At 34.2% G+C, this 72089-nt stretch overlaps 1 non-coding gene across 1 annotated transcript; it reads right to left on the reverse strand.

Annotated features, from left to right (window-relative positions):
• Positions 1-24533: 24533 nt before the first annotated feature.
• On the reverse strand, positions 24534-24625 carry Trnai-uau. The gene is given in 2 exon segments: positions 24534-24569; positions 24588-24625. It is a non-coding gene; the product is annotated as a tRNA-Ile (tRNA).
• Between the last annotated feature and the right edge of the window lie 47464 nt (positions 24626-72089).

The raw sequence follows: 72089 nt of genomic DNA on the forward strand, positions 1-72089 counted from the left end.
AGTAGAGTTTGTAAAAGTTCGATTTCTGTTCATCTTGTTTCCTTTAGACTTACCATCACTAATATTGTCAGAAAGCCTACTGCTTACTTTAGGAAACCGGTCTGCACCTAAGCCATTGTCCAATTTAGTAGTAGGGTTAGTTGCTGCAACGACATCGTCAACCGCATTCGTCACAGTGTTCGCATTTATGACATTTGGTGGAGCATTTGAACCATTTAAGCCAGAAAATGTAGTAGGTGCAACTTTAAAGAGTTTGTCAATGTCTTGTTTCACCAATGTGATTTCGTTACATAACCTAGCATTTTCGGATGAAACTTCACTAAGTTTCTCACCAACACAAATATTGTCATTACAAACACCCTTTACCATCTCAACTAGCTGTTTAACTGTATTATTCAAACCAAGAAAGTCATCAACATTGCCTACTTTTGATATCATACGTTCAACCTTCTCTGAACAAGAATCACAATACCACTTTACCTTAGATGCCAATACGTTAATTTTGACGTATTCATCACTCGAGATCTTCACACATGATCCATGATACCATTCTTTACAAAAACCATCACAGTTTAAAGCAATGTCACTCTCGTTTACAATTGATTTACAGCAAGGACAGTTCTCAACTTCATCACCAATCGCCATCTTGTCGTATACTCTGTATGTAACGTATATAATTTATTAAAATGAACAGATGATATCTGTCAACATGTCTGTGAACATTAGTGTAGCTATTTTTATTGTTGTTATTTAGTTTACTGATGGTGTTTGGGTAGATTTGATTTCTCTTTCTTTATAGTTGAGTAATGTTATAATTCGTATTTATTGTGTAATTTCCTCATGTTTGAGCGTGTTTAATGCTTTTCTGATAGCGTATTTATTTACCCTATTCCTAGGTTATAAGATATATTGTATTTTGTATTGGTATAGTTTTGTTTATATAATTATATTGCACCGCCACCTAGAGCCCTCGATAGTGCGTTAGTTTTAGATTTACTTAAATGCTAAGATTTCTCAAATTACATGTAGGCACCCAACAATAAATTATTTGTAATTTGTTAGGACCGCTTTCTGTAAATTTCAATAAATAGTTTTTATTGATTGATTGATTGAATTGTTATGTTAATTAAGATTCTCAAAATCGTACGGAACAGAAAATCTCAGACAGTGGTGCTGTTGCGGCAGACCAGCAGTGTTTAGAAACCAAGTATAGAGTATCAGGAGAGTAGAGACCTTCAGTATAAACTTTGGATAGCAGGCTGAATAACGGTCTCAAACTGTTGTACTGGAATGCTCCTACGGTTGAAGGCGTTGCAAGTTATAAAAGGATGTACGACGCATGTAGTGAATAATGCAATCAATATTGTCGTGACAATATTCGGCAGACAGTATTCTTATTAAAATTCCATAATATGTGGTGAGCATCCATATCCTCGCATATAAATGTATTGTCACTGGCCTTACTGAATAACTGTCCTGTCCAAAATTGTTGTTTGATTTTATTATTTGTACAGTATATATTGTAGATAGTTATGGGCATTTCAAGATTGTTGATTTATATCCCCAATAATATTGCACTGTATTTGAGTTAATTCCTTTATAAATTTACAGGTTATATTTCTGTAACAATTAAGGCTATACCTCCAAAACTATCCCTCTCGATCTAATCGGAAGATATTATAATTTTTTATCTTTTAATAAATTGGTTTTTGTTAACCATGTTTCTTGAATTACGCCTATATGTATTTAATTTATACTAAAATTATGCTGTACAGTAAGTTGTGGATGGACCTCTAATCCTGATATTGAAGAGGTTTCACGACTGTTGTGTGCAAGGTTTTGCGTGGCAGCTACAATATTAGTAGGTCTAATATTATTTTTGATTTTCATACTAGGGTTTCTATATGTATTATTTTTATTTACATCATGGGAATTATTTATATGTAAGCTAATTGAGTTGGATGAAATATTCTTTGTACTAAAATTACTTTCACTACCTTAGATATTTTGTTCTTGGTAGTATTCATCACTTAGAGGTGAAAACTTGTTGCTTAATTCTATGTCACTTAACCTAATCTTGTAATGAGAAAGCTCAGGGAAGTTTGAATCATATGTGCCATTTCTGGTAGCTTCCGAATAAGAGTAATAGTGTAAATTGCGACCTTTAGTTTTCTTGTAGGTTACAGGGAAATATCTACTGGTTGTAAAGTAATCTTCATGTTACTCATCCCGTCCTTTATATTCCTTTGGCAGGTATATTCTGAGCATGTTCTGGAGTTACTATTGTATTTTCCTGAACAATGAATACATTTTGCTGGCATATAACATTCGTCCGAGTGATAGGCTTCACCACAATTTCTATATAACATATTGTTGCTACAAAGAGTAATTGCTACATAGCCATATGTAAGAACCAAAAGCATTGTTTTACAGGTATTTATCAATGTATCTATTTTGATTCGAACATAATTAAATTTCACATATTCAGGTAGGCTATCTGAGTCAACTGTTAGTTTTACGAATTTTGTGGGTGTGAGGTCATTATTTACTCGCCTTTTAATTCTTTGGGCTTCGATTATTCTACTTGGGCTTTCAGTATCTGCAAGAATTTTTTCACTTCACGTTCTACAGAGTAAATATTACACTTACAGAGTAAGTTATTACAGAGGACACAAACACATTATATTGTGACAGATATTGGGAGTCGACTAGATTATTAGCCTCCTCATTTTTCCCAGCCCGATCAATGTATTCAATGTCAAAATAATGAGTCCAAATTATTTTACCTATACAAAAGGGATTTAATTTACGTTTCTGTTTGTCCTGTATAATGATTTCAAAGGGACCTTTGTTATCATGTTTGTAATATCTTTTAATAAACATTGTTTTTATTTCAGGTGGATTGTGATATTCCTTGTAATTCTCATTAAGATGTATGTTATCTGTATCTCGTTTTCGTTTATTTTCATTTATTTCAGTGTGTGTGTTAGTACTATATGTAATCATTATATAAAATCGTTTCTACGGCTTTTTGTGTGTCTATGACATATTCTGCTACAACGCCGACCAAACCCTCCAACATATCGGGCCCAGCTTGAACAGGTTTATGTTGAAGAATACTTAGTGGTTATTTGTATTGTTATAAAATAAAATGAAATAAAACTAAAAGGAAATAAAACTTATTTTTGTTACCTCAAGAATAGAAACAGAGACAAGAAGATTTTTACATCTTACCTTACCAACTCAAACAATTTAGTTGAAACAACAAAAATTATATTACTAAGTTTTATAAAACACAGGAAAATGCAACCACGAGAAGTGACGCTTCTTCACCAAAGTCAGAACGATGAGTGGTGTCTCCAACTCACTTGCCACGCAGATATCGTGGACTTCGTCCTCCTCGCAGTGTACAGGTCCACGGCGTCCCGATAGCACAATTCCTCATTGATATTGAGCACTTGATAGCATGCTGTGTTGGAAAAAAAACTTGATTTTACTGGTAACATAAATTAATATTTTGGCGGAGGATGTCCTGGGTGACGTATGTATAGACTTAATGGCCAGCTATGGGCTAAGTCCCCCTGCCTACGAACCGACTAGAATAGTAGGAGAAAGTAAATCTTGCATTAATCGCATTTTTTTAGGTTTCATAAAATCATAAATAGCGTTAAATACAGTGATTTAATAATGCATCTTGGCATTACAGATCATTCAATTGTTCTTTTAAGAATAAGCAGTGAAACCAAAAAATTAAATCAAATGTGCGGTGATGCAATTGTTTTAAAGATCGATTATAGTAAATTGGAATTGGAATTGGATAGTATACAATGGGCACAAATCCTAACTGAGACTTAATTAAAACTGAATTACAGAATACAGGTCACAATAGGTCTGCACTTACCGGCCAACCAAACAGAACTGACCAGAGGACAATAATAAATGGGGATCGTCACGGCAGAAACAAGATGGTTACAAAAAAAGGTGGGACTGGGCCTTTTTATTATTGGTTCATTCTTGATGAACTTCTTAATACCATACTGTGAATCGACATTGGTTTATTACCAATCTCTAATCTGTTTAATAAATTTGGTTTTATTGTTAGTTTATTTTTCAGGGTTGGTAACCAAAACGGCTTCATTTTAACTGATGGTTGACTCATCATTTATTTCCGTTTGAAAAATGAGGTTCCTGATGTAATATGCTATCTTCATCCCAATTCGTACGATGATGTTCGGAACAATGATGATATGCAATTTTTAAATTTTCTTAGCCCTTTTATCATGTTTTCTTTGTGTTCTTTTCCCTATTGGAATTACATTTTATACTGTAAACACAGTAATTGGAATGCTGTGAGCCATTTTGAATTTGGTTTTACCAGAAATTATATGTTTCGTTTAACTTCGTTTAACAGAATTGTATGTTTCAAACGAAATTTATAGTTGTATTTAAACATGTTTCTGAATACCATACAAAACTGTAGAACAAAATTCTTGATAAATTTAACTCTTGTTTATTGCCCAACTAGTTGAAATAACTTGCATGTGCGAACTTAAGGAATTCCATTTAGGCTGAACCAATTTTGACATATTTTATAAGATAACTTTCATATATTTTTAAACATAATTATTAGAGTAGGTAAATATACTATTGCTTCACATTTTACATTCATACGTACTCGATAGGGACAACATAACTTCATGCACTTTATTAAGTAAGAAGTTATGAACACTATGTACAGCTTTTTTGAAGTTCGATGGTAGTCATTATAAAAGATACATATTTCACACACACACACACACAACTCATATTATTACAAAAAATAACTATTACATAGGGGTCATAAAATAGGAAGGTGGAGGAATGGAGGATTTAAAGGAGGGGGCATAGAAGTAAGGTTCATGGTTTAGGTTTTTATCTTGGGCGACCACCTGATCTGAAGTAATGTCCACCCATTTGTCATGGACTTAATATTAACATTATTATTATTAACAAATGCTGAATATACAAGATGTCGGCAAATTGTGTGCTTTGTAGACAGCACCTGTTAATTGCGTGATATCTTATCTATTTGTCCTCAGGATCTCAGGAGCCATTTCTATAACTTCCTTACTTTTAAGAGTAAATACCTTTACTTTTGGCTGGTTTATATATTACCTTTTGTCACATTTGGATAATTCGGTGACAATACAGGGCCATTGTAGCGTTTTTAAAGTTACAATGGTTTATTTTTTTAAAGCAAACTTAAATTAAATGAACATTTTGGGAAAGAAGTATTGGGATTAAATTTTAAATTAGATTGTGAGAAGTTAGGATAAAAAACAAATATGTAATCCTTTGGCAAGTTACTGCTGGTAATTTTAAATTATTAGGAAGGCGGTTCACTGCCTTGAATTTATCAGGACTTGTCTTGTACTGCAGTTACGTTAGATCTGAGAAGGCTATTGTTCTTGAGTTGGATACGTCTGGGCCAATGAGAGAACACCGCGGATGTCCATCAGAATTGGTGGGTAGGGGTAGTATATAAGCGCCAGCTCATAATTTTCGCCCTTCTTTTGGTAATTTTCATCAATTAAGTTGATTACAGTGCGCCGTGTTTCTAAATTTTTTTCCGCGAGGGATTTTGAGGTAAGCATCAAATTTATTGTGCGTTATATTGAAATAGTCTTCCAGATCTGATATTAAATTAATTTTGTTGTCTTTTTTTTATAGGAAAAATTAAATTCATAGAAACTACAGAGCAATCTGAATAACAGATTCTCGATGAACAATAGAGCACAATAGAATCATACGTCACATTTGGTTTAAACATGCAAGGAAAGTGAATTAAAATTAAACTTGGTAATAACTTTAATTGAAATTTGGAAATTTATTAATTTATTAATATTTAATTTGAACTGTTTTATTGTGAATTATTAATTGGTAATTAATATAAACATTAATTATTGTTTGAGATAGTTGTGTTTGAATTACAAAGACTTGAAAGTTAAGGTACAATTAGTGGAAAGAGAAGGTTTGTTTTTCTATTTTGAGTTTTGAGTGAACTTAGAAGTGAACATTTTTATTTTAGTTATTTACAAGTGGTATCTGATTTTTATTTGAAAACTTTATTATTTTATTTCAGTAGAGAGCTCTGATTTTTAGTTTGATATATTTGATTAATATTTTTATTTCTTGCCAAAGGACCTTTTAAAATTACTGAACGGTTTGTCAATTCTTGGTGGAAAATAGAGTGTTGAAAATTCTGAAACATTGAACTTATTAATTTTCCAAGTTTAAAATAAATCCATTATTTTAATTTAGAACTGCGATTTTTATTTAAGACAAACCAGATAATATTTAATAGTTTTAAAAATCTAGTAATAAATTTTACTGAATATTCACTCGGAGCTTACTAATAAAAACAAATTTTATATAGTCTTGGATGTCTGAATATTAATATCTACAATCCAAGTCGTTATAGCCATATTTCTAACTGCAACTATCCCCTAGATACAGCTCTCTGCATAGGCTGATGGTTAGAGTGGTGGGGCTACGGAAGCCCACCTCTCAGGGAGCCTGCTATGTCTTTCAGAGTTTAGGACAGGGTTAGTCTTCCACTCTTCTCTCTTCCAAGGTAGTAAGGTTGATTAAAAGTGTGTCCCACTTCCATGATGTCTGTTCATGGAGAACTGGATAGGAGGTACTCTGCCCATTACACATACCGAATATCATCTGTTCGAAAGCTCTGAAGGGTTCCTTCACAGGGGTCTTACCTGACACAATTACTATGCACAATTACAATTTAAAAGTTCTTACCTGTCCATTAATAGTTATATTATGCTTATTTATCCAGTTCGGGCGAACTGACAATTCGATTATTTATCATGCCGTGGTTTGGACTGAGGGTCCACTCCTCCACCGCGACAGGCTTCAAACTTTCACAAATACACGATTGAGTTCTGGAATTGAAATTTAGATAAAATAAATTATACATTGCTTTACATATTTTTCACACTTTCACTATATTTGATCTTAACTATTAAGTTTATACTTAAGTATTCAAATTTTATTTACTGTTTTTTCTTCTATTTATTTATACAGTAGAGAAACGTAAGTTCTGTTACTTCCCGCTCAAGTCCTACACACCTAATCTTTCTCCCTGAGCCAACTCCCTTTATTCATTTCATGTCAAGATTTGTATTTTGCAAACTAATATTTGCATTACGGTGCGTTTTCCTGCTTCTCTTCTACCAAGAATAGGTTCCTCTTTATGACTAATTTTAGACTTATACGACATTTTGACTTTTTAATGAAAATGTGTACTATGCTGCAGTGACTACAAATGTTCAATAGTTCACCCGTAAAATTATTATATTCGGATTTATAATTTTTCTGTTCTTAATGTCATACTTTGAGTCAATAATTTTAGTTTAACAAGTTTTAAGAAGTTCAATTAAAGCTATTGGAAGGTGTTGAAAATTAACTTATTTTTAACCGAAGTTAAATTTTGTAATGTGGATGAAACGTGTTTTCTTCTGGAAGAATTATAGTTTTCGTTTAGTGTACATAAGTAGAACGTTTTAGTTCAGTTTTATTTAGTATATTTTGAAGAATCAGCTTTTATTATAATTTATTATTTTCAAAGTAAGGACTTCCTTCCAGACGGAATTTTCATTCATATATATAGTCTTTTAGTGTTAGTGGTTTAAACTATTCTATACAATTTTAAATACAATTTATGTGTGTTTTATCAATATAGAGTTAATCTTCGTCTTCATTGATAGAAGAAAAGCCCTAGTATTACTGCAGCAGAGTTATTATTTAATGCATTTTATTTTAGTCCAAACTTCTATACTATCAATTTAGTCCAATTGATTTTGACAAAATGCTTCTAAATATAAAAATCTTAAGCAAAAGTACGCTTGGTAAATAAATAAAAATTTCAATTGCAAAAAATTTATTTTATTTTATGATAATAACAATAAAACAATATTGTGAATACAAGTAACGTAACACACCTATTATTTCTGACAATATAATGGAAATCACATATTTCAATACAACTTTTGTTTTTATAATAGTATTATTACAAAACATAACTAATGTTGGCCATCATAACCACTTTGTAATCCAAACAAAATGTATCTCACCTACTGAAATCATAATTGTTTCAACATAAAAACAAACTTGTTAAAAAAAAAATTAAGCATACACGATATTACAGTAATTATACATTCTTAATTTACTTGTACATTGCACACCTAAGTTCTAAGCAAATATCAATAATGAAACATATGGTGTTATACATAGTACCATATGTAAATAGACACAGCCTTCTAAAAGAAAACAATCATCTAAAGAAAAATTCAAGCTTGAACAAAATTAACAATATTGGAAGGCAAACTAGAGGAATTAGAAATCAATGAAGGAAAACACATTTGCAAGATTTAAATCCTGGTTCAACAGTTTGCAGAATCATAGGAACAACTTGATAATAAGAAAAAGATCGTCGAGAACACAAACAAGCCATTTTTTAAGACCATGATCTTAAATTAGGACAACACATTGACAATAATTTAAAAAAGATAGGCTAACAAGATAAAACTATTACAATGTTGTAAAAGAATCTTGAAAATCAAGATTTATAAGACTCACAGGGATTCTTACTCACAAACTTACCCTTCAGTAAATGAATGTACTAAACAGTTACAAAGCTCTACCCCTACAGTTTAAATGATGCCCTACTTTCCCCACAAATGTTATGCAGATACAGTTAAAAAATCAAAAATCAGTACATTAAGAGCTCTGCTAGAAAAAGAAGACAGGAATGGAGTGTACAATACTTCAAATGCTGATGCCGAGTACAACAACTTTTCAACAACGCTCAAAGTGGCCATGTGTGATGCGTGCTCACCATTAACGATGAAACTAAAACACTCAGAAACACAAGAAATGCATGTCTTAGACCTTAATGACGTCGTACACATGGTCTACAAACACCTGAGAGTACTTCTTAATCACTTGATTCTGGGTCAGAGTTAATTTTACTGGATGTTTCATTAGTGTTCGGGTACCCTTGCTGAGTTGTTGGGGATACCTTTTCCGTACGCAACTGCTGATTCTTCAAAAGCCTGGTATTACAGGATATAAAAGTTATCTACTCCATGCTAATGGGTGAATTGGATACATAAAAGGTTTAGGAGTCTGCATGGAAGGCTGGACTTGTGATACAACAAATTCCTGTTGCAACTGATGTAGTTGTTGTGAACATTTCAGCATTTTTTCACATTGTTTCTTCTTGCGACTTGACTTTGTTTTGATACGAATGTTGCTTCTGCAAATGGTTGACGGATATATCTTGTGTTGCTGCTACATTCGGTTTAGCCTGGAAGTGGATCAAATTGTGGTTCACAGGAAGTGACATCATTATGTATTGATTGTGAGTTAATGTTGCATATACGACCACTTGAGGATGACTAATCTGAGTCTAGCTAGATTTATTGGTAAACGTGTCTTGTTCATATACAAATTTAGTTCCAACAAGTTGAGCCTGCTAGTGTTGAAGTGCAGTAATGCCCATTTACTGACGAGTTTGATGCCCATTAGGTGATGTAGGTTGAAATTGCGCTAGACCTGGAATCAGGCTTGTCAATGCATGATTGTGAGCAGCATATCCTGGAGGTACGTCTGCAGATCAAGATTTACACCTTATAAATTAGCAGTTTTTCTTGGAAGCCTTTAAGAATGTAAAAATGAAACAAAGTATTCTCGGTGGCAACTCCCATTTCCATTTTTTCATGCTGTGACATGTCTCTCAAACACGAGTATGTTGGTGTTTAGTGATTCTTTTAAGATGTGTTTTGTGTAATCCTGGCACTTTGACTAGCTGGATGGGCTGATGTTGACGTATGATTGGATTGGAGATCACTGATGGCGGTGGTTCTTGTCGAATAAAAAAGGTTGTCTAATTATGAGTAATATGACTAGGAAAAGAGTTCGTGTTGTTGATCCATCCGTCCAGGTGAACTTCACACTGAGCTGGGCTTTATGTGTATTATTCAGACCACTCTTCTTTGGTGTTCGCCACTTCCATATGTTTCATTCTAAAACAGAAAAAAATTAAATAATATTAAAAATGTACTTCAGTAGTTGTCTGTACCCAGCGGTGTACCACTCTATCATGTTTAGAAATAACAACTCTGGTACATAGCGGTTCTCCTGTGCGGACTACCCACTAAACCCCCTACAGGCCACGGAGGACCCAGGCTGGAACCCTTTTGAATGACATCTTGCCTGGTCCGTGTGTCTTATGTCCCAAACAGGACAAAACTACTTGTTTCGGAAGCTAGGGGTCAGCCAGGCATCCGTCTTCACGGATGAAGGATCGTGTGTACATGAGTGGTGACTGCATTTCATGAGTCCTCACTCTGCAGTATCAGATCTACAATGGTGTTTGCCGAAACATCGCCAACTGTGGTGGCGAGCGTTCGCCAGGCGTCGGTGAAGCGCCCGCAAGCTAAGAAGGTGTAATGAAAATCATCATCCTCTTCCGGGCAGTAAGCACACCGAGGCGACCTGACTTTTCCCATCCTGTGGAGGTACTTCCTAAAGTAACCGTGCCCCGTCAGGAACTGACACAGGTAGAAATCAAACTCCCCGTGGCCACGATCTATCCAGGGTTGAAACTCTCGAATGAGACGGAAGGTCCAGCGACCGTCCGATCCTTCCGTCTACCTCCGCTGCCCAACCTGCAGTCTCCACTTTGGCAGCAGCCAAGGCATCCCCTCTACCCCGCTCAGCAGCCTCCCGAAAGACGGTCTGTGTCTCGATGGCCAGCAGATCAATAGGAATCACCTATTGATTCCACCACCACCCCGGCCGAACCGGAAACGGTGCGATGGGCGCAGTCGACCCTAAGTGCCGCTCTTCTCTGTACTGATAGCAGCCTTTGACTGGATCGCCTTATCCTCATGACACCCGCCCAAACCAAAAATTTGTATATAAAACTATTATTTTTCCAATGGCTTGACAATGTATCTCTGTGTGTGTGTGTTTTCTTAAATTATCTAAAATATACTGGCATTCTTACATGGCATTACATGGGCATTCTTAGGGACTGAGAACATCACACTGTGGATTTTCAGCCCATTCCTATTTACCTTGGTTTTCGTCATTTCCATATTCATCATTATAAACCTGAAAAATATAAAATAATATTAAATACTCGTAAGTCTCGCTTGTAGAAGTTTTTTCTACCCAGCAAGTATAACTCTAGCATCTTCAGTAACAAAAACTCTGGTGAGAGCATGCCAGATGTATGTTCTCATGTCTCCGGTAATAGCATTAAGGTTGTCAAGTGTATTTATTTATATCAGTACAGAAAACGTGATGTACACTGCGTAAATAGTTGAATGTTAGAACTGACCAGAGGCTTTGATAGGAATTATGTTTGCGGGGTCCACTAAAGAAGCTGGGGGTTTTCCTATATTTGAAATATATTAAAATAGTACAAAGTATATATAACATTCTGTATTATTAATGACATGCAAAATCCCCCTGGTATTTATAATAAAAGTAATAAGAAAATGCCTAAATATTTTCTGATATTACTATTGTAGTGTTATCTGCGGTATAATACAGTGTGAAGTTGGCAAAAATAAATGCATCATGAAATATAATTTTTCCAAAATACAAGCTGTATGTATTTTTGTAATTTAAAATTCTGAATGGCTATTTTTATTAGGTTTTGTTTGTTATTATTATGCTTAGTGAGCTATGATTACTAGTATAGACAGTACAGACTGTAATATTGATTTAGAATTGTATGATTTCGCACATTTTAATACACACGTAGAAAAGATAAAAATTACGCATTAAAGGTACTACTACAGATTATTTATTAAGAACTGAGTTTAAATATCATACCTTTGACCAATCCTATACTTAGCTTGGTGAAGCTATTTCCCTATGGAACTCTTCACGGCATCTTCCGTAGACGAAGGATGAGTTTATATCACAGCAACTGTACAAATAAAAATTATGAAACATTACAATTAGTGGATTTTTAGGACATGAATACAATTGGATATGCAATATGGAATATATATAGGATCGTTGTTTGCTGTAACTAACAATGTTTTTATTTATATTAAATTCAGTTTGAAATGACTGTTTATTATTCCGTTGATATATAGCCAGGAGAATATTTTAAACCATTTTACCTAAAGGAACACTAAATTCTGGAGGTTTAAGATACGTCAAAAATATTTTATACATATAGCCTAAACATAATAATAATCCAAATTACCTACTATAAATACATTAATTGGATATTTCCAATTGTAACATTTAACTTGAACACAAATATATTTATTTATTTATAAGCTTTTCTGTGGTGTATGTAAGAAATAAAACCATACTTAACAATATTAATCTCAAACTTGAAAAATGAACTTAAAGATAAAATTAATATATATGTTTGTAATATTTGCTGTGAATTTATAAAAAATAACAACACCAACTTACGACTGCGTTATAAAAAACATGATAAACTTTAACAACATTGTTTTAAAAGCAATAAAAGAAACGTAAGACTTTGCAATTCTAATTGCACAGCAACAGACAAAGTCCTACAACAGGGGATCTGTTGACTACATCAAAAAAAGAATCAATTTTAACCCATCCAGTTACAAAAAAGACATGAATATATAATATATCATGTTCAGCTTTCCAAATAGATAAAAACAAAGTATGTGTGTATAATAAAGGAAAAAAATAAAATCTCTATAGTAAAATAAAACATAAAATATTATAATTTGATACCTTAAGTAATTTAATTTGATAAATTTTAATGTGAAAATATAAAAGAACGAGTATAGCATTAACGATGAAAATAACTCAAATACCAGGGGCGGGTCACGGGGCCGGCGACCTCAAGTGAAAACCATCGAATTCGCATAAATGATATATTATTATCATTAAGAGCAACGAAACATTGCCTCCTGAACCGAAACATTATCCATGTCACATCAATCAACCAAACTATTTCTGATGAAAGTTTAAATATTATACGTGACCAATACTATACTGCGTATTGAAGATATTTTCCTATGGAGTTCTTCACGGCATCTTCCATAGACGAATGATGAATATATTTCACAACAACTGTACAAATTTAAAATATGAAAAATTAGAATTAGTGGATTTTTAGGACAAGAATATTATCAAACATGGAATATGGAAAAATATATCCATTAATACCCAAAACGCATGGTTTTGAACTTCCGATGTACATAATAACAACTTTAACAAGTATTTCAGAATATGGAAACGTTGTAAACTGTGCGAAGACATTAAAAATCAAAACATTAATATTACATAATTTATTATAATTTAGTAGTCAAACAAATCAACATTAGTTAGGTTTCATTGCAACTTATATAATTTTAAGGTGATAAACGCTTACAATGTTTTATTCTCATTTTACTTTGAACATTTAGACCTTTTTATACTTGGCAAATCACATTTGTTTGCAACATATCACAAACAAAATTTGAAATTGAATCATGGCAAGCATTTAAAAAATGTATTTGACCATTTAAGCTTCACTCTAAATCATTGATTCAACACTAGTAAAAAGTTAATTTTTCATATTCACTATAATATTAGTAGTGTCAAAAATATCAGTTTCTTAAGACAATACTATATTTGTATATACTTCTATGCGGGCGCACGCGTGTGTGGTATGCGCAAGCATGATTGCAACAACAAACAAACAAACATTACTTGTTGAAAAATTAAATGTAAGAGTCAAAATTACAACCCCCCTAATCTAATCTGTACATTTCACCACGCCGCTTTGAACAAGGTTAATTGCACATTGATTGAACCTGATTTAATAATCCTTTTAAAGTTTCAAATTTTGAGCTAAAAAAGAAGTGCTTTGTTCACCTCCAGAAGTGTGTTGTTACCAATTAATATACGGCATTCATTTCAACTATTGATAAGATATTTTATGTGAGCTAACTATTCCAGAGCATTTAATTCTTTTTACAACAATAATAATTTAGGAGCAAGTTAAATCTTCAAGTAATCTGCATTTAAACGTATTATTATGGTCTATAATAGGCATGTAACTCTACCCGATGTTACCGGTCAAAAATGGGACATCCCTTTGTCACGGCCTTTGGGTTGGAACACAACCGTTTTGTTATAGCATGGTTGTCATTGTTGTCATTAGTCAACAGTAGCTTTATGGTAATCGGCAACTTTTGTAGAACAGGGGGCATTGTATTATTCCTTCCTTTTCAATCTATTATAGAACAATGGTCCGTGTGATAAAGCTTTTATTTATTACATGTAAAATGAGAACATCCTTGACCATTCATTACCTAATATCACCAATGATTGAAAGTTAAACTTGAACATTTGTACAGACAGACTACCAGCTGTATACTGTATAAGTTACCAAGGACATCTAACAATAATTTTTAACAATAATCCCCAGTAGTAATGCAAATAGCCTATAAACGTTATACAACAGTTGAAACTACTGTATGGCTATTTCGCAACTATGGTTATATAATATACACATCATGGTGTATATTATACCATGTTTATAAATATAAACTTTAAAAGGTACTTGAACTTTAGTGGTCTATGTAACAACATAGAAATTCTCTAACGCTATTTCAGTGACATGTAGCCTTATTAGAAGGATTTTATATAATTTCCAATACGTCATTGCCATCTATCATAAGATTGTTTAATTATGGTGGGCTTAGTTGAAGGATATTCAATTTTGATAAAGGAAGTTTTACAAATAGTCTAAACAACCAATTAGTTTAAAATATACATATTTTACAATATTTTTACAAGTACTTAATACATTTTAATTTAAAAATAAGTTGAAGAAATAACAGTAAAGCTATAATGTTTAAACAAACATTTCAGTTACTCAATCTAAAGTATAGTTACAAACCTACAATAAACATAATAAAAGTAAAATGTGTTAAGTGTTCATAAATAATGTAGAAGTAATTACTTTTGGAACAGTAATTACAGAGGTTTTGTGACAGTAACTGTAAATTAGAGGTTGTTTTTTGCCAAGTGTATTACAAATATTTTAATATTTTGTAATACTAGACTTTCATTAGTATAAAAGTATGAAATTATAATTTTAACGGTTGAAGAAAAGCCTGAACCAAAATAAAGAGCTTTTATTTCCAGAATTAACTGAATATACGTTTTGAATTTGCCATGCATGAAAAACTAAAAGCGCTATCTAATTAAAAACGCTGGTATACTATACTATACTATACTATCATGTGTCAGCGTCATCCATCTGGTAGGTCAAATAAAAAGTTTTTTAAGGTTAACGTGCAAAATAATTTTTTTACATCTTATGAAGCTTAAAGTTAAATATCACCATCATTACAGTATATTTAAAAAGTAACTTACCTAATAAAAGCACGAAGATTGGAATTTAGATGAAAAGTAATGTGTCACAACTTGTCGTGCTTTGCTAACATGTCATACCAAGAAATTATTAAAAGGGGAAGTGCCATCTCAGAATACAACATTTCATCTACAAGTTTCTATAGGCTTCCAAGTAAATCAGGATGCTAATAATTTGTAAAACTTAGAATTTTCTGCTAGCCAATCCCTAGCTTGTTCTGCAGTTGTACCTCCAGGATATGCTGCTCACAATCATGTATTCACAAACCTGATTCCAGGTCTTGCGCAATCCCACTCTACATCACCATCAAACTCATCAGCTAATGGCCATTAATGCACTTCAACACTAGCAGGCTCAACTTGCTGCAACCAAATTTGAATATGAATAAGACACTTTTACCAATAACTCTAGGTAGACTCAGATTAGTCATCCTCAAGTGGTCGTATATACAACATTAACTCACAACCAACACATAATGATGCCACTTCCTGTGAACCACAATTTGATCCACTTCCAGGCTAAACCGAATGTAGCAGCAACACAAAATATATCCGTCAATCATTTGCAGAAGCAACATTCGTATCAAAACAAAGTCAAGTTGCAAAAAGAAACAATGTGGAAAAATGCTCAAGTGTTCACAACAACTACATCAGTTGCAACAGGAATTTGTTGTATCACAAGTCCAGCCTTCCATGCAGACTCCTAAACCTTTTATGTATCCAATTCACCCATTAGCATGGAGTAGATACCTTTTATATCCTGTAATACCAGGCTTTTGCAGAATCAGCAGTTGCGTACGGAAAAGGTATCCCCAACAACTCAGCAAGGGTACCCGAACACTAATGAAACATCCAGTAAAATTAACTCTGACCCAGAATCAAGTGATTAAGAAGTACTCTCAGGTGTTTGTAGACCATGTGTACGACGTCATTAAGGTCTAAGACATGCATTTCTTGTGTTTCTGAGTGTTTTAGTTTCATCGTTAATGGTGAGCACGCATCACACATGGCCACTTTAAGCGTTATTGAGAAGTTGTTGTACTCGGCATCAGCATTTGAAGTATTGTACACTCCATTCCTGTCTTCTTTTTCTAGCAGAGCTCTTAATGTACTGATTTTTGATTTTTTAACTGTATCTGCATAACATTTGTGGGGAAAGTAGGGCATCATTTAAACTGTAGGGGTAGAGCTTTGTAACTGTTTAGTACATTCATTTACTGAAGGGTAAGTTTGTGAGTAAGAATCCCTGTGAGTCTTATAAATCTTGATTTTCAAGATTCTTTTACAACATTGGAATAGTTTAATCTTGTTAGCCTATCTTTTTTAAATTATTGTCAATGTGTTGTCCTAATTTAAGGTCATGGTCTTAAAAAATGCCTTGTTCGTGTTCTCGACGATTTTTTTCTTATTATCAAGTTGTTCCTATGATTCTGCAAATTGTTGAACTAGGATTTAAATCTTGCAAATGTGTTTTTCTTCATTGATTTCTAATTCCTCTAGTTTGCCTTCCAATATTGTTAATTTTGTTCAAGCTTGAATTTTTCTTTAGATAGTTTTCTTTTAGAAGGCTGTGTCTATTTACATATGGTACTATGTATAACACCATATGTTTCATTATTGATATTTGCTTAGAACTTAGGTGTTCAATGTACAAGTAAATAAATAATGTATAATTACTGTAATATCGTGTATGCTTAAGGTTTTTTTAACAAGTCTGTGGTCTTGGTTTCTGCCTGGTTACCTCTGTTTTATGAGTTGTTTGATGATTGAATTTGAGGAAATTCATTGTTATCTTTTATGCTCGTTTATAGCCTGCTCTTTTTGGTGTGTAGATGGTTTGTTTTTAGTTTGGCTGCTTAAAGTGAGATACTAGAAACATTGTAACTTGTTCCATTACTTTCTTTACACCTATCGGGTAATCTTTGATGCCTTGACCTACATTGTTCCACAACACTCTATTCTGTTCTTGATTTATTTGTGAAGGATATTTTTGCTATCTCCACCTGGTCTATTTTTGTTTTTGTTTATGTTAGTTCTGTCACTAAAGAGATTGAGCTTTGAAACTGTTAAGTAGATTAATTTAATGAAGGTTCAGTTTATATACAGGAACCCCTGTGAATCTTCTATATGACTTCTTGACTTTCAAGTTTCTTTTGTAACATTAAAATTGATTTTTAAATTGTGGTTAATGAGTTGTCCTAATTTAATATCATGGTCTTCAAAAATATCTTGTGTTTTTTGACGAAGTTTATTCATCTTATCACGTTCTTCTTACGATTCTGCAAACTTTTGCTACAGGATTGATGACTAATATCCTTCCAATGTACATTCCTTCATAGATTTGCATTTCCTATAATTTGCCTTCCATTATTTTAATTTTGTTTCAATCTTAAATTTTTCTTCTTTTAGAAATTTGGTTTCTTCTAAGCAAGGCCATACCTATTTAATTCATTGTTTCCTTGCCATTTTCATAAAATATAATAGTTGATTTATTTGCAATTGAAATATTTATTAATTTCAGTGAGAACACACTGAGCTAACTTTCATAAGGAATTTACAGCCCACCTCTCTTTATCATTGGTTTTCGCCACTTCCGTATTAATCATTCAAAACCTGAAAATCATACAATAATATTAAAAAAGTATAGTAGAGCGTTTTTCATAGTTTTCTTTAATCCAACAGTATACTACTTTAGCATGTCTAGTTATAAAAACTCTGGTTGGGACATGTCAAACTACAAAAACTACGTTTTATGTACCTGTACGTTTTATAAAACCTGTCAAGTGTTTTGTTTATATCAGTAAAGAAGGTGTGAAATATGACAATAGTTTAGAGTGGGCCAATGTCTTTGGAAAAAGTTATGTTTGGAGGGTCCACCATGAGGCCTGGGGGATTTCCTATTTTAGAAATTTAATCAAATGGTACACTATAAATGTCCGTTTAAGCTATTTAAAAAGCTGAAAACTTTCTGTAGAAACAGTTAATATTACAATAGAATTTTTAATATTCTGACAATTTGTTTGTTTGTAATTTTTATGAGGTGTCCTGTAACAGGTTTTGAGCGTATCCAATGTAATTAATATAATATATGACAACATGTTATACCTTATCAGTATCTTTTCCTCACATATATAAATCGTTTTATATGTGAATATGATTCAAACCAATAAGATGAAGATTATACATTTTTGTTTTCTGAAGAAGCGCAAAAATTATATTAACCTATCTGATTGATTCATTTGCGTAACCAATCTACACTATTATATACAAATGTAGTTGCATCTCTGTGTGTGTTATTCAATCATGCAAAAACTACTGGACCGATTGTACTGAAATTTGGCATGTACATGGTTAGGTCCTCTGATCACACAGGTTTTATTTGCAACTGACGTCTGGAGACGTCAGACAACGCTGTTACACCTAGTAGGATGGTCAGATTGGGCTGTTTATAATTTAGTTTGTGATTTTTAAATTCTTTTATATTTCAATATATTTATTTTTTTATCAATTTTCTATTTTAATTATTACAACAACAGTTCAACAATAAATTCCAAAGTTTGTAATAAGCATTTACAAAACTAATTACAATAATAATATTTTATAATTGTGTCAATTATAGACTTTTTTTCTATAAATGTTTGCTGGGATCCCGATCTTAGAAAGAATAGGATGTATTATCTACATAAATCGATTTTGTTAGCTAATTGTATTAATTACACAAATAATAAACATCAGAGATGTCTGAATAAACTTAAGTTAATAAATAAATTGGAGTTAATAATAAATATTCTCTTGACTGACCGGAAGGGCTGACGCTAACGCGTGATTGGATTGGAGATCACTCATTGCCTTTTTTTTATTCATTGCCTGGAACATCACGCTAAGCTGAACTGGATGCTGATTTTTCAGCCCATTCCTCATTACCATCGGCTTTCGCCACTTCCATATTCATCATTATAAACCTGAAAAAATATAAATAATATTAAGTAAATCAGCCTTCAGTAGTGTTATGTACTGGACATCCTTAGTGGACATCCACTCTAACATGTCAAGTTTATAAAAACTCTGATGAGAGCATGTCAGTCAGCTATTAGTTTTTAATTTTTTCGGTAATAAAAATAAATTGGTTATATCAGTACAGAAGGCGTAAAGTACGTAAATAGATTAACGTACACCACTGGGACACCACATGATTGGCTAACTGGTTCCGAAGCTAGAAGTTATAAATTAGAGAATGAATGAGAATAGGATGTATGAAATATTTTGTATACCTGTATGAGATACTGGAAGGAATGAAAGGCAAAATTATTGTTGTATTTAAGAAAATTTACGATAGCGATAATTTGATCATATTGCAAGTTATGAAATAGGGAGATTTATTGCTAGCTCCTATGTTCTTAGCGCTCACGTGAGCTGAACGTGAATTTGGGTGAATCCAGACTCAATTCAGAATCAACCATTGACCGCGTTAGTTTCGTTGCAGGTCGAAATATCAGTGCATAAAAAGAGTTAAGAATATGTAACGATAATGTTCCTCATGGCTTAAGTTTCGTAGCTGGACACACTTTAAGCCAACTGTCATACGCGTAAATATTTGTTTAATCAGTGGTAGAAAACCATATACAGACCTTTAAAGAGCCTATTTTCATTATCTTTATCGTCTGATGATGATCTATATATAATTTATGTGTGCTTGATGGTTGTTATTTTAAGTGGCATATCAAGTAAGGAAATTATTTAAAAAATTGTTTCATATATTTTAATACTTTTAATACCCACAAATTTTGACCTACACTAGCGTAGCTGAGTACTCCTTAGGAAACATTCCAATATAATTTCAATAAAATATGGATTTTGTGCTTATACAGTGCAAATTGGCTATCAGCTCCAGTTTGATTGCACACCGGTTATAGTTGAAGCATACTTTTTTCAGAGGTCTTCATTATTTTTATCATACTGCTCGCCCCCACCCTCTACCCCCGAAAACACAACTGATTTAGATTGCTGAAGTACAGCATTGTGAGATAATTCCTTCATTAGCTGTAACAATAACTGAAGACTACAAATTAATTTGGGAGTATTTTGCCATATGTTTATTACAAGACATCTATAATAGTTAAAAAAATAAGTTTTTGAGATTTCAGATAGATATCACCATACTAAAACTAAGATCATAACGACTATTCAAGCTGGTTTACCTCTGCCATATAAAATAATAAAGGATTTTTCGAATTTAACATCTCTAGAACATTGCAAATCAAAAGTTTGTTTAACTTGTTTTACCCATTTGAAACTTAAGTAACATTGTTATTATTTGCTTTCTACAGTTATAAATTGAGCCCATATTTCTTTTAGTACTTTCAGGTAAGTAACGCGTAGTTTTAGTATTGTATACACTCTTGTACTTCAATAGATATTAATACAGTTACTACCGTTAATCGCGATTATACTTCGGTTGCGTCCAACCGCAGCTTTATCAAACATAAACTGCCCAGTCAGTGGTGGATTCAAGATTTGAGTCTGGGGGACAGCTCAGTCTAATATTTCTAGTTGAGGGGGAGGTAATAGGAATTGTAGGACTGTATGTCCACTCCTAAATTTGGCGAGGGTGACTGTTGTCACGTTTCTGCGGGTAGGCCGACATCCGTGGACTACCGATCCTACTTTCCAAACCTCACCTGGCTGTGTATTAGTCTTTCTATCTTAATTCATTCTAATAATATATTCCACTAAATAATTCTTACAGCGCACTGCTAAGGTAGTAAATATTAACAACAGTTTTTAAGCAAATCCTAAACATCTACAGTGAGATTCTATTAATTACACCCCTTCTTGATTCATCTTTGGCTCGTAATACTGTATATGCGACTAGACTACACGTTAACTGCAATGGATAGTATATTGTTTTATTACTAATTTCAAGAATTAAATCAATCATTTAGTTCATATCCAACATGTCATGTTTATAGTTGTCTCAGATTACTTAAAATAGATAACTATACTAAACCAAAATATTTAACTGTCTTAAGCAGTGACGCTTGGCTTATAGATAACAAAACTAAAAGAAACATCTTTCAGAAACATACTTTGCTTATGTAATAGAGTACAAGTATATACGAGTATAGCGTGCCTATCAGTAGATTAATTAAATTTATAAAAGAAATGTAACACAGTTAGGAAAATTCACTAATAATTCACTAAAATTATTAACTTTACAAACATGCAGTGTAAAAAATGTTTTAAATAGTTTTGAAATCTATTAATGATCTCGTATTAGATATTCTTATGTTTAAATTAACAACACATTATTAGTAAGAATTTATGAATGAAAGTTTATCTGTGTAGTAACACACCACCCTATAAATAAACTTAATAGAATTAAAGGTTAAAGTTAGTAAAATTTCCCTCCAGATATTTTTACTTATCTATATTACAATTTATATCAATGTTATACATGTAAATTGTTGGCTTTTGCAAAAAGTCAAGATAGTTAAAATAAATAAACTAATTTAATTTATGTTGATATTTATATCTCTAACAGGGAGACAAATTACAGTAGGCCTAACATTCTTTCGACAGACAAACTAAACAATTTGGTATATTACATCTTTTTTATTTCATTAATGTTTAGTTTTAGAGTTTTGAAGTACGAATGCACGCACTTCAGTCAATTTTGTATCTCTATTCAAAATTCAACTATAATTAAAATCTTAGAAACCTAGAAGACAAGATTTGAAAATAAATGCCTGTAAACTTTATATTCCATATATACCTTTTGCTTCAGTTGCTATGTAACTTTGTATCCCTGATTTTGCTATGACAAGTTTAATCATGTTCTAACCCAAGTACTAAGCCATAGAAAGTAATAACAGGCCAAATACATAAAATATTAGAGAAAACTAATAACATATTTCAGAAAAATGCTATAATGCAACTTTAGAGACCAATATGGGATTTTCGCAAGTTTAGAGCCCAGTGGGACGTAGCCCGATGTGATTTCGACATAAGAATATACCTGTACGTTAACCAGGGATTTTAGAAATGGCAATGTAATAGTTCACTACACGCGCGCACGTAAGCACACATATACGGTAACTTTTAATTTTAAATAGTTCACCAAAGTGATCTTGGAAAATATATTATCTGACTGCAATTTAAATGAAGAACTTTTACCTTGATTTTAGAGACACTTCAAAATATGTATTTCAAACTTGTTTAAACTGCCCCCATTTTATCATATGGTGATCAATTTTGGTTTTTCCTTATGGAACACCTGTATATATTATCATTGTTCTTGATAGAAAATGGCATTTAAGGTTTTCATTCCTTGCACATTTAAAATATTTTCTTATAAACGAAAATGCGAGAGCTGGAAGTGTTGAGACTATCGGTGGATTTAACTTAGTTTAAAATGCACTGTGTGTAGTTGTGTCCATTTTAGTTTGTGGTATTCCAGCAACAGAAGGAAATACTTGACAATACTGAATAGTGGCGCAGTCTATATATGGGCTATAGAATATGGGCTATTTCCAACTATGTTGATTTTCATAACCTTGAGAAACATGGAGCTGATACTAACTGTATGGATAGGTAGATTGCAATGCATTTTTATTTTTGCGAGTATGTTTTAGCTGAAAAATATTTTAAGAAAGAGATATTTATAGTTTTTTTCATATAAAGGGTTAAACATATATATTAGCCTAACATTTGCTCGACAATGAGAGACCAGTCGGCTGCGACGTAGATCTCGGCACAACTACTAGATGGCAGTCTAGTCATTATCTTAATACAATTCGCAGTACATTGTGTTCCCTTCTCGTTTATTCTTACAAACCAAAATAACAATATCCTTCCCAACCTTTGATTGTTTACGTAATAGTATATGTATTTTGTTTTTTTATAACCAATTTTTCGAATTAAAAGTATATAATTGTAAATATGTAAATTATCTCACTCTTGCTTAATTTATAAACAAAAAATTGCCATAAATACAAATTTTACCTGTAGTATATAAATATACTATATACTACCCGCGGCGTCGTATGCTATTTCTTTCTGAAAGACAGACATCGTGGGCATATTGTTAATAAATGGCACATTTTATCTTCTGTCATAAGGCAAATAACATGGGATTTATAATGGTCTTAAAATATGTAGTCAAAGTTAAACAATAACTTTGAATTTGATATTAAACTACTGATCAGGAACTGCATACTTAATATTTGCTGAAATACACGGCTAAAGGTATATTTTGTCTAAAATCTCCAATTTTACTAATAAGAACAGAAGTGTAGTTACTTTCAAGCTTATTCTATAGTTTAAAAACTATAGTTGGGCACAAATTTGAGATTGGAATTTAATTAATGAAACAATAGTTTTTTCACAATACAATTTTTAAATAGAACAGTTGGTTACATCTAACAGACTTGATCTTTACTTTAATATAACATGTGATTGCTCGATGCATTTCTTATGGGATTTTTTAACACTTTTTTGAAGTCAGTGGGGCGAAGCCCACTGACTTCCCCACTGACTTTTCCCCGGTCGGGGAAAAGTTCTTTCTTAGTGAGCCTCTAGGGCTTAAGATAAACCTATGCATAAATTCCATATATCTTACTTTTATGGGTTTTGCTGGGTGTTGATGAATGAGTCCGTCAGTCACGACATTTGTTTATATCTACTTGATGTACTCGTTATTATTCTTAATAAAGCTCAACACAATTTCCTTTTTTAATTTTGTTACATATCTATTTATACCACTTATGAGTGTTAATAAATATAATTTTTATTACAAAATTTATTTATATCTTTATACATGAAGATATACATAAAGAATAAACATATCCCAGTGTTAATTATCACTCACAGTAAAGCATTTTTAAAAGAATGAAATCTGTAACAATATAGTTTTATTCATCTTAGTATTTTTATGACTTTTAACGTCTGCATACTGCCTGAATGGGTTTGTATGGTATATAATTAGGGTTACACGGTTTTAAGTTTGAAATATCAAATTATTTCGACAAAGTGTAATTTAGAAAATATGATAATGACAAAAAAGACTGCAATGGATTGATGTTAAAAGTGCAAAAAGTAACTTCCCCAGGTGAGGCTCGAACTCACAACCCCGGCATTGCTCACGAACACTGTCTTATAAGTACCGTGCGCTAACCTATTGCGCCACTGGGGAGAGTATCTGTTGAAGTGTTACTATACAACATAGACACTGGTGTGGCGATGGCGAGGCGAGTATGGTGTGGGTCTCTCTCTCTCTCTCTCTCCCTCTCCTCCCTCTCTCTCTCTCTCTCTCTCTCTCCTCCCCCTCTCTCCTCTCTCCTCTCTCTCTCTCTTTTCATGTGCAGTCAGTTAGATTATTAAATGCTGTTGATGTTGAAACTAAAAGTACAGAAAACCCTAATGCTTTTTTTGAGAGTGGAACTCAACTATTAGAAAGGTATTTGTAACTTTTAGAGAGAAACAAATGTGTATGTACAAACATATTTAACATGTCAACATACAGTAGTTGTAATGCAAATGTAGAATATAAATTGAGAGGAATTTAATTCAGAACTTATAACCGTAATTCATGTCGCTGTGAATTCATCAGTGTGAATCAGAATAATGATATGGAAAGAATATGTATGTGTGTATATGTATATATATATATATATATATATTTATGTATATGTGTATATATATATATATAATTGTGTTTTTAATAATAAAATGTAGAATAAAATATAATGATAGTAGTATTGTTTTGTGTGTAAAACGGATGTTTTCTTTTTCTAAATATAAATTAGTGTTAATAGTAAGTAAATAGTATTATAAGACAAACAAAAATGTATATTAATGTAAAAGGGCCATAACTCATGTATTTGTTGTAAATGTGTATTTTATGCCTGTCATGGTGGTGGATTGGACCATTGGTCTAAACCATGGCAGGGGAAATAAACAAATTATCAAATTATCTCTCTCTCTCTCTCTCTCTCTCTCTCTCTCTCTCTCTCTCTCTCTCTCTCTCTCTCTCTCTCTCTCTCCCCTACAACCCTACAACCTTCTTCTGACTATTACTTTGTTTTGAATTGCCTGCATACTTCCAAACAATGTTTTGTGTACAGTGTATTCATATTTTATTAATGTTAATTTTATAAACTTTTATTTTGTATTTTACGAATGTATAGTTTTTATTTTTTCTGCTACTATGGTTATTGTGAAAGCATTTATAAATGTCACGCATTGTTGGCGACAGTTTTAACTCACAATGGGTTGTCATGGCACACATTGGTGACGCATGTAACAATCTTCAAGTAGTAACCCGTTTTATAATATTTGTAGTACAAGACCAAAAAGAACAATTACTCTACTTAAAAAATGAGTTTACCTCTTTAAAATTAAATATATTTAACATAAAATTAAAATGACAAATGTACATTGATCACAGGTAACTGGTATGTAATATAAAAATTAGTGCTTTACTTGCGATGAGGTAATTGTAATGTGCTACACTGAGCAAACCCAGTGGCGTAACAAGGAATAGCTTGGGGGGGGATTTTTGATTGGAGAAAACAACACACGGCGTGAGGGGGGATTATGGAATGAATCACAATTTAAATGAATTATATATGCTTAATCAGAATTAGGCCTTTTATCAGCTTTATTGCAAACAAGTAGGATTGCTATTATATGTATTTTTGCTATTTATATTATACTATTTTTAAAGTTTTTATGTGGGAAGGTTCTATTCTCCTAATCTCACAACTCTTAGTTACTCCATTGCGTGAAAACTATAACGATTACACCAGCTGAGTGAAAACAATTTAAGAATACAGGGTATGACTAGAGTCGTGAGCAGTGTGAAACATATTTGGGGGTTGGGTGGAGGGGCGGGACCATTATCTCGTAATTGTACATTGTTGTAACAGCCAATAGCAAGGATATAACCACCTCTCTAAAAGTTTCCGCCTCAGGGCTTATGAAATGAATTATTGAGGAAGCCGCTCTCTCTCTCTGCCATGCCATAAGTAATATTACTAACTACCAGACAGGGTCAGTAATAGTGTGGCAATATCCTTATTCTAGAAGGGTTACAGCCAACTATTACCGTTGAATAAGATAAGTAATAACACATTGGTGATTTAGTCTGTAAAATACATTAATATTTGAATACACCGTAAAAATTAATTCACAGTAATTAAGTTACAATAATATGTTTTTTTAAAGCAATGCAATTAATAATAATATGAAACGAAAGTACAGCCATCAATCATTTATTGTTTGAAAAATTGTAACAAGCACATACAAAATAAGTTTAATTTTATGCTTTAATTTAATTCAAAAGTTTCTGATGTATAATAAGCTATAGCTATATAGTATATTCTTTCAAATATATCCAAGATAAAATGCAGGAGTTGCTGATGAACTTAAAACATGATTTTTAGTTATTTATAACATAGCATCACATGTTCGATATAAGAGTAAATCCTGAAAATGCCTGTTTATAAAGTACAAGACGGACAATTTAATAAGTAATAAATGTTACGTACATACGTAGCTACTAAATTCAAATGTTTTGTTTACGTTTGCGAATATAACCTGGTTTAAAATGCGAACTTCACAGCTAATCGATAACTAACATTTATTTTATTCTATTAATTATTGAAAGATTAAGAATATATCGGTTGTTGAAAACTGTTATTGTCGTATTATAGGTAATTTACTTTTCAATGATGGCATAAGAGTCCAACATCTATCAACTATTAACTTTGAACAAATACCAGACACATCTCCAAAACAAATTGACATGTCCGAACATTGGATGTAATGTACCCTTGCTGTTTCAAAGTACTGTTGTTTATTTTAGTATTATGAGTTAAATTGCCAGAAGTCTGTTGAATACTAATATTAACATTGAACCAAGTTTCTGAAAGATAACTTGTGGCTCAATATGTATACAATCCGTGTTTAATGGCTTTATTTCTTCTTGAGACATTGTTGCTTTGATCATTATATGTTTTATCAAGACATGCGTGTATAATTTCTTTTAATAAACATCTAAGTTTAGAAATATAACTAACAATTTTCGCTAAAATATTAATCTAATTAAATATGTCTTTATTTTATTGCATACTATTCAATAGTTTGTTACTTTTCAATACTTTTTCAAACTAAAACGACGCAACACACAGTTTTTAAAGTATATAAAGTTGTTTTTGAGATATTGGTAATTTAAAGAATAATTTTGTAACTTTATTAGTAGTTGTGCTTTACTGCTATATAAATATTTAGTTAAATATATTTTCTATGCTGGCTATCATATATTATAATAACTAATGATATTATTTCCTATTGTATTTTTAATGTTTATAGTTCTTGTACCATTACATTTTGTTATATATTACCATATTGTAAAATGATGTTAAGTGAATTCAGAAATAAAACATACTATGTATAAACTTATTATCTTACTTAAGTGGGTCTTTTTAAATTGGCCTCGAACAGCATATCCTGTCTGTAAATAGTAGCCTTAAATTTTGATAATATTTTGAAGTTACAAACAGAAAAAGAAAGTCTAATCTAACGACGCAATTTTCAGTCTGATTAATGGTTGGACTTTTTTAGTTCAGCTTTAATTTATGTCTTTTGAAAACTTATGTAATGACAAAAGTACGGATATTCCCAAACCGAATATAGATATTAATACACAGAATGCGGAATGCAAAAGGATACATTTCAATCATGAATCACAACACCGCCTTTGCATTTAAACAACTTTGTCTAAACCCAATATGGGGGATCAAAGATAGCGACTAAAAGTATGAACTTAATCAAAATGAAGTACTGGCCAATCAACAATTATCAGTTGTAGCCCGGAATCTATATCCGGAGCTGGATAGCAGTTAGGCTGAGGGAATGGACGACCTGGGACAATATCAGAGGTGCGAGAACCTGCGGAGTCGCAGAGACTGTTGGCGAGGACACTGACAAGTTGGTGGAGGATTTGTGTCAGAACAAGTTGGGAGTTGAGCTGCAACCGGATTCTATAAACCCAATAATTGTGCGGTTCACCGGCTATCGTCAGCGTCAAAGAGTATTCTCGGCCAAGCAGAACATCAAAGGCTGCGGTATTTCTATCCGAGACCTGAATGCTTGAATGCGCGCCGGATACAGGGTAGCAGTCACCCAGAATGGACCGTGAGGCACTTGTACCCTGTATGGCAGATTCTGCGGGTCAACCGATACGACAAAAAAACGCGCGACAAGATTTGCAGACATGACCTCGCCACAACATCCCGCCAACTATTTGTAAGTTTACTCATTGGAAGGGGGGGTTCCATTTGATGTATAATTTGAAAATAATTTTGTTTTAGTAGCAAATGCAAAATTTAATTAATTTTTTTACTTAATTATATTACACACAGAATGTACATAAATGTTCATCTATTTTTAAATTTAAGCTTTAATGACTTAAATATAGGTCTTTATACTGTAAATATGTACTGTATTTGTTAAAATAATGAATGCACCACAATTTAAAATCTAATGCACCTATATAAATATAAATTTGATCTAATTTCTAACTATTTATTATTTTAATCAGCTTAAAGTATTTCAATCAAACTACAGTATATTATTTTTAGAGCTTTTATTATATATAAAACAATATATTATATATATTATATATATTAAATATATTAAATATAAATTATATATTATATATATATATATAATTTATATATATATATATATATAATATATATATATATATATATATATATATGTATATCTATATAATAAAAGCTCTAATAATAATTTAGATTTTTTATTTCATATACAAAATTAATAATTTTCAACTCTTCATTTTTATGTGTCGCACCATATTACTATATAACAATGTATATTTTAGTTAAAACTTCAATTGTAAATTTCCTCTATATTTTTAAAACAAGTATTTCTATCATTCTGTTTTTGCTTATAATATAAAGTATTCTACATAGAGTAATATTTGAAATTTGTAGTTATGAATTTTACAAAGTTTGAATTTTGTTGGTTTGTTTGAACCTACCCTCCTAATCTTGAGAACCTAACCACGAATTTTACATTACACAGTTCACCGTAATAGTATTCGGATATATGTTCAATAAGTGTTGCTTTGCTTTTTCTCTATTATATGTTATCAAAGGTATTTTTGTAAAGAAATAGTTAAAAGCAATAATTCATTTTAGCCTACACCCCGTGAAGTCTTATCTAGGTAATTAAAAACTTATATTACCTAAAGGTAAGTCACCGTTAACAATCCTCCGGGCCGTTATTCAACTGTTTACCATGTTTGCATTGGACTGGACTCAGATTATTTATTTATATTCTCTCTTTGTAGACATTAGAAATACCTGCAAATATTTCATAGACAAAATGACACCTTTGATACATAAGTGATAATTCTGAGACCCTCATCATCACTAAAACACTCATTCACAAATAACGATATCAATAGAAAATTTGGAAGATTTCGTTCCTTTAATTTTTGAAGACTATCCATTAATATTTATGATTACTGCGAGTTATTCCTCCCTTTATATGTTTTTTGTTCAAATGTATTTCATAATTACAAGTCTATCATGTAATAGTTATTATTACTTAATTCTACAATAGAAATAAAAATAAACTTGTAAAATTTTCAAATTAATATTTCATACATGTCATCGTAATATCATACCATTTTAAAATCACAAAATACAGCAGAAAGTTTTAGAAAACACGAGTTCGTTGGTTTTAAATGGTTGATGCCTAAATGAGCTAAGACACATTATAATATCCAATTTAAGTATCCAAATTAGCCTGTATGGGCCCGACACGAGTTACATTGACTGAGGATGGACAGGAAACATTTAGCTTATGGAGTTAAAGTGTGCCGTTCCTTGTTCCAGGTAAAGAGAGATGGTGGGATCACTGAAGGAGATCATGTGTTAGCACATAATTTTGCGAAAATAACGGCATTCGACGATAATTTAAAAAATAATAATTTTAGAAGCATTGTTAATATACTCCACCTCAGTCAGGTGTGACAGTGGATAGTTTCAAGACAACACGTACCATTTACCAATATACTGAACTCATACACTGAAAATGTAATCAGTAATTTTTAGAGAGTTGTATTTTAGAAATATAAATACATGTAAAATAATGTCCACAAACATAATGGATTAAAAGAGAGTAGATTGAGAAATTTAGATAGAGAAGAGGTATTGGTGAATCTATCACAATAATACACTCAGCCGATTATCAGATCACAAAGCACGAAAGTAGACATATTCACGTTTTATGTGTTGATGAAACTAGTATATAATTCACATACAAACAAATTCTTAATATCCACGTTTTGTAAGGGTCGATTTTTTAATAGTCCTTGCACTGCTTAAAATGTCGCTTTTCACGCAATCAATAGAAAACGTTTTCATCTCAAGGTAGCTTAAATGTATTTGGACCTATAAACTAAATTATAATAAGAAAGTAGAACAAAACATGTGAATATATTTTATGTCCTTCCAATATACATTTCATGCTACCGTTTCTCATTCAAGATATGGACGGTACTTTCAGGGATTTATATCACAGTTTCGAATTACGTGAAAGTAATACTACATAGATTTTTACTTCATTTTTCTATTTGTCTAATTATAAATGATCTCAAGAAAGTAAAAAATAAATTGTATTTTCACAGCTATTTATTTGCTTGAAACATCGATTTTGTATAATGTACCAATTTAGAGTTCAATATTTTGTGGAGGAGTTACAAAAGTGTAGAATTAAAAAAGAAAAACTGAATATTTGTACTACAGAACGATATTAACTGTCTGGAAATACCCTGTTTCCATCACAATCCTTCCATCCGTCACACCCTGTCCACTATCAGACCGTGCTCGTGAATGCCTACATAGAAGAACTAGCTGCTAGACACAATCTTAGAGTGCTAAACTTTGATGACATCGGCCGTAGGTATTTCACGAGACACGGCCAACATCTCTCCTGGCGGGGCAAACGGTTACTAGTTGATATGATCGTGGCAGCGATGGGACCAGCCACTCAGGGACCAGGGATGACGGCGCAGCCGCGATTCCAGGGGAATCATCGTACAATGGCTTCAAACACCGCCAACTTGACATCGCCCGCTGCTGCCCGAGGAGAGTCGGCGACCACCCGTCAACGGCCAGCTAGCGTACAGGATATCTCCTACGCGGACGCCGTGAGACGCTCCCCCAGACCTGACATTCTGCAGATCAAAGGATGCTCTGCAAACTTAAAAGAAAATTCAGTTTTTTATGGAGCCCTCTTTACAGCAAAGGACTAAATTGACAGACCAAACTCGGCAAAATCAAACAAATAAAAAATTACATGTTCAAGGTTCCCTACGACTACTCCACCAAAACGCCTCAGTACGCAACCAACAAATTGGATGACATTCAGCTGATGTGTGAGGAGCTGAAATCAGGCATTTCTCGTTATAACCGAGAACGGTTTTAACAACGAAAACCTTGAACTATGCAAAATTCCAAATTCCAAATTGGCAGAAGCGTACTGTCGCCAGACCTCCAAAGGAGGTGGTGTGTGTAGCAATTTTATCTGAGACAAAATTTTCACAAAATTTCCAATCAAAGTAACGACCGCGAAAAATTTAGAAGCAGCTGGGATCAAGTACAAATTAACAGGTCAACATTAATTGTGATAGGGATTTACAGGTCTTCCAGTGGAAATGAAGATCAGTTTATTTCAAAATTCAAAGCGTTACTCACTGACCTGACTAACCATCAATATGATTACGTTTTTGATGGGAGATCTCAACGTGGATGCGATGGACAGCAACCATCCATCCACCAAGCGACTAGTCGATCTGCTGAGGTCATTTGGCATTGAAACTGTTGGTCAAAACTCCAACGAGAGCGACGGCCACAACACAGTCGGCTATTGATAATATCATCACGAACATTGAAAATATCACAGTGTCGGTGGTCAACACAGCTATCTCGGACCACTATGGCCAAGAGGCTGTCATTAGTGGAAAACAAATTGCGAGAGAGCGAGAGAACCAAAAACTATCAAAACAAAAAGAGACACAAGGCCAGAAAATATCGCTCTCCTCAACGCTTCCCTTTCAAAAGAAAAGAGGAATTTTCAAAATTTGTCACACCCCGTAGAGCAGCAGTTCCAAATGTTCAATGAATGTTTGAGTTTCCACCTGAACTCCTGTTGCCCTACAAAAACAGTTAAAGTTCGTCCAAAGAAGGTAAAAAATACTTGGATCACCAAAGGTATACTGGGTTCGAGAGAAAAAACTCAACTTTTTCTCCGAAATAAACAAAAAAATCAGCCAATGAACAGTTCAAAATCTTTTTTCGAAACTATAAAAGAATTTACAGAAAGGTGATCCAAGTTGCAAAAGCGTATGATGTCTCACAATCAATTATTTCTTCAAAAAGCGTTTCCAAAACTGCATGGGACATCATTAACAATAAACATCAAGAATTCAAGCAAATCACAGTCAAAATTGGGGACACACTTGTGAGTGATGCTTCTAGGGTTGCCGACGAGTTTAACAGCTTTTTTTGCGTCTGTTGCTTGTGGACGGGGCCCTCTTCCATCAATGCCACAGGGGAATCCCACAGAGTCCAATAACCTCAATGGACTCCCGTAGTTGAGGAAGAGCTCGATAGAATTATTCAAGAACTCCCAGGCAAAAAATCAAATGATCTAGAATTAAGATCCAATGTGGTTAATAAAAAATGCTCAAGGCATATTGTAAAACCACTGACTCAATTAGTCAATTTGTGTTTTAACTCAGGAGTTTTTCCCTCACTCCTAAAAATTGCAAAATTACATCCAATTTTCAAGATAGAAACCCCCTGTTCAATAAATAACTATCGGTCCGTCTCAATTTTGCCTATCTTAAGCAAAATATTTGAAAAACCTTTTCTAGCGAGAATGCTTTACTTCTTAAATAAAAACAACCAGCTTTCTGAACACCAATTTGGATTCAGGAAACATAAATCGACAATAGACGCAGTGGTGAGTCTGGTTGATATGGTTTTTAGAGGGCTAGAAACGTCAGGATCACACATTAAGTGTGTTCCTTGACCTTTCTAAAGCATTCGACTGCGTTTGACCATGAAATACTGCTTGAAAGACTACAATCTCATGGCATCAGAGGCGTGCCGCTCTCATGGCTTAAGTCAGAGAGCTCAAGTGGTTCAGATCTCAAAACCAATTTTCCAAACCAATGCAACTGAGTTATGGAGTTCCCCAGGGCTCTATACTCAGCCCAATCCTTTTCCTGTTGTATGTCAACGACGTAAATTCATCGCTGCTGCAAGGTAAAAATCGTGCAGTATGCTGATGACACGACTCTCTGTTTCAGAGATAACTCACAAGAAGGTTTGGAACTACCTTTGTCGATATCAACAATTGTGTTCAATATTTCAATAGCCTCAACCTTCAAACGAATTCTTCGAAATCCAACATGCTAAATTTCGCACTGCGCCCAGTGGACTCCCAATGTGGGTCAGCTGTGATGTTGGCAGATTCCATATTGGAAGAAGTCTACTCCGCGAAATTCCTTGGAATACTCCTTGATCGAGGGTTGACATGGAATAACCACATTGACCATGTGTGTACCAAATTGTCCTCAGGAATATATGTTTTGAGGTCCCTGGCCCGGTACTGCCCCAGTCAGGTATTGATTGCGGCATATTATGGGCTAATTCATTCTCACCTTTCCTATGGGGTGGTGTTGTGGGGGGCCTGTACAGGCAATAATTTCCTGAGAGTGTTCAAATTACAAAAAAGCGATTCGTATTATCGCAAAGTTGAATTTCAGAGAGTCGTACAGAACAGCATTCAAAAATTTGCAACTGTTGACTTTGCCCAGTCTCTACATTTTAGAAACCTCTTTGTTCTGTTTGTCTAAATGTGCCCTAACCAGGGGGCGTGACATACACGGGTATGAGACTAGAGGCAGAGATAACTACCGAACTGGTAGAGACAGCACGATGGTTTATGAGCACTTGCCTTCGCAGGCAGGTGTTCATTTCATTAACAGATTGCCAAATTCTATGAAAAACGCCCAAACCTCCAAGGCGTCAAAAGCTCGTCATAAGCGCTTTCTGCTGTCAAAGGCATTCTACAGCGTTGACGAGTTTCTGGCGTTTAACTGGGAAACCGCCCAATTCGATAACTGACTCCAGCGCTGGAAGTGGGTTGAGATAGGCGAAGGATGAATGAGACTGGAATGTATGAAAAATTATGTAAGTTTGAATGTGGTAGTAGTGTGGTATGAGAGTTTAAAATTTATAAATAATTATGACGTTTGCCATACAATGTGAAGAAATTGTTGCGAGCAATTAAAGATTTGATTGGATTTGTTTTGCAGCTCTCGTTGCTCGCCGAAGTAACTCATGGCATGTTTTCGAAGCTCTACTATCTCTTGTGACCACCAATATGCCAAACTATGAGAGCCTCGCCTTTTCCGTCGTGGCATAGAAGCATCACATGAGGCAGTGCAGTGATCAATCCCATTGTTTTTGACACGGTTGCCTCTGTCTCATGACGGGTATTCGGAGTCGGGTTATTCTGAAAAGAGGACGAGTTTCGGGTCAGAAAATCTCTCAATGCCTCTAAGTCGAGTTTCCCGGCGTTCCACTTCTTCTTCTGAAGGTTATGTTGTGGAGCTGGGAGTAGGCGCTGTGCCGATGCTAAAAGTAATATGTTGATGGTCCCTTCCACTGTATTCTTCGGACAAGGTCAGCACCCCATTCGACCGATTTGGCGTTAAAGTCCCCACCTACGATGACTTCACCGTCGAGCTTGAGGATAGCATTCTCTATGTTTGCTAGTTTCTGACGGAATGCACTGATCCTGTCATTAGGTGAGAGATAGACGCTCATGAAGTAGGTTGTCGGGGTTTGAATCCAAACAAAGCCTGCTCCTCTGCCCTTGTCGATGACGATAACCTTCTTCGGATTTGTGCTCTATATTGCTGCTGTGCTGGTTTTATCAGCAAGCCATATCTTATCCAGGATGTTCAGATGTTGCTCGCAGATAAGGCAGATATCGATCTTTCTTCGAAGACGCGTTGACGCAATAGGTTATGCGCCAACGCGCACCTATTCAAGTTGCCTTGTAGTATTTGCGTCATTTTTGCCCTCTCGTAGCTTCGGCAATTGCGGTGGCGAATGCTCTACAAGCTCTGGAGCCGACAATGTGACATAAGCCATCCTGAATGCCCTTTTCTGGCGTGCAGAGGAAGCATTTTGGCTTCTCTACGCAGTCTGCGGACGTATGGTTTTCTGCCCCACATTTAAAACAACACTTGCTTCTATCAGGCCCCGTAAAGTTACGTGTTTGATGACAAAAACCAAGGCATTTGAAGCAGCGGGTGACTTTCGCAACTGAGCGAATGCGGCAGTTCACCCATCCGATCTTTATATGGGCCTTATCAAGGCTTTGTTGGCGTTGGCCTCATCTATCTCGCAAAAGGCGGCTCGTTGTCCTCGTGATTGAACGTTTGTCAGGTTGACACGTTTTATCTCCAGACTACTAGAGAAGTCGCGTTCGAGCGCTTCACGGTCGTCGTCTTCAGTGGAGACTCCATCTAGGTCAAGGATCTCGATCGTTGTTAATGGTACCAGGGTCGTGACCGTTCCGTTGCGAGCAGTCGCTGACTTGATTGCCTCAGTAAAAGCGACACTATCCTCGGTCTTGCGACACATCTCCAGTAGAACACCTCCACGCTTCGTTTGTTTGATAGACTTTATGTCTACTCCGGTCACTGAAGGGTTTACCTTGGCCTTAATTTCCTTGAGGAGATCCGCATATGTCTGGCCTTCTACTGGTTGAACGAGTACTGCCTTGGTTATTGGCTTTCTCCTGTTCGCTTTGCGATGATTATCTTTCGGGCCATCGTTACCTTGGGGTTTTTGGACTTCCTTCGATGTTGCTGTCGGGTCTTGTGGTGCTTATCTAGGTAATTAAACACTTATATTAGCTATCGTTAAGTCACCGTTAACATTCCTCCGGGCCGTTATTCAACCGTTTACCATGTTTATCATTGGACTGGACGCTTATTAATTATTTATATTCTGTTTGTAGACATTAGAAATACCTGAAAATATTTTATAGATAAAATGACACCTTTGATAGAGAAGTGACCAATCTTAGACCCTCATTCTCACTCAAACACTCAGTCACAAAAAAGCTATAAATAAAAATTTTGACGAATTTTATCTCTTTATATTTTAATAACAATCTGTTAATAGTTACAAATACTTTGGAGTTGTTCCAGGAAAAGGTTATGTGTCATAATATATATCATTAATTAAATCTTTGCTATAATTATTGTTATTATTACTTAACTATACAATAGAAATTAAAATAATGCAACTTACTGATGAAACAATAATCAAAATGAAAAGAAATTGTAAAATTTTAAAATGTATTAAAACACTTTATATGTGTATTACAAATCATACGATTTTATAATCACAAAATTAAGCTAAACGTTTTAGGAAACACGAGTTCATTCGTTGTAAATAGTGGTGTCTTATCAAGCTAGGACACATCATATCATCCAATTTAAACATCCAAATTCTGTATGGGCCTGACACGAGGTACAATGACTGACGATGGACAGGAAACATTTAGCTTTCGGTGTAAAAGTTTGCCGTTTGTCGACGATTTAATAAATAATAATTTTAGAAACGTTGTTAAAATCCTTCACCATAGTTAGGTGTAGCAGTGAATATTTTCAAGAAAACCGTACCATTTACCAATGTACTGAACTCATACACTGAAAATGTAAACATACATTTCTAGAGAATTGTATTATAGAAATATAAATACATGAAATAATGTCCACAAACATAATGGATTAAAGGAGAGTGGAATTAGAAATTTAGATAGAGAAGAGGTATTGGTGATTGTATCACACTAATACTCTCAATAGATTATCTGATCACAAAGCATGAAAGTAAACATATTCTTGTTTCATGTGTTTATGAAACTACAATATAATTCACATACAAACCAATTCTAAATATCAACTTTCTGTAATATTGATTTTTTAATAGTCCATACGCTGCCTAAAATTTCAGATTTTTTACGCAATCAATAGAAACGTTTTGCACGTAGCTTAAATATATCTGGACCTATCAACTAAATTACTAAATTATAATAAGGAAGGTGAAACAAAACACGTGAAAATATTTTATGTCCTTCCAATATACATTTCATGCAACTGTTTCTTATTTACACAATATTGAAGGAATTTAAGGTGGTACTTTCAGGGATGTATATATATATATATATATATATATATATATATATATATATATATATATATATATATATATGAAAGTAATACTACATAGTTTAGTAATTAATTTTTCTCTTTATTTCTAATTATTAAGTAGTCTGAAGAAAGTAAAAAAATATTTGTATTCTCACAGCTATTAAATTTGCGTTGATACTAGGATTTTATATTATATACCAATATAGAGTTAAATATTTTGTGGATGAGTTAAAAACGTGTAGAATTAAATACAATTAACTAAATATTTGTAATACTGAATGATATTACCTGTCTGGAAATACCCTGTTTCCTTCACAATACTTCTACTTCCATCGTCTCAAAATTAAAAACATGTTCTTTTTCTTTTTGTTGTTGACATGCAAGTTAATTATAACATTGTACAAACAGTATGCGAATTTTCATTTCCGCTGGCTTACTGCAGATAAAGAAAAACATAATGGAACAAAACCTGTTGGTTAGTTTGTTACGTATTAATAATACTAATAGCTATTGTATATGAAATTCATCCTCAAATTGTTTTTTTATTTTTATAAAAGCTGTATATTTTTAAGTATATGTGTAACCGACAAAATTTTTGTGTAGTGACTTAGGCACCTAGACATACATATTTGTCTATTTCGTTATACAATTAAACAATAATACCTTTATAGTTTACTTACAATTATTATAGTAAACAAGAATGTATACTTAAACTTAGAAGTACCAATTTAAATTTACATGAGCACAAACACTAAAATTTCAAATAAACTACTGATAAATGACTTAGAGTAACAAAAGTACAAAAAGATCAAATTTAAAATAATTAATATTGTACTGTTGAACGTAGTCTGAGTTGATAGAATGGTCATGGTTGTTTTAGACCAGGCAGTTTCAGCCTAATGGCCCTGTGAACTGATTATCACAGATCACGATCCATTATGCTGAAACCAACTGGACAATTTTTATCATTGGCGATGTCTTCCTCTCGAAGGCAGTAAAATTAAACATAGTATGCAATAAATACGTAATATACTTATTTTGATAATTGGCACTTGTAAATTTGATTAACAAACAATGATACAAATAGAACCACACAGATATTTATGTGTATGTATGATGTATGTATGCATGCATATATAAGAAGTCTGGTCGTTAGTATTTCTGTAAGATGGTTTACTAATCCTTTTCTCTCAAAGGCACAGTTACATATATTATACCAAAAATAAGTGGTGAATAAGATAATACGATATAACTACACTTATAACGGAATTCGGTATCAAAAGACTTTCAGGACACCAGTTCCTGACCGCTGTTATATTACTTTCACGGTGAAGAAAGGTCTCTTCTCAAGAATTACTAGAAAAATGTTAGATTTCATAAAAGATAACAAACAATCTTTGTGCGAAATACTGTTAATATCCTTTGCAATTAGCTTATAGTCAAGAATAGCAGTGGATATCTACATGATAAAAAACCATTTCAAATAAAAAACACAAAATGGTTAAGAGATGAACTTATATTTAGAAACTTTTTTTTCTATGACATTTCAAACCAGATATTAAACGGCGTACATTAAGATAGCATTAATATTAACATAATGATTCTTGAGTTACGGCAACTGATTTTACTTTTTTTTTAAGTACGAATTTGTGTTAAGTACCAATTTGCAACATCGCCAAAAATAGCGAAATGTCCAATAAGATGTCACTGGAGGCACTGGACAGAACGTTGAAAGATCTTCGTGACAATTCATATATTTTTGGTGGGTCCATGATTCTGTTGTTAGGCGATTTTCGCCTAAAACCATAAAATTTGTTACGGCAAATAAAGACAATCCAATTACAAATTAACGTGCGAGTATTTTTGCAACAATATGACACTGCAAATGTGTTATTGAAGCCGTTGTTAGGTATTTTAAAAGGTAAAGTCGCAGTGGACACCTTGGCCGGATTCATCACATTTCCCACAGATTTATGTCACATCACAGACTCAAAAGTGGAGCGTATTCAGTGTGTTTTTCCAAATATAGCACAACTTTTAAATAACCGTTATTGACTGGGTGAACGAGCAATATTGGCGGCAAAAAATAAAGATGTCGATGATCTCAATGCGATCATTCAGAAATTTTGTTTCCGGGATAGCTGGTTTCCTTCAAATCAGTCGACACCGTTATAAACCAGAATGATGAAGTCAAGTATCCCACGGAGTTTTTTAATTCACTGGAATTGCCTACACTACCATCTCACAATTTGCAGTTAAAAGTAGGATGAGTTGTCATCATGCTGCGTAAAATTAATTAACCTCGACTGTGCAATGGAAAGATAATTCTGTAAAAAAGGTAATGAATAACGTCATTGAGACAAAAGTCTTAAAGGAAAAATCCAAAGGTGAGAATGTCTTGATCCCGCTTATACCGATAAATCCAATGGATTTCCTAATCGAGTTTAAACGTCTACAATTTCCCGTGCGTCTGGCCTTTGACCATAAATATAATGCAAGGCTAGTCGTTGGAATTTTGCGGAATCAACTAGGAATTTCTCTGTTTCGCGCATAAAAAATTATACTTCGCGTGTTTGCGCGTCGGAATACCGTTATCTTTCTTTATTTACACCACAAACAAATATATATATATATAGTTTATCAGAGAGCTTTAAATTGATTAGCAGAATGTATAGTTAGTGTATGTGTTTGTCAATATCTAATTGAAACCTTTCAAGTTTCCTTAAGTAAGCCAACTACACGTCCCGCACACTCTATTATAGGGGCCATTGGGGATGTACGGTAAAGAATGCATGTAATAATAGAAATTTAAACTACATGTAATGTTAATGTTTTGCATGTATTCAACTTTGTAATTATCATAATAAAGATCTTTTGAACTTAAACTTCAAACATTATAAATAGCCAGTATCTTAGGTAAACTTTGTTTTGTAAGTATCTAATTGTTGTTGCGTGACTATTTTTGAGCAACATCAAATGTACACTATCTTATAACTATTTCGTAGTTTTTAATATTTATAAACTATTTTAAGCAACATCATAATAATAAAACTTGACCATCTATATTTTATCTGTGTTGTATTTAATGTAGATAAAGATATTATATTAATTTGTACTGTAAACGAGTTTCAAATTAAAACTTATGGTATAGTCAGTTTATACTAAATGGTTTTACAAACTTCATTTTGTAAGGAATTAATCGTTGTGACATGACAATTCATTATGCAACTTCTTGATTCCTGCGTAAATGAAAACATAATAAAACTTGATTTATAGTGTTAAATACATATAGGTAAATAAAGATGCCATTTTCATTATAATATAATCAAGTTTCAGATTAAAACTGTTACACTTCAAATTTTTTAAGCTCCTAATATTTGTAACATGACAATTTTTCAAGCAACATCATGTGTAATTCATTGAAAATAATTATAAAACCACATTCACACCGAGCCTTTTTTTAATAATTTCGAATTACTTTTCTTTGTTTGAACTTTATTTTATACAAAAGTTTAGCTTTTCTATTTATCGACTGAGGCAGTACCAAGTCTGCCGGGCCATCACATATACATATAAATTTGCAATGAGAGTTTCGAAACACCTTATAAAATTCTCTTAATTTATTATTTTCAAAGGACTGGTCTGCATGTTCATACAAATACCAAATAACTGATGACAAATATTCTGCATATACAGGAGTAAAATGGCTAAAATTTGGATAATTAAAAGCTAGATTATATAACTTTAATTGTTATAGATGTTTCTAGAACTCACCATTTGGGCTACTGCTCATGATCTGTGAGGCGACTTCTTAAGTTTCCATAGGACTGGAGATTAGTTCATGACACTGAAAAATAATAAATATATGTGTATATTATATCCGCAATATTACATGAAGCAGGAAATCTGCAGGACATAAACACAACTAACTGAACTCACATTCTGAAAATGCAAACAATTATTTTGTATTAGAGAATCATAAATATATGGAAAGCTGTCCTCAAAAAAAATGGACTAAAGGAGAGTTAAATGCGAAATTTATAGATGGAGAGAGATATTGGTGATGGTATCACACTAATACTCTGAGTATATTATCGGATCACAAGTATGAAAGTAGACATATTATTGTTCCTTATTTAATGAAACTGGTGGATACTTTATATACAAACCAATTCTAAATATTCAATTTCTGTAAGGGTCGATGTTTTAATAGTCCTTACACTGCCTAGCATATCGGTTTTTCACGCAATCAATATAAACGTTTTCATCTCAAGGTAGCTTTGTCATACCTGGTGCAAGATTGAAGGAGGCAGCATTTAAGTGGAAATATTACACAATTAGGCCAAGTCCACAAAGATTTTTTCGTGGCTAGAAAATTTTAATGTATTACTCAAGTATTTACTAAGAGAAGATAGCAATGTGCAAAATATGTTCCTTAAAGAGAGTAATTAATTACAGTTAGATTCAATTAAATTCATTTTATATATTTAATTTTAAAGAGGTAAACTCATTTTTTAAGTAGAGTAATTGTCCTTTGTGGTCTTGTATTACAAATATTATAAAAACGGGTTACTACTTGAAGATTGTTATATGCGTCACCAATGTGTGCCTCTGGCATTTATGCTTTGCGTAGTTTGGAAAAGTATTGCTCCCTTTATATCGTAAAAATGGCCTATTTTTTGTCTGGTTTACTCACATACTTTATGTGGTGTAAGCTTATGGGGAGGTTGTGCCAAATACAGACTGTAAAGGTTTTTAAGACTACAAAAAAGGCAATTAGCATTATGCTGAAACTAAATTTTAGATAGTCGTGCAGGGAACTAAAACTGGTTACTTTACCCTGCCTCTATGTGCGGAAGGTGATTATATACTGCTGGACATAGTGTAATTTCATATAGGGCCGAGACATCCACCGGTATGGAGAGGCAGGGACAACTTGCGAGTCCAACAGCACAGGACGGCAGCATTTGCGCGTTTGCCGTCTCAAATTGGTGTTAGGCTGATTGATAAACTCCCTGAATGCACCAAACAGGTAATCTAAATCACATTCGAGCTCGACTGAAAAGCCATCTGGTGGAGAATGCGTTTTACTCGGTTGATGGGTTCATGGAGAGTCACTGGGATAACTAATTGGTATTGTCCTAAAATCAGCCAAATTAAGGAATTTATGTAATAAATTGAATGAGTGTGCGTGACTGTGATGCTTTTACCTTTAGATGGATGTATATATTAGATTAGAATTTTAACTTTTGAAAACTGACGTTGCAAAACAATGTATAATTGTCCAAATGCAAAATTTATTATGAAATTAAAATGACAAATGTACATTGATCACAGGTAACTGGTACGGTATGTAATATAAAAAATAGTGCTTTTCTTGCGATGAGGTAATTGTAATGTGCTACACTGAAAAAATCCAGTGTCGTAACTAGGACTACCTGGGGGGGGGGGGGGTTTGTTTGGAGAAAACAACACACTGCGTGAGGGGGGATTATGGAATGAATCACAATTTAAATGAATTATATATGCTTAATCAGAATTATGCCTTTTATCAGCTTTATTGCAAACAAGTAGGATTGCTATTATATGTATTTGCTATTTATATTATACTATTTTTAAAGTTTTTATGTAGGAAGGTTCTATTCTCCTCATCTTACAACTCTTAGTTACTCCATTGCGTGAAAACTATAACGATTACACCAGCTGAGTGAAAACAATTTAAGAATACAGGGTACGACTAGAGTCGTGAGCAGTGTGAAACATATTTGGGGGGAGGGTGGAGGGTCGGGGCCATTATCTCGTAATTGTACATTGCTGTAACAGCCAATAGCAAGGATATAACCACCTCTCTAAAAGTTTCCGCCTCAGGGCTTATGAAATGAATTATTGAGGAAGCCGCTCTCTCTCTGCCGTGCCATAAGTAATATTACTAACTACCAGACAGGGTCAGTAATAGTGTGGCAATATCCTTATTCTAGGAGGGTTACAGCCAACTATTACCGTACCTGTCTATATCACTGTCATCAACACAGTGGTATTCTGGAATGCAATAAAACAACTAAAAGTGAGCATAAAATGTAGTTTACTAAGATTATAAATATTACAATTTAATTAGTCGTCGTTTTAGTACCGACATGTAAAATTGAATAAGATGAGTAATAACACATTGGTGATTTAGTCTGTAAAATACATTAATATTTGAATACACCGTAAAAATTAATTCACAGTAATTAAGTTACAATAATATGTGTTTTAAAGCAAGCTTGTGCTTGCTAACCAAGCAAATTATTTCATGCTTTTAAAATTTTAATTGTGTAGCTTTTACACTTCCTGAGAAAAATTTACCTTAATGAGATGACTTTAACATGCATCGCATAGGCCATTCCCGCTCTTCTTAAACTTAGAACTACCATATTTACATTTACACGACTACATAGGCTTAAATAAGTGATATAAGTAATATAAATTACATTGAGCAACAAAAGTACAAAATTCAGATAAAATGTAACTTCATTAATATTGTACTGTATAACGTAGTCTGAGATGATAGAACGGTCTTGGTTGTTTTAGACCAGGCAGTTTCAGCAATAGGGCCTAGGAAACCTGATTGTTAACAGGTAACTAGTCGATATTGCCGTAACCAACTGGACTATTTATCATTGGCGATGTCTTTCTCTCGAAGGCTGTAAAAGTAAACATAGTATGCAATAAATATCTAATATACTACCATTTGTAAATTTGTTACACAAAAAGGATAACACACCGACACAGAGAGAGATAGGGAGAGAGAGAGATAGGGAGAGAGAGAGAGAGAAGAGAGAGAGAGAGAGAGAGGAGAGAGAGAGAGAGAGAGAGAGAGAGAGAGAGAGAGAGAGAGAGAGAGAGAGAGAGAGAGAGAGAGAGAGAGAGAGAGAGAGAGAGAGAGAGAGAGAGAGAGAGAGAGAGAGAGAGAGAGAGAGAGAGAGAGAGAGAGAGAGAGAGAGAGAGAGAGAGAGAGAGAGAGAGAGAGAGAGAGAGAGAGAGAGAGAGAGAGAGAGAGAGAGAGAGAGAGAGGAGAGAGAGGAGAGAGAGAGAGAGAGAGAGCTCTATATTTTTTATGTTATAGTATAATTTATTTTGTCTGCATTCTCTAAACCATTAACATTATCGTTAAGTATTCAAATTATATTTACTGTTGTTTTATTTCTTTATACATTTAAATAAGTACTTTATTTTTTATTTTTCATACTATTACTTACTTTATTATCATTATACTATTCTGTATTATCATTAAAACCGAACTACAGAATACAGGTCACAATAACTCTGCATTCGTCGACCATTTTGTAGGTCATTGATTATTATTATTAGCGGTCAAACAAACAGAACTTATACAGATATATAAATCAATATTAAGAGCCTCTCTTTACATACACGTGTTTAAATGCAACGAAACATGTTGAAATGAAAATATTAATAGAAAACTCAAGATTAACTTAAGCTATGTAGCTGGTGCTAATATACTACCTGATGAAACAATATTTTCCAGCGCCTTTATTAACCCTCGAGCAGAAGGTTAAACCTTTACCGATACCCGCCCGCCTAGCATAATCGTGGGGACGGGGTATATCTGTAGTTCCTCATCTGCATTACAGTATTTTGATAAATTCCGTTCAGTTTTAAGTTTATTCCTGAAGTTCACATGATGGTGTGCGGATTATGCAGCCCAAGCAGCCAGACCACTTATTCGCCTCTGGCTTAATCACAAGGAAGTAATGAAACCATTCTATCACTGGATAGAATTGTCTAGGCTACTCAACCTCCCATCAACAATTTATGACTGAGGATAAGTACAAACCCGACCACTTATCTGCCTCCGAGTTCCTAGCTCGGTAGTAATGCAACCATTTAATCACAGAACAATATTGCCCGGGGTGTTAAACTCCCATCCGCATTCTATGATTGATTATAAGTACCAACCCGACTACTTATCCGTCTCCGAGTTCCTAGCTCGGTAGTAATGAATCCATTATATCACAGAACAACATTGTCCAGGGTGTTAATCTCCCATCAGCAATCTATGATTGATTATAAGTACCAACCCGACTACTTATCCGTTACCGAGTTCCTAACACGGTAGTAATGCAACCATTTAATTAATCACAGAACAACATTGTCCAGGGTGTTAATCTCCCATCAGCAATCTATGATTGATTATAAGTACCAACCCGACTACTTATCCGTCTCCGAGTTCCTAGCTCGGTAGTAATGCAACCATTTTTAATCACAGAACAACATTGTCCAGGGTGTTAATCTCCCATCAGCAATCTATGATTGATTATAAGTACCAACCCGACTACTTATCCGTCTCCGAGTTCCTAGCTCGGTAGTAATGCAACCATTTAATCACAGAACAATATTGTCCAGGGTGTTAATCTCCCATCAGCAATCTATGATTGATGATAAGTACCAACCCGACCACTAATCCGCCTCCGAGCTCCTAGCACGGCAGTACTGAATCCGTTTTATCACAGGCTGGTATTGTTTAGGGGTATTTTATTCTCACCGACAAATAATGATTGAGTGTAAGTGCCAGGCGGACTACTTATCTGTCTCCGAGTTTCCTAGCACGGTAGTAATCAATCCATTTTATCACAGACTGGTATTTTCTAGGGGTATTAACGTCCCGCCAACCAATAATGATTGAGGGTAAGTGCCAAGCCGACCACTTGTCTTCCTCCGAGTTCCTAGCACGACAGCAATGTGAATATTCAATCACAGAACGATATTGTCCAGGGTGTTAATCTCCCATCAGCAATCTATGATTGATTATAAGTACCAACCCGACCACTTATCCGCTCCGGGTTCCTAGCACGGTAGTAATCAATCCATTTTATCATAGGCTGGTATTGTCTAGGTGTATAGGTGTATTAACTTCCCGCTAACAAATAATGATTGAGGGTAACTACCAACCCGATAACTTATCCACCTCTGGTTTTCTCGCAAGGTATTAATGAATCCTTTCTATCACATTATGGTATTGTCCAGGGGTTTTAACCTCTTAACAACAAACTATGTCTGAGGGTAACTACCAACCCTATAACTTATCCACCTCTGGTTTTCTCGTAAGGTAGTAATGAATCCTTTCTATCACATTATGGTATTGTCCAGGGGTTTTAACCTCCTACCAACAACCTATGTCTGAGGGTAACTACCAACCCGATATCTTATCCACCTCTGGGTTTTTTGCAAGATAGTAATGAATCCTTTCTATCACAGGATAGTATTGTCCAGGGGTATTAACCTCCTACTATCAAACTATGGCTGAGGGTAACTTCCACCCCGACCACTTATCCGCCTCTGAATTCCTAGCACGGTAATTATGTCACCATTCAATCACAGGACAATATTGTCGAGGCTGAATGACAGTGATTAAATTGACTAATAACTGATAAAGATTTCAGCTTATGATTCAATTAGAGTCCGGCAAACCTTAACATACTATGCACCAGATGGCAGCAACAAAATTGATTAATCTCGGTGATTCCGCACAATGAGTTAATAAATTAATACCATTCAAAATATCAAAGGTCATCCATGGACTTAATGATTTGGATTTCTGTAATTTATTACCCCTGCATTTTAAAAGGGACCCTTATTTGTTTGAGCCTGTTTGATGCCTTAATTAACAAAAGATTAGATACGTTTCAGCTAACACCTATCTCCTGTGTGGAATTTGAATCTAATTACTCCTATATTTTATCACAACCTCAACTCAACTCATTTTTAGAGGCCTTCGGTTTAAATGGTCCAATTACTTTTATAGTGCTAGTTACAACGAAGAAAAACGTAGAAAACGTTTTCAGGTTTGATAAAATGAAAACAGAAGCGATACCAATTCTATACATATAAGATCAATCCTGAAGCGCAACGATTTAAAATAATTTTTTTCGTACACCTGATAGTGTAACGTAGAGCATTATTTGTGACGTTTGAGTTGAACATTGATGTTCCGTGAGGTTGTGATGAAATATAAGAGGAATAAGATTCAAATTCCATAGGAACTTTGGAAGTGAATGTTTGTTAAAAAGTTAGTCAAACATAACTTAATTCCATGGTATGATAAGAAGACTAGCCGAATCATTGACTGAACGAGAAAAGGAACGCGTTAATACCACTACGCTTTATTACTTGATGAGTGTTCTGTCAGTTGCAAATAACTTCTAACTTCATGTTATCAAAATAGTTTAAATATTTAAGAGAATAGAGTATTTTAATAGCTGTAAGAAAAATAGCAACAGTACAATAGAACTAAATTAAAAAACTGATATATTTTTTCCCGATTGGTGAATTCAAAATAGATAAACACAAAGATCAGTATTTATGTATGGTAAAATTACATTTGAAAAAAAAAAGTCTATTAAAGCTAATTTCAAATACTTATACAATCCTATAAAAGAGAAATAGCAAGAGCAAGATTAAGAAAATCACATTTCCTAAAGTAATTGCAACGACGAAATACTTTTTGAAATAGACTAATCTAATTCAATTCTTAAAGATAAATCTTAGTTGGGCGGTACCTAGAAAAGAAGAAAGTAAGTGTCAAAGTAAGAATAGCGGATGAATAAGTAATTAACAAAATAATACTTTTCCAAAGAAAAAAACTTCAGAATATTAAATTAGGTGCACTTTTTGTTAGTGTGCCAGTGAATCTTAACAGTACCACAGTTCAGTAAAGAGTCATGGTCTGATAATTGTTTTTATATTTTAATAACTCTGGCTGTAATAAAAAATCTCTGCCTTTTAGATTATTGCCATTATTCTGTAAATTTTCCAATGCCGTTTTTTATTTATAGGATCGTATGGAAACCTAACGGAAATTATAATATTATGCCAATTCTGATTGTTATTGTCCAAACTAATCGCGATTGTTCGGATTCCCATATCGTTTATGAAACCAGGCACAAACTCTTCTTGAGAATATCTGTAGGTTTCACATGGGATCCTAATGGTAATTCTAATGTTTTGACAATTACAATTGTTATTGCAAAAAAATCGAATCGTTTTTTTCGGAATTCCATAATTGGTTATGAAACCATGCACAAACTAAAAATTTTGACGAATTTTATCTCTTTATATTTTAATAACAATCTGTTAATAGTTACAAATACTTTGGAGTTGTTCCAGGAAAAGGTTATGTGTCATAATATATATCATTAATTAAATCTTTGCTATAATTATTGTTATTATTACTTAACTATACAATAGAAATTAAAATAATGCAACTTACTGATGAAACAATAATCAAAATGAAAAGAAATTGTAAAATTTTAAAATGTTAAAACACTTTATATGTGTATTACAAATCATACGATTTTATAATCACAAAATTAAGCTAAACGTCTTAGGAAACACGAGTTCATTCGTTGTAAATAGTGGTGTCTTATCAAGCTAGGACACATCATATCATCCAATTTAAACATCCAAATTCTGTATGGGCCTGACACGAGGTACAATGACTGACGATGGACAGGAAACATTTAGCTTTCGGTGTAAAAGTTTGCCGTTTGTCGACGATTTAATAAATAATAATTTTAGAAACGTTGTTAAAATCCTTCACCATAGTTAGGTGTAGCAGTGAATATTTTCAAGAAAACCGTACCATTTACCAATGTACTGAACTCATACACTGAAAATGTAAACATACATTTCTAGAGAATTGTATTATAGAAATATAAATACATGAAATAATGTCCACAAACATAATGGATTAAAGGAGAGTGGAATTAGAAATTTAGATAGAGAAGAGGTATTGGTGATTGTATCACACTAATACTCTCAATAGATTATCTGATCACAAAGCATGAAAGTAAACATATTCTTGTTTCATGTGTTTATGAAACTACAATATAATTCACATACAAACCAATTCTAAATATCAACTTTCTGTAATATTGATTTTTTAATAGTCCATACGCTGCCTAAAATTTCAGATTTTTACGCAATCAATAGAAACGTTTTGCACGTAGCTTAAATATATCTGGACCTATCAACTAAATTACTAAATTATAATAAGGAAGGTGAACAAAAAACGTGAAAATATTTTATGTCCTTCCAATATACATTTCATGCAACTGTTTCTTATTTACACAATATTGAAGGAATTTAAGGTGGTACTTTCAGGGATGTATATATATATATATATATATATATATATATATATATGAAAGTAATACTACATAGTTTAGTAATTAATTTTTCTCTTTATTTCTAATTATTAAGTAGTCTGAAGAAAGTAAAAAAATATTTGTATTCTCACAGCTATTAATTTGCGTTGATACTAGGATTTTATATTATATACCAATATAGAGTTAAATATTTTGTGGATGAGTTAAAAACGTGTAGAATTAAATACAATTAACTAAATATTTGTAATACTGAATGATATTACCTGTCTGGAAATACCCTGTTTCCTTCACAATACTTCTACTTCCATCGTCTCAAAATTAAAAACATGTTCTTTTTCTTTTTGTTGTTGACATGCAAGTTAATTATAACATTGTACAAACAGTATGCGAAGTTTCATTTCCGCTGGCTTACTGCAGATAAAGAAAAACATAATGGAACAAAACCTGTTGGTTAGTTTGTTACGTATTAATAATACTAATAGCTATTGTATATGAAATTCATCCTCAAATTGTTTTTTTATTTTTATAAAAGCTGTATATTTTTAAGTATATGTGTAACCGACAACATTTTTGTGTAGTGACTTAGGCACCTAGACATACATATTTGTCTATTTCGTTATACAATTAAACAATAATACCTTTATAGTTTACTTACAATTATTATAGTAAACAAGAATGTATACTTAAACTTAGAAGTACCAATTTAAATTTACATGAGCACAAACACTAAAATTTCAAATAAACTACTGATAAATGACTTAGAGTAACAAAAGTACAAAAAGATCAAATTTAAAATAATTAATATTGTACTGTTGAACGTAGTCTGAGTTGATAGAATGGTCATGGTTGTTTTAGACCAGGCAGTTTCAGCCTAATGGCCCTGTGAACTGATTATCACAGATCACGATCCATTATGCTGAAACCAACTGGACAATTTTTATCATTGGCGATGTCTTCCTCTCGAAGGCAGTAAAATTAAACATAGTATGCAATAAATACGTAATATACTTATTTTGATAATTGGCACTTGTAAATTTGATTAACAAACAATGATACAAATAGAACCACACAGATATTTATGTGTATGTATGATGTATGTATGCATGCATATATAAGAAGTCTGGTCGTTAGTATTTCTGTAAGATGGTTTACTAATCCTTTTCTCTCAAAGGCACAGTTACATATATTATACCAAAAATAAGTGGTGAATAAGATAATACGATATAACTACACTTATAACGGAATTCGGTATCAAAAGACTTTCAGGACACCAGTTCCTGACCGCTGTTATATTACTTTCACGGTGAAGAAGGTCTCTTCTCAAGAATTACTAGAAAAATGTTAGATTTCATAAAAGATAACAAAAAATCTTTGTGCGAAATACTGTTAATATCCTTTGCAATTAGCTTATAGTCAAGAATAGCAGTGGATATCTACATGATAAAAAACCATTTCAAATAAAAAACACAAAATGGTTAAGAGATGAACTTATATTTAGAAACTTTTTTTTCTATGACATTTCAAACCAGATATTAAACGGCGTACATTAAGATAGCATTAATATTAACATAATGATTCTTGAGTTACGGCAACTGATTTTACTTTTTTTTAAGTACGAATTTGTGTTAAGTACCAATTTGCAACATCGCCAAAAATAGCGAAATGTCCAATAAGATGTCACTGGAGGCACTGGACAGAACGTTGAAAGATCTTCGTGACAATTCATATATTTTTGGTGGGTCCATGATTCTGTTGTTAGGCGATTTTTGCCTAAAACCATAAAATTTGTTACGGCAAATAAAGACAATCCAATTACAAATTAACGTGCGAGTATTTTTGCAACAATATGACACTGCAAATGTGTTATTGAAGCCGTTGTTAGGTATTTTAAAAGGTAAAGTCGCAGTGGACACCTTGGCCGGATTCATCACATTTCCCACAGATTTATGTCACATCACAGACTCAAAAGTTGAGCGTATTCAGTGTGTTTTTCCAAATATAGCACAACTTTTAAATAACCGTTATTGACTGGGTGAACGAGCAATATTGGCGGCAAAAAATAAAGATGTCGATGATCTCAATGCGATCATTCAGAAATTTTGTTTCCGGGATAGCTGGTTTCCTTCAAATCAGTCGACACCGTTATAAACCAGAATGATGAAGTCAAGTATCCCACGGAGTTTTTTAATTCACTGGAATTGCCTACACTACCATCTCACAATTTGCAGTTAAAAGTAGGATGAGTTGTCATCATGCTGCGTAAAATTAATTAACCTCGACTGTGCAATGGAAAGATAATTCTGTAAAAAAGGTAATGAATAACGTCATTGAGACAAAAGTCTTAAAGGAAAAATCCAAAGGTGAGAATGTCTTGATCCCGCTTATACCGATAAATCCAATGGATTTCCTAATCGAGTTTAAACGTCTACAATTTCCCGTGCGTCTGGCCTTTGACCATAAATATAATGCAAGGCTAGTCGTTGGAATTTTGCGGAATCAACTAGGAATTTCTCTGTTTCGCGCATAAAAAATTATACTTCGCGTGTTTGCGCGTCGGAATACCGTTATCTTTCTTTATTTACACCACAAACAAATATATATATAGTTTATCAGAGAGCTTTAAATTGATTAGCAGAATGTATAGTTAGTGTATGTGTTTGTCAATATCTAATTGAAACCTTTCAAGTTTCCTTAAGTAAGCCAACTACACGTCCCGCACACTCTATTATAGGGGCCATTGGGGATGTACGGTAAAGAATGCATGTAATAATAGAAATTTAAACTACATGTAATGTTAATGTTTTGCATGTATTCAACTTTGTAATTATCATAATAAAGATCTTTTGAACTTAAACTTCAAACATTATAAATAGCCAGTATCTTAGGTAAACTTTGTTTTGTAAGTATCTAATTGTTGTTGCGTGACTATTTTTGAGCAACATCAAATGTACACTATCTTATAACTATTTCGTAGTTTTTAATATTTATAAACTATTTTAAGCAACATCATAATAATAAAACTTGACCATCTATATTTTATCTGTGTTGTATTTAATGTAGATAAAGATATTATATTAATTTGTACTGTAAACGAGTTTCAAATTAAAACTTATGGTATAGTCAGTTTATACTAAATGGTTTTACAAACTTCATTTTGTAAGGAATTAATCGTTGTGACATGACAATTCATTATGCAACTTCTTGATTCCTGCGTAAATGAAAACATAATAAAACTTGATTTATAGTGTTAAATACATATAGGTAAATAAAGATGCCATTTTCGTTATAATATAATCAAGTTTCAGATTAAAACTGTTACACTTCAAATTTTTTAAGCTCCTAATATTTGTAACATGACAATTTTTCAAGCAACATCATGTGTAATTCATTGAAAATAATTATAAAACCACATTCACACCGAGCCTTTTTTTAATAATTTCGAATTCCTTTTCTTTGTTTGAACTTTATTTTATACAAAAGTTTAGCTTTTCTATTTATCGACTGAGGCAGTACCAAGTCTGCCGGGCCATCACATATACATATAAAGTTTGCAATGAGAGTTTCGAAACACCTTATAAAATTCTCTTAATTTATTATTTTCAAAGGACTGGTCTGCATGTTCATACAAATACCAAATAACTGATGACAAATATTCTGCATATACAGGAGTAAAATGGCTAAAATTGGATAATTAAAAGCTAGATTATATAACTTTAATTGTTATAGATGTTTCTAGAACTCACCATTTGGGCTACTGCTCATGATCTGTGAGGCGACTTCTTAAGTTTCCATAGGACTGGAGATTAGTTCATGACTCTGAAAAATAACAAAATATATGTGTATATTATATCCGCAATATTACATGAAGCAGGAAATCTGCAGGACATAAACACAACTAACTGAACTCACATTCTGAAAATGCAAACAATTATTTTGTATTAGAGAATCATAAATATATGGAAAGCTGTCCTCAAACAAAATGGACTAAAGGAGAGTTAAATGCGAAATTTATAGATGGAGAGAGATATTGGTGATGGTATCACACTAATACTCTGAGTATATTATCGGATCACAAGTATGAAAGTAGACATATTATTGTTCCTTATTTAATGAAACTGGTGGATACTTTATATACAAACCAATTCTAAATATTCAATTTCTGTAAGGGTCGATGTTTTAATAGTCCTTACACTGCCTAGCATATCGGTTTTTCACGCAATCAATATAAACGTTTTCATCTCAAGGTAGCTTTGTCATACCTGGTGCAAGATTGAAGGAGGCAGCATTTAAGTGGAAATATTACACAATTAGGCCAAGTCCACAAAGATTTTTTCGTGGCTAGAAAATTTTAATGTATTACTCAAGTATTTACTAAGAGAAGATAGCAATGTGCAAAATATGTTCCTTAAAGAGAGTAATTAATTACAGTTAGATTCAATTAAATTCATTTTATATATTTAATTTTAAAGAGGTAAACTCATTTTTTAAGTAGAGTAATTGTCCTTTGTGGTCTTGTATTACAAATATTATAAAACGGGTTACTACTTGAAGATTGTTATATGCGTCACCAATGTGTGCCTCTGGCATTTATGCTTTGCGTAGTTTGGAAAAGTATTGCTCCCTTTATATCGTAAAAATGGCCTATTTTTTGTCTGGTTTACTCACATACTTTATGTGGTGTAAGCTTATGGGGAGGTTGTGCCAAATACAGACTGTAAAGGTTTTTAAGACTACAAAAAAGGCAATTAGCATTATGCTGAAACTAAATTTTAGAGAGTCGTGCAGGGAACTAAAACTGGTTACTTTACCCTGCCTCTATGTGCGGAAGGTGATTATATACTGCTGGACATAGTGTAATTTCATATAGGGCCGAGACATCCACCGGTATGGAGAGGCAGGGACAACTTGCGAGTCCAACAGCACAGGACGGCAGCATTTGCGCGTTTGCCGTCTCAAATTGGTGTTAGGCTGATTGATAAACTCCCTGAATGCACCAAACAGGTAATCTAAATCACATTCGAGCTCGACTGAAAAGCCATCTGGTGGAGAATGCGTTTTACTCGGTTGATGGGTTCATGGAGAGTCACTGGGATAACTAATTGGTATTGTCCTAAAATCAGCCAAATTAAGGAATTTATGTAATAAATTGAATGAGTGTGCGTGACTGTGATGCTTTTACCTTTAGATGGATGTATATATTAGATTAGAATTTTAACTTTTGAAAACTGACGTTGCAAAACAATGTATAATTGTCCAAATGCAAAATTTATTATGAAATTAAAATGACAAATGTACATTGATCACAGGTAACTGGTACGGTATGTAATATAAAAAATAGTGCTTTACTTGCGATGAGGTAATTTTAGTCACTGGGATAACTAATTGGTATTGTCCTAAAATCAGCTAAATTAAGGAATTTCTGTAATAAATTGAATGAGTGTGCGTGACTGTGATGCTTTTACCTTTAGATGGATGTATATATTAGATTAGAATTTTAGCTTTTGAAAACTGACGTTGCAAAACAATGTATAATTGTCCAAATGCAAAATTTAATATGAAATTAAAATGACAAATGTACGTTGATCACAGGTAACTGGTACGGTATGTAATATAAAAAATAGTGCTTTTCTTGCGATGAGGTAATTGTAATGTGCTACACTGAAAAAATCCAGTATCGTAACTAGGACTACCTTGGGGGGGGGGTTTGATTGGAGAAAACAACACACTGCGTGAGGGGGGATTATGGAATGAATCACAATTTAAATGAATTATATATGCTTAATCAGATTTATGCCTTTTATCAGCTTTATTGCAAACAAGTAGGATTGCTATTATATGTATTTGCTATTTATATTATACTATTTTTAAAGTTTTTATGTAGGAAGGTTCTATTCTCCTCATCTTACAACTCTTAGTTACTCCATTGCGTGAAAACTATAACGATTACACCAGCTGAGTGAAAACAATTTAAGAATACAGGGTACGACTAGAGTCGTGAGCAGTGTGAAACATATTTGGGGGGAGGGTGGAGGGTCGGGGCCATTATCTCGTAATTGTACATTGCTGTAACAGCCAATAGCAAGGATATAACCACCTCTCTAAAAGTTTCCGCCTCAGGGCTTATGAAATGAATTATTGAGGAAGCCGCTCTCTCTCTGCCGTGCCATAAGTAATATTACTAACTACCAGACAGGGTCAGTAATAGTGTGGCAATATCCTTATTCTAGGAGGGTTACAGCCAACTATTACCGTACCTGTCTATATCACTGTCATCAACACAGTGGTATTCTGGAATGCAATAAAACAACTAAAAGTGAGCATAAAATGTAGTTTACTAAGATTATAAATATTACAATTTAATTAGTCGTCGTTTTAGTACCGACATGTAAAATTGAATAAGATGAGTAATAACACATTGGTGATTTAGTCTGTAAAATACATTAATATTTGAATACACCGTAAAAATTAATTCACAGTAATTAAGTTACAATAATATGTGTTTTAAAGCAAGCTTGTGCTTGCTAACCAAGCAAATTATTTCGTGCTTTTAAAATTTTAATTGTGTAGCTTTTACACTTCCTGAGAAAAATTTACCTTAATGAGATGACTTTAACATGCATCGCATAGGCCATTCCCGCTCTTCTTAAACTTAGAACTACCATATTTACATTTACACGACTACAAACTATTATAGGCTCAAATAAGTGATATAAGTAATAAAAATTACTTTGAGCAACAAAGGTATAAAATTCAGATAAAATGTAACTTCTTTAATATTATACTGTACAACGTAGTCTGAGATGATAGAACGGTCTTGGTTGTTTTAGACCAGGCAGTTTCAGCAATAGGGCCTAGGAAACCTGATTGTTAACAGGTAACTAGTCGATATTGCCGTAACCAACTGGACTATTTATCATTGGCGATGTCTTTCTCTCGAAGGCTGTAAAAGTAAACATAGTATGCAATAAATATCTAATATACTTATTTTGATAACTACCATTTGTAAATTTGTTACACAAAAAGGATAACACACCGACACAGAGAGAGATAGGGAGAGAGAGAGAGAGAGAGATAGGGAGAGAGAGAGAGAGAGAGAGAGAGAGAGAGAGAGAGAGAGAGAGAGAGAGAGAGAGAGAGAGAGAGAGAGAGAGAGAGAGAGAGAGAGAGAGAGAGAGAGGAGAGAGAGAGAGAGAGAGAGAGCTCTATATTTTTTATGTAATAGTATAATTTATTTTGTCTGCATTCTCTAAACTATTAACATTATCGTTAAGTATTCAAATTATATTTACTGTTGTTCTATTTCTTTATACATTTAAATAAGTACTTTATTTTTTATTTTTCATACTATTACTTACTTTATTATCATTATACTATTCTGTATTATCATTAAAACCGAACTACAGAATACAGGTCACAATAACTCTGCATTCGTCGACCATTTTGTAGGTCATTGATTATTATTATTAGCGGTCAAACAAACAGAACTTATACAGATATATAAATCAATATTAAGAGCCTCTCTTTACATACACGTGTTTAAATGCAACGAAACATGTTGAAATGAAAATATTAATAGAAAACTCAAGATTAACTTAAGCTATGTAGCTGGTGCTAATATACTACCTGATGAAACAATATTTTCCAGCGCCTTTATTAACCCTCGAGCAGAAGGTTAAACCTTTACCGATACCCGCCCGCCTAGCATAATCGTGGGGACGGGGTATATCTGTAGTTCCTCATCTGCATTACAGTATTTTGATAAATTCCGTTCAGTTTTAAGTTTATTCCTGAAGTTCACATGATGGTGTGCGGATTATGCAGGAAGTAATGAAACCATTCTATCACTGGATAGAATTGTCTAGGCTACTCAACCTCCCATCAACAATTTATGACTGAGGATAAGTACAAACCCGACCACTTATCTGCCTCCGAGTTCCTAGCTCGGTAGTAATGCAACCATTTAATCACAGAACAATATTGCCCAGGGTGTTAAACTCCCATCCGCATTCTATGATTGATTATAAGTACCAACCCGACTACTTATCCGTCTCCGAGTTCCTAGCTCGGTAGTAATGAATCCATTATATCACAGAACAACATTGTCCAGGGTGTTAATCTCCCATCAGCAATCTATGATTGATTATAAGTACCAACCCGACTACTTATCCGTTACCGAGTTCCTAGCACGGTAGTAATGCAACCATTTAATTAATCACAGAACAACATTGTCCAGGGTGTTAATCTCCCATCAGCAATCTATGATTGATTATAAGTACCAACCCGACCACTTATCCGTCTCCGAGTTCCTAGCTCGGTAGTAATGCAACCATTTAATCACAGAACAACATTGTCCAGGGTGTTAATCTCCCATCAGCAATCTATGATTGATTATAAGTACCAACCCGACCACTTATCCGCCTCCGAGTTCCTAGCACGGTAGTAATGAATCCATTATATCACAGGCTGGTATTGTTTAGGGGTATTTTATTCTCACCGACAAATAATGATTGAGTGTAAGTGCCAGGCGGACTACTTATCTGTCTCCGAGTTTCTAGCACGGTAGTAATCAATCCATTTTATCACAGACTGGTATTTTCTAGGGGTATTAACGTCCCGCCAACCAATAATGATTGAGGGTAAGTGCCAAGCCGACCACTTGTCTTCCTCCGAGTTCCTAGCACGACAGCAATGTGAATATTCAATCACAGAACGATATTGTCCAGGGTGTTAATCTCCCATCAGCAATCTATGATTGATTATAAGTACCAACCCGACCACTAATCCGCCTCCGAGCTCCTAGCACGGCAGTACTGAATCCGTTTTATCACAGGCTGGTATTGTTTAGGGGTATTTTATTCTCACCGACAAATAATGATTGAGTGTAAGTGCCAGGCGGACTACTTATCTGTCTCCGAGTTTCTAGCACGGTAGTAATCAATCCATTTTATCACAGACTGGTATTTTCTAGGGGTATTAACGTCCCGCCAACCAATAATGATTGAGGGTAAGTGCCAAGCCGACCACTTGTCTTCCTCCGAGTTCCTAGCACGACAGCAATGTGAATATTCAATCACAGAACGATATTGTCCAGGGTGTTAATCTCCCATCAGCAATTCTATGATTGATGATAAGTACCAACCCGACCACTTATCCGCTCCGGGTTCCTAGCACGGTAGTAATCAATCCATTTTATCATAGGCTGGTATTGTCTTGTATAGGTATTGTATAGGTGTATTAACTTCCCGCCAACAAATAATGATTGAGGGTAACTACCAACCCGATAACTTATCCACCTCTGGTTTTCTCGCAAGGTAGTAATGAATCCTTTCTATCACATTATGGTATTGTCCAGGGGTTTTAACCTCCTACCAACAACCTATGTCTGAGGGTAACTACCAACCCGATATCTTATCCACCTCTGGGTTTTTTGCAAGATAGTAATGAATCCTTTCTATCACAGGATAGTATTGTCCAGGGGTATTAACCTCCTACTATCAAACTATGGCTGAGGGTAACTTCCACCCCGACCACTTATCCGCCTCTGAATTCCTAGCACGGTAATTATGTCACCATTCAATCACAGGACAATATTGTCGAGGCTGAATGACAGTGATTAAATTGACTAATAACTGATAAAGATTTCAGCTTATGATTCAATTAGAGTCCGGCAAACCTTAACATACTATGCACCAGATGGCAGCAACAAAATTGATTAATCTCGGTGATTCCGCACAATGAGTTAATAAATTAATACCATTCAAAATATCAAAGGTCATCCATGGACTTAATGATTTGGATTTCTGTAATTTATTACCCCTGCATTTTAAAAGGGACCCTTATTTGTTTGAGCCTGTTTGATGCCTTAATTAACAAAAGATTAGATACGTTTCAGCTAACACCTATCTCCTGTGTGGAATTTGAATCTAATTACTCCTATATTTTATCACAACCTCAACTCAACTCATTTTTAGAGGCCTTCGGTTTAAATGGTCCAATTACTTTTATAGTGCTAGTTACAACGAAGAAAAACGTAGAAAACGTTTTCAGGTTTGATAAAATGAAAACAGAAGCGATACCAATTCTATACATATAAGATCAATCCTGAAGCGCAACGATTTAAAATAATTTTTTTCGTACACCTGATAGTGTAACGTAGAGCATTATTTGTGACGTTTGAGTTGAACATTGATGTTCCGTGAGGTTGTGATGAAATATAAGAGGAATAAGATTCAAATTCCATAGGAACTTTGGAAGTGAATGTTTGTTAAAAAGTTAGTCAAACATAACTTAATTCCATGGTATGATAAGAAGACTAGCCGAATCATTGACTGAACGAGAAAAGGAACGCGTTAATACCACTACGCTTTATTACTTGATGAGTGTTCTGTCAGTTGCAAATAACTTCTAACTTCATGTTATCAAAATAGTTTAAATATTTAAGAGAATAGAGTATTTTAATAGCTGTAAGAAAAATAGCAACAGTACCATAGAACTAAATTAAAAAACTGATATATTTTTCCCGATTGGTGAATTCAAAATAGATAAACACAAAGATCAGTATTTATGTATGGTAAAATTACATTTGAAAAAAAATAGTCTATTAAAGCTAATTTCAAATACTTATACAATCCTATAAAAGAGAAATAGCAAGAGCAAGATTAAGAAAAGAACAGTTGTTCCTAAAGTAATTGCAACGACGAAATACTTTTTGAAATAGACTAATCTAATTCAATTCTTAAAGATAAATCTTAGTTGGGCGGTACCTAGAAAAGAAGAAAGTAAGTGTCAAAGTAAGAATAGCGGATGAATAAGTAATTAACAAAATAATACTTTTCCAAAGAAAAAACTTCAGAATATTAAATTAGGTGCACTTTTTGTTAGTGTGCCAGTGAATCTTAACAGTACCACAGTTCAGTAAAGAGTCATGGTCTGATAATTGTTTTTATATTTTAATAACTCTGGCTGTAATAAAAAATCTCTGCCTTTTAGATTATTGCCATTATTCTGTAAATTTTCCAATGCCGTTTTTTATTTATAGGATCGTATGGAAACCTAACGGAAATTATAATATTATGCCAATTCTGATTGTTATTGTCCAAACTAATCGCGATTGTTCGGATTCCCATATCGTTTATGAAACCAGGCACAAACTCTTCTTGAGAATATCTGTAGGTTTCACATGGGATCCTAATGGTAATTCTAATGTTTTGACAATTACAATTGTTATTATTGCAAAAAAATCGAATCGTTTTTTTCGGAATTCCATAATTGGTTATGAAACCATGCACAAACTATCGTCTTGAGCCTATGTATAACATTCATGTGGAAGCATACTGGTAATTTTTACTGTAATTTAAAAAGTCTTATACAATCTTATACAAATTTTTACTATAGGAATTGTGTTTTTTAAAGACTTGCACTACTAGTAATGAAACTTCCTTGTCTTTTAGGTTAATTCAAGCGAAAACCTAATTTGGTACTGTGTTTTGGTGATGTAGATTAAAAAAAGTTATTATCGGTTTAAATAAAGCTCCAAACACATTCATGCAATCTTTTTAGAAGAAAAGCAAGCGTTAATTTCACTTTACATTATTTACTTTGTATACAGAACTAAACAGATTTCCGAATTTCGCATCTCTTTGTTTTAATAATTTTACGTCTGCATTAAATTATGAGTAGAAATATATACGATGGTACGAGCAAACAATAACACACGTAGTAATACTACGTACTAGTAATACTACGGCGCTCGGTTCCTGGATGGCGTGAGTCCCGCTCGAACGTCATCTGAGCCCAGACCCTGCTGCGAGGTGCTGATCGCCGGCACTAACGATCTGGCAGTCGGCGAGCAGCGGAATATTTACCGCCATCTGGAGGGGTACATCGCTGCTGGAGCCTCCAACAAAGTGATAATCCTCACCACACTGCCGCACCGCCACGATCTGAACCTCACCCACCCTGTCCACTATCAGACCGTGCTCGTGAATGCCTACATAGAAGAACTAGCTGCTAGACACAATCTTAGAGTGCTAAACTTTGATGACATCGGCCGTAGGTATTTCACGAGACACGGCCAACATCTCTCCTGGCGGGGCAAACGGTTACTAGTTGTTGATATGATCGTGGCAGCGATGGGACCAGCCACTCAGGGACCAGGGATGACGGCGCAGCCGCGATTCCAGGGGAATCATCGTACAATGGCTTCAAACACCGCCAACTTGACATCGCCCGCTGCTGCCCGAGGAGAGTCGGCGACCACCCGTCAACGGCCAGCTAGCGTACAGGATATCTCCTACGCGGACGCCGTGAGACGCTCCCCCAGACCTGACATTCTGCAGATCAAAGGATGCTCTGCAAACTTAAAAGAAAATTCAGTTTTTTATGGAGCCCTCTTTACAGCAAAGGACTAAATTGACAGACCAAACTCGGCAAAATCAAACAAATAAAAAATTACATGTTCAAGGTTCCCTACGACTACTCCACCAAAACGCCTCAGTACGCAACCAACAAATTGGATAACATTCAGCTGATGTGTGAGGAGCTGAAATCAGGCATTCTCGTTATAACCGAGAACGGTTTTAACAACGAAAACCTTGAACTATGCAAAATTCCAAATTCCAAATTGGCAGAAGCGTACTGTCGCCAGACCTCCAAAGGAGGTGGTGTAGCAATTTTTCTGAGACAAAATTTTCACAAAATTTCCAATCAAAGTAACGACCGCGAAAAATTTAGAAGCAGCTGGGATCAAGTACAAATTAACAGGTCAACATTAATTGTGATAGGGATTTACAGGTCTTCCAGTGGAAATGAAGATCAGTTTATTTCAAAATTCAAAGCGTTACTCACTGACCTGACTAACCATCAATATGATTATGTTTTGATGGGAGATCTCAACGTGGATGCGATGGACAGCAACCATCCATCCACCAAGCGACTAGTCGATCTGCTGAGGTCATTTGGCCTTGAACTGTTGGTCAAAACTCCAACGAGAGCGACGGCCACAACACAGTCGGCTATTGATAATATCATCACGAACATTGAAAATATCACAGTGTCGGTGGTCAACACAGCTATCTCGGACCACTATGGCCAAGAGGCTGTCATTAGTGGAAAACAAATTGCGAGAGAGCGAGAGAACCAAAAACTATCAAAACAAAAAGAGACACAAGGCCAGAAAATATCGCTCTCCTCAACGCTTCCCTTTCAAAAGAAAAGAGGAATTTTCAAAATTTGTCACACCCCGTAGAGCAGCAGTTCCAAATGTTCAATGAATGTTTGAGTTTCCACCTGAACTCCTGTTGCCCTACAAAAACAGTTAAAGTTCGTCCAAAGAAGGTAAAAAATACTTGGATCACCAAAGGTATACTGGGTTCGAGAGAAAAACTCAACTTTTTCTCCGAAATAAACAAAAAATCAGCCAATGAACAGTTCAAAATCTTTTTTCGAAACTATAAAAGAATTTACAGAAAGGTGATCCAAGTTGCAAAAGCGTATGATGTCTCACAATCAATTATTTCTTCAAAAAGCGTTTCCAAAACTGCATGGGACATCATTAACAATAAACATCAAGAATTCAAGCAAATCACAGTCAAAATTGGGGACACACTTGTGAGTGATGCTTCTAGGGTTGCCGACGAGTTTAACAGCTTTTTTGCGTCTGTTGCTTGTGGACGGGGCCCTCTTCCATCAATGCCACAGGGGAATCCCACAGAGTCCAATAACCTCAATGGACTCCCGTAGTTGAGGAAGAGCTCGATAGAATTATTCAAGAACTCCCAGGCAAAAAATCAAATGATCTAGAATTAAGATCCATGTGGTTAATAAAAAATGCTCAAGGCATATTGTAAAACCACTGACTCAATTAGTCAATTTGTGTTTTAACTCAGGAGTTTTTCCCTCACTCCTAAAAATTGCAAAATTACATCCAATTTTCAAGATAGAAAACCCCTGTTCAATAAATAACTATCGGTCCGTCTCAATTTTGCCTATCTTAAGCAAAATATTTGAAAAAACCTTTTCTAGCGAGAATGCTTTACTTCTTAAATAAAAACAACCAGCTTTCTGAACACCAATTTGGATTCAGGAAAAATAAATCGACAATAGACGCAGTGGTGAGTCTGGTTGATATGGTTTTAGAGGGCTAGAACGTCAGGATCACACATTAAGTGTGTTCCTTGACCTTTCTAAAGCATTCGACTGCGTTGACCATGAAATACTGCTTGAAAGACTACAATCTCATGGCATCAGAGGCGTGCCGCTCTCATGGCTTAAGTCAGAGAGCTCAAGTGGTTCAGATCTCAAACCAATTATCCAAACCAATGCAACTGAGTTATGGAGTTCCCCAGGGCTCTATACTCAGCCCAATCCTTTTCCTGTTGTATGTCAACGACGTAAATTCATCGCTGCTGCAAGGTAAAATCGTGCAGTATGCTGATGACACGACTCTCTGTTTCAGAGATAACTCACAAGAAGGTTTGGAACTACCTTTGTCGATATCAACAATTGTGTTCAATATTTCAATAGCCTCAACCTTCAAACGAATTCTTCGAAATCCAACATGCTAAATTTCGCACTGCGCCCAGTGGACTCCCAATGTGGGTCAGCTGTGATGTTGGCAGATTCCATATTGGAAGAAGTCTACTCCGCGAAATTCCTTGGAATACTCCTTGATCGAGGGTTGACATGGAATAACCACATTGACCATGTGTGTACCAAATTGTCCTCAGGAATATATGTTTTGAGGTCCCTGGCCCGGTACTGCCCCAGTCAGGTATTGATTGCGGCATATTATGGGCTAATTCATTCTCACCTTTCCTATGGGGTGGTGTTGTGGGGGGCCTGTACAGGCAATAATTTCCTGAGAGTGTTCAAATTACAAAAAAAGCGATTCGTATTATCGCAAAGTTGAATTTCAGAGAGTCGTACAGAACAGCATTCAAAAATTTGCAACTGTTGACTTTGCCCAGTCTCTACATTTTAGAAACCTCTTTGTTCTGTTTGTCTAAATGTGCCCTAACCAGGGGGCGTGACATACACGGGTATGAGACTAGAGGCAGAGATAACTACCGAACTGGTAGAGACAGCACGATGGTTTATGAGCACTTGCCTTCGCAGGCAGGTGTTCATTTCATTAACAGATTGCCAAATTCTATGAAAAACGCCCAAACCTCCAAGGCGTCAAAAGCTCGTCATAAGCGCTTTCTGCTGTCAAAGGCATTCTACAGCGTTGACGAGTTTCTGGCGTTTAACTGGGAAACCGCCCAATTCGATAACTGACTCCAGCGCTGGAAGTGGGTTGAGATAGGCGAAGGATGAATGAGACTGGAATGTATGAAAAATTATGTAAGTTTGAATGTGGTAGTAGTGTGGTATGAGAGTTTAAAATTTATAAATAATTATGACGTTTGCCATACAATGTGAAGAAATTGTTGCGAGCAATTAAAGATTTGATTGGATTTGTTTTGCAGCTCTCGTTGCTCGCCGAAGTAACTCATGGCATGTTTTCGAAGCTCTACTATCTCTTGTGACCACCAATATGCCAAACTATGAGAGCCTCGCCTTTTCCGTCGTGGCATAGAAGCATCACATGAGGCAGTGCAGTGATCAATCCCATTGTTTTTGACACGGTTGCCTCTGTCTCATGACGGGTATTCGGAGTCGGGTTATTCTGAAAAGAGGACGAGTTTCGGGTCAGAAAATCTCTCAATGCCTCTAAGTCGAGTTTTCCGGCGTTCCACTTCTTCTTCTGAAGGTTATGTTGTGGAGCTGGAGTAGGCGCTGTGCCGATGCTAAAAGTACTCTAGGGAAGTTATAGCATGACCGGTGGGATGCGCGTGAGGAGTGGAGGAGTTGAGCGCGTGGGGGCACAATCTAAAGTAGGGGAGTGAATGCGGTGCTACTAACCCTACTGAGAGTTTTCGGCTCCCGGCTCATATTGGTGGCGGGAGCCGAATATTGTAGTGTTTGCCAACATTTCTAGACCCTTATGTTCTTACCACAGTGGTCTTTTATGATGAGCAATTTAGTATAGGAGACCTTGAGAATATTTGAACATTTCTAGACTCTTTTGAAGTTACGGCGACGGACTTTTATGATGGGGAATTCAATACAGGAAATATTGGAAATATTGGGACCGGATGTACGTGATCTTAACAATGACTATGTTCTGCCGAAATTGTGTTCATAGCTCACCCTTCTTAATGAGTTCACAGTAGAGATACCTGGTGGTAAAAAAAACGGTTCTCATAAATTGGGAAAGGGTAGGAATTTATATTATTCTTGATCTCCAACGACGACAACAGTTCAGAATTGTAATTGTTACACTTTGTTAGCCATTAAAATTCAATTTATCATATACTAACCGTGTAAGCTTCAGGATTTACGATAGTAGATACAATTATACACTACAAAATTTTCAACTGACATAGCCTAGCTGCTAAATTAAAAGTTAATATAAAACTGGTTAAACTAATTTGTCAATATGCACAGTAGAATAAGAAAAAACTCAGTTTTATCTACCAACTTGTATCAAGTTAATTTAATGATGTATACTTAAAATAACAATAACGCCAACGATCCACACGCAATAGTTAACATAACAAAACCCCGTTGTCGATGAAAATTATTTATTGTTCTTCGAACTACACCCAAATTAAAATTGTCCAGATTACTTTTAGTATGTTTGCGTTTTCTTACTTTGTTGGGCGTACTAAAAGAATTGCCAATTGGACTTATTTTTTTCCTCCTTCAAAATTCGTCTCAGCGTACTTTCAGAAATTCCAGTTGCCTCTACGACACGCTGTTGAACTTTCTTCAAATTTATAAGTGTGTTGGTTTCTGCTTCCCGTTTCATAAAATGGGAAGCACTTCTCTTGCTTGGCCGTGTATAACCTTTCTACCTCCAATTTTACTTTTTACATTATGATCCATCTCAAACTCTTTACTTAAAACGTAATGAGCACAACGCAATTAATTCAAAAATTGTATTACAACTCGTGAATTGGCACAAGCGAATGTTTTTTGGGCGGCACGTATAGAAGACTGGAGACCGAAGTTCACAAGGCTAAATACGGCAACAGACTGAGCCGCTCCACCCCCCACCACTTTAGTTCCGTCTTTGCCTACGGCGCATCTCGAAGTCACCGGTCATGCTATAAATTCTCTACTATAATATGTTGATGGTCCCTTCCACTGTATTCTTCGGACAAGGTCAGCACCCCATTCGACCGATTTGGCGTTAAAGTCCCCACCTACGATGACTTCACCGTCAAGCTTGAGGATAGCATTCTCTATGTTTGCTAGTTTCTGACGGAATGCACTGATCCTGTCATTAGGTGAGAGATAGACGCTCATGAAGTAGGTTGTCGGGGTTTGAATCTAAACAAAGCCTGCTCCTCTGCCCTTGTCGATGACGATAACCTTCTTCGGATTTGTGCTCTATATTGCTGCTGTGCTGGTTTTATCAGCAAGCCATATCTTATCCAGGATGTTCAGATGTTGCTCGCAGATAAGGCAGATATCGATCTTTCTTCGAAGACGCGTTGACGCAATAGGTTATGCGCCAACGCGCACCTATTCAAGTTGCCTTGTAGTATTTGCGTCATTTTTGCCCTCTCGTAGCTTCGGCAATTGCGGTGCCGAATGCTCTACAAGCTCAGGAGCCGGCAATGTGACATAAACCATCCTGAATGTCCTTTTCTGGCGTGCAGAGGAAGCATTTTGGCTTCTCTACGCAGTCTGCGGACTTATGGTTTTCTGCCCCACATTTAAAACAACACTTGCTTCTATCAGGCCCCGTAAAGTTACGTGTTTGATGACCAAAACCAAGGCATTTGAAGCAGCGGGTGACTTTCGCAACTGAGCGAATGCGGCAGTTCACCCATCCGATCTTTATATGGGCCTTATCAAGGCTTTGTTGGCGTTGGCCTCATCTATCTCGCAAAAGGCGGCTCGTTGTCCTCGTGATTGAACGTTTGTCAGGTTGACACGTTTTATCTCCAGACTACTAGAGAAGTCGCGTTCGAGCGCTTCACGGTCGTCGTCTTCAGTGGAGACTCCATCTAGGTCAAGGATCTCGATCGTTGTTAATGGTACCAGGGTCGTGACCGTTCCGTTGCGAGCAGTCGCTGACTTGATTGCCTCAGTAAAAGCGACACTATCCTCGGTCTTGCGACACATCTCCAGTAGAACACCTCCACGCTTCGTTTGTTTGATAGACTTTATGTCTACTCCGGTCACTGAAGGGTTTACCTTGGCCTTAATTTCCTTGAGGAGATCCGCATATGTCTGGCCTTCTACTGGTTGAACGAGTACTGCCTTGGTTATTGGCTTTCTCCTGTTCGCTTTGCGATGATTATCTTTCGGGCCATCGTTACCTTGGGGTTTTTGGACTTCCTTCGATGTTGCTGTCGGGTCTTGTGTTGCTTATCTAGGTAATTAAACACTTATATTAGCTATCGTTAAGTCACCGTTAACATTCCTCCGGGCCGTTATTCAACCGTTTACCATGTTTATCATTGGACTGGACGCTTATTAATTATTTATATTCTGTTTGTAGACATTAGAAATACCTGAAAATATTTTATAGACAAAATGACACCTTTGATAGAGAAGTGACCAATCTTAGACCCTCATTCTCACTCAAACACTCAGTCACAAAAAAGCTATAAATAAAAATTTTGACGAATTTTATCTCTTTATATTTTAATAACAATCTGTTAATAGTTACAAATACTTTGGAGTTGTTCCAGGAAAAGGTTATGTGTCATAATATATATCATTAATTAAATCTTTGCTATAATTATTGTTATTATTACTTAACTATACAATAGAAATTAAAATAATGCAACTTACTGATGAAACAATAATCAAAATGAAAAGAAATTGTAAAACTTTAAAATGTTAAAACACTTTATATGTGTATTACAAATCATACGATTTTATAATCACAAAATTAAGCTAAACGTTTTAGGAAACACGAGTTCATTCGTTGTAAATAGTGGTGTCTTATCAAGCTAGGACACATCATATCATCCAATTTAAACATCCAAATTCTGTATGGGCCTGACACGAGGTATAATGACTGACGATGGACAGGAAACATTTAGCTTTCGGTGTAAAAGTTTGCCGTTTGTCGACGATTTAATAAATAATAATTTTAGAAAGGTTGTTAAAATCCTTCACCATAGTTAGGTGTAGCAGTGAACATTTTCAAGAAAACCGTACCATTTACCAATGTACTGAACTCATACACTGAAAATGTAAACATACATTTCTAGAGAATTGTATTATAGAAATATAAATACATGAAATAATGTCCACAAACATAATGGATTAAAGGAGAGTGGAATTAGAAATTTAGATAGAGAAGAGGTATTGGTGATTGTATCACACTAATACTCTCAATAGATTATCTGATCACAAAGCATGAAAGTAAACATATTCTTGTTTCATGTGTTTATGAAACTACAATATAATTCACATACAAACCAATTCTAAATACCAACTTTCTGTAATATTGATGTTTTAATAGTCCATACGCTGCCTAAAATGTCAGATTTTTACGCAATCAATAGAAACGTTTTGCACGTAGCTTAAATATAGCTGGACCTATCAACTAAATTACTAAATTATAATAAGGAAGTTGAACAAAACACGTGAAAATATTTTATGTCCTTCCAATATACATTTCATGCAACTGTTTGTCATTTACACAATATTGAAGGAATTTAAGGTGGTACTTTCAGGGATGTATATATATATATATATATATATATATATATATATATATATATATATATATGAAAGTAATACTACATAGTTTAGTAATTAATTTTTCTCTTTATTTCTAATTATTAAGTAGTCTGAAGAAAGTAAAAAAATATTTGTATTCTCACAGCTATTAATTTGCGTTGATACTAGGATTTTATATTATATACCAATATAGAGTTAAATATTTTGTGGATGAGTTAAAAACGTGTAGAATTAAATACAATTAACTAAATATTTGTAATACTGAATGATATTACCTGTCTGGAAATACCCTGTTTCCTTCACAATACTTCTACTTCCATCGTCTTAAAATTAAAAACATGTTCTTTTTCTTTTTGTTGTTGACATGCAAGTTAATTATAACATTGTACAAACAGTATGCGAATTTTCATTTCCGCTGGCTTACTGCAGATAAAGAAAAACATAATGGAACAAAACCTGTTGGTTTTGTTTGTTACGTATTAATAATACTAATAGCTATTGTATATGAAATTCATCCTCAAATTGTTTTTTTATTTTTATAAAAGCTGTATATTTTTAAGTATATGTGTAACCGACAACATTTTTGTGTAGTGACTTAGGCACCTAGACATACATATTTGTCTATTTCGTTATACAATTAAACAATAATACCTTTATAGTTTACTTACAATTATTATAGTAAACAAGAATGTATACTTAAACTTAGAAGTACCAATTTAAATTTACATGAGCACAAACACTAAAATTTCAAATAAACTACTGATAAATGACTTAGAGTAACAAAAGTACAAAAAGATCAAATTTAAAATAATTAATATTGTACTGTTGAACGTAGTCTTAGTTGATAGAATGGTCATGGTTGTTTTAGACCAGGCAGTTTCAGCCTAATGGCCCCGTGAACTGATTATCACAGATCACGATCCATTATGCTGAAACCAACTGGACAATTGTTATCATTGGCGATGTCTTCCTCTCGAAGGCAGTAAAATTAAACATAGTATGCAATAAATACGTAATATACTTATTTTGATAATTGGCACTTGTAAATTTGATTAACAAACAATGATACAAATAGAACCACACAGATATTTATGTGTATGTATGATGTATGTATGCATGCATATATAAGAAGTCTGGTCGTTAGTATTTCTGTAAGATGGTTTACTAATCCTTTTCTCTCAAAGGCACAGTTACATATATTATACCAAAAATAAGTGGTGAATAAGATAATACGATATAACTACACTTATAACGGAATTCGGTATCAAAAGACTTTCAGGACACCAGTTCCTGACCGCTGTTATATTACTTTCACGGTGAAGAAGGTCTCTTCTCAAGAATTACTAGAAAAATGTTAGATTTCATAAAAGATAACAAACAATCTTTGTGCGAAATACTGTTAATATCCTTTGCAATTAGCTTATAGTCAAGAATAGCAGTGGATATCTACATGATAAAAAACCATTTCAAATAAAAAACACAAAATGGTTAAGAGATGAACTTATATTTAGAAACTTTTCTTTTCTATGACATTTCAAACCAGATATTAAACGGCGTACATTAAGATAGCATTAATATTAACATAATGATTCTTGAGTTACGGCAACTGATTTTACTTTTTTTAAGTACGAATCTGTCTTAAGTATCAATTTGCAACATCGCCAAAAATAGCGCAATGTCCAATAAGAGGTCACTGGAGGCACTGGAGAGAACGTTGAAAGATCTTCGTGACAATTCATATATTTTTGGTGGGTCCATGATTCTGTTGTCAGGCGATTTTCGCCTAAAACCATAAAATTTGTTACGGCAAATAAAGATAATCCAATTACAAATTAACGTGCGAGTATTTTTGCAACAATATGACACTGCAAATGTGTTATTGAAGCCGTTGTTAGATATTTTAAAAGGTAAAGTCGCAGTGGACACCTTGGCCGGATTCATCACATTTCCCACAGATTTATGTCACATCACAGACTCAAAAGTGGAGCGTATTCAGTGTGTTTTTCCAAATATAGCACAACTTTTAAATAACCGTTATTGGGGGATTATGGAATGAATCACAATTTAAATGAATTATATATGCTTAATCAGAATTAGGCCTTTTATCAGCTTTATTGCAATTAAGTTGGATTGTTATTATATGTATTTTTGCTATTTATATTATACTATTTTTAAAGTTTTTAAGTGGGAAGGTTCTATTCTCCTAATCTCACAACTCTTAGTTACTCCATTGCGTGAAAACTATAACGATTACACCAGCTGAGTGAAAACAATTTAAGAATACAGGGTATGACTAGAGTCGTGAGCAGTGTGAAACATATTTGGGGGTTGGGTGGAGGGTCGGGACCATTATCTCGTAATTGTACATTGTTGTAACAGCCAATAGCAAGGATATAACC

This window comes from Homalodisca vitripennis, chromosome X, assembly GCF_021130785.1.
Source record: "Homalodisca vitripennis isolate AUS2020 chromosome X, UT_GWSS_2.1, whole genome shotgun sequence".
NCBI classification, from domain to species: domain Eukaryota; kingdom Metazoa; phylum Arthropoda; class Insecta; order Hemiptera; family Cicadellidae; genus Homalodisca; species Homalodisca vitripennis.